This window comes from Dermacentor variabilis, chromosome 8 (assembly GCF_050947875.1).
Source record: "Dermacentor variabilis isolate Ectoservices chromosome 8, ASM5094787v1, whole genome shotgun sequence".
In the NCBI taxonomy this organism is placed as follows: Eukaryota; Metazoa; Arthropoda; class Arachnida; order Ixodida; family Ixodidae; genus Dermacentor; species Dermacentor variabilis.
The window spans coordinates 150,657,294-150,722,163 of record NC_134575.1 but is presented as its reverse complement, the minus strand read 5'-3'; the positions used below and the strand labels follow the sequence as shown (position 1 = coordinate 150,722,163).

The 64,870-nt window shown below is 44.4% G+C and overlaps 1 protein-coding gene across 2 annotated transcripts; it reads right to left on the bottom strand.

The window, feature by feature from the left end:
- Positions 1 to 5,025: 5,025 nt before the first annotated feature.
- On the bottom strand, positions 5,026 to 63,941 carry LOC142590670 (uncharacterized). Of its 2 annotated transcripts, none has more exons than XM_075703071.1 (4): positions 63,830 to 63,848; positions 55,606 to 55,784; positions 46,384 to 46,590; positions 5,026 to 6,387 (listed from the first exon to the last, which is right to left on the bottom strand). In XM_075703071.1, the coding sequence occupies exons 2-4, from the start codon at positions 55,748 to 55,750 to the stop codon at positions 5,732 to 5,734; spliced, it is 1,008 nt and encodes a 335-aa protein (XP_075559186.1). In that variant the 5' UTR covers positions 55,751 to 55,784; positions 63,830 to 63,848; the 3' UTR covers positions 5,026 to 5,731. The 2 variants fall into 2 exon arrangements, with proteins under 2 accessions (XP_075559186.1, XP_075559187.1); XM_075703072.1 differs by lacking the exon at positions 5,026 to 6,387 and adding an exon at positions 32,674 to 38,494 and having other exon boundaries at positions 63,830 to 63,941.
- Positions 63,942 to 64,870: the final 929 nt, after the last annotated feature.

The window sequence follows — 64,870 nt, the reverse complement described above, 5'->3', positions numbered from 1 at the left end:
TCAGCCTCTCTGACTTTCCGCTTGACCTTCTTTGTTGCTGTGTTGCCCACCCCACAGGTCGCATACTTGCTGGTAAGCTTCCTAGTTCTTTTCCTCCACTGTGAATCAATGTTTTGCCTGTACAGATACCTGAACACTCTCCCAGCCCATTTACTTTCCTCCATATTCCTCAGCCGTTCTTCATACTCAATTTTACTGCGAGCTTCCCTCACTTCAAAACTAGTCCAGCCCATATCCCCTTGCACAGCTTCATTTGTAGTCTTCCCGTGAGCGCCCAATGCGAGGCGACCCACTGACCTTTGGTTCCCGTCGAGTCCTGATTGTACCCCTGATTTAAAGCAAACAACCGCATTTCCAAAAGTAAGTAAGTCCTGGAACCATTACCCCTTTCCACATACCTCGGAGGACCTCGTACCTATTGTATCCCCATAGCGCTCTGTGCTTCATTATGGCTGCATTTCTCTTCCCCTTGACTGTTATGGTTTTTTCCTGTGTTTCCATATATCCGTTGCCTTCGTTTATCCATATACCAAGGTATTTATATTCTGTTACCCGAGGTATTTCTTGGCCCTGTATCTCCACTGTCTGTTCACTGTTATCATTGAATACAATAACACCTGATTTTCTAACACTAAATTTCAAACCTAAATTGTTGCCTTCCTGTCCACAGATATTAGCCAGACGTTGCAAATCACTTTGCTTGTTTGCGAGCAACACAATGTCGTCCGCATAAAATAAACCTGGGAGTTGCTGCTCTATTACTGTACCTGCCTGTTTGTATGATAGATTGAACCCGATATTACTTCCTTCTAGCGCCCTCTCCATCCTCACCATGTACATCATAAACAGCAGCGGAGATAAAGGGCACCCCTGCCTCAGTCCCTTGTTGATATGAACTTTCTCCGCGCTCCTCCTCCCTTCCCATTCAACGCAAACAGTATTTTCTAGGTAAATCTCTCTGAAAAGCTGTATACAATCGTTACCTAAGCCTTCCCCTTCCAGAATATCCCACAAAATGCTGCGGTCTACGTTGTCGTATGCTCCTGTAATGTCCAAAAAGGCCACATACAACGGTCTGCTTTCTGCTTTTGATATTTCAATACACTGAGTAAGAACAAACAAGTTATCATCCAAACGCCTACCTATTCTAAAGCCATTCTGAAGCTCTCCCAAAATGCCATTATTTTCTGCCCATGCTTGAAGCTTTAATTTGATTGCCTGCATTGCTAGCCTGTATATTACCGATGTAATGGTCAACGGTCTATACGAGTGAATTCTGTCTTTCTCCCCCTTACCTTTATAAATTAAATTCATTCTACTTTGTCGCCAACTGTCTGGTATTCGTCTATCTTTTAAAGTTTTTTCAACTGCTTTCACGAGAGCTTCCTTACTTTTTGGTCCCAGTTCATTTATCAGCCTAACGGGAACCTCGTCTAGCCCTGTGGCTGTGCGCTTAGGAATTTTCTCTTCCGCTTTCTTCCAGTTTAAATTTGTAAGCACTAGCTCCTTTCCCCCTTCGTAGGGAGCGCCATCAACGTCCCAAGGTAATTAATATTTGTAATAATTTTGTAAAACTTTCTGAACTTTCTTTTTCACAAAACTTTTTTACAATTTTAAGAATCGAAAACCTTTAGAAGTGCACTTTTTGCATGGCCGTGTCTACAGTAGGTCGTGACCAAAAGTCCCCACATTTCTTTCTCGCAACTACTGCTCCTCGCGCGTGCGCAGAAAGAGCGGTGAAATCCAATTTCGATGTGCTCGTGCAAAACACTACGCCCTGCGGATGAATACGGAAGAAATGTATGCTAAAGAAAAATGGTCGTCATGCAATTTCATAGCAGTAGACCTTTGTGAAAGCTGTACAGTAACACCGATATTGGCTAGTTAATAATTCCGGCTGTTACGATGTCTAGCTCATATACGGGGCGCTCTATGTGGGCGAAACAAGGGCTCAGATCGCTACAACCGCATGCGAAATACTCTGAATGCCTGCCAGTACACTTGTTCGGCGTCTCCGTGCTTGTACTGCGGCAGGAGACGTGACGGCAAGTGGGCGCGTATATCACAGTGGCCGCTTTCCACTCTTGGTATACTTTGCCGCAATACAATGCGCATGCTTCATTGCGCGACACTGGCTTTAGGCAAACGGCATTATGCAACGCTCGAGCCACCTTGTCCGTCACTGCGGATAGAAAACGCATACACGTTCAACCTATTTGAGCTGCATCATTTTGTCGATGTTTACCCCTCTATACTAAATGAAGAGGATAACGTATGCCAGTGTGGGTGATTTAAAAGATTAATAAAAAGCCTGGTAACATATGTGCAGTCAGTGAAAAAGACACTATTAATGCAGGCCTCCACGCTCCTGTAAAGAAAAAAAAAAAAGATGCAATTCAGTGGTGACCCTCTGGAGGTGGGTCCGTACCTATGTAAGCACAGCCGGCTCATTAGTCACAAAGTAGGAGCTGAAGAGAACTTTTTAATGCTCATTAGACTACATTGACAGCGATTAATTTATGGTCAGCCAGTGACAAATGCATTGCACCAAAGAGTGAGACTTCGTCTTAATCCGCAATGCTTACGTGGCGAACAGGAGAGCAAAAGGTGAAAACAATGTTTTCATACAAGGCAAGTCATCCATGTAGTGGTATTGCATTTATCGTTGGTGTAGTGTTGATGCACTTTCTGAAGTCCAACCTTTAATGCAGCTTAGTTTCCGTTGGTGCAAGTGCTTCTACTGGAAACATCCAAAATATGATTTATCAGGCCTCGAGGAGTCGACACTCTATGCGCTCTTTCGCGCAGTCCGAGGTGTCGACGCGCGAAACGCCTGGACGCGCGCTCGAGTAGACGCTCGATGCGCTTTTCGCGCAGTCCGAGGTGCCGATGCACGAAATGCCTAGACGCGGGCTGGGAGTCTACGCTCGATGCGTTTAGTCGCGCCGTCGGAGGCGCCGATGCACAAAATGCTTAGCCAAGGGTCCGCGAAATCCGCGCGCGCGATGTGCTTTATCACCAAATCGGAGACTCCTATGCGCGAAGTGCTTAGTCACGAATTCCGAAACACCGAGTGCCAGAAGGCTTAGCCGCATGTCCAAGGATTGATCGCGAAGTCCGCGTCGCCCATGCTCAGAATGCTTAGCCACGGCTCTGAGACGTCCACAGACGTAGGGGTCGGCCACGATACTACGGTGTCCGCGTAGCGCCCGTTTTGACACGTCAAGATTACGGCGAGTGGAGACGTCCAAACTCGCGAGGTGCAAAGAGCCGAGCAGACGACGGGAGCGTCAGACCAATGGCGAACCGCGCCGGAGTCACGTGGAGGGCGCGGCCAATCGCTGACTCCGGCACTACCTTCAATCATTTGCTCCTTGTGTGCTTGTTTCTGTATGGAGGAGATAGCTGACGCGGCAAATTTGAAGATGGAGAAATGCGCTTTCCAACGAGACCAAGATGGTGGCGCTCGGTTGTGTCGTTATGCCACCATAGTGTCGTTCCGGAGATAGAGAATTTTAGTACGTCCGGCATTCCGGCAAGCGCGGGCGGGTTGCCGGTTGAGCGGGGGCGTAAACGTGAGCGGCCAGATTGGTGGCGCCAGGTGGTAGTGCAAAGCTCAACCACACAAACACAAAGCCAATTACTGTATTCTGCTTAGCTGCTGGTGTAAATTTTCAACAGCGGCGTAATCGTGTTCACCATTACACCACTGCCGAAAATTAGCACCAGCAGCGAAGCAAGATATAGTGGGTTACTGTGATTTTAACTCTGTGTTTGTCTGGTTCAACTCTACGTCACCAGGTGGCTGCACCGCTCCGGCCACTCACGTTTACGCGCCCGCAAATACGGCAATCCGCCCAAACCACCCCCGTTTGCCGGAATAGCGGACAGGCTAAAAGTCCCTATTGTCGCTTGTCGCGACATTTTTCGCAACCTTAGCTGATAAAACATTTTTTTTTTTCGCGATGCGAAAGCCGCATCCCCCTTAATAGCGAACGTCGAAGCAGCTAGGCCTAGCGTTTGCCACGGTGGCGGCTACGGCTGCCAGCGGATCTGCGTGCGAGAGCGCCGTTTCGAGGCGGCGAGGTAATCAAAACGGCGGCGGCGGTGGCTTTCATTAATGTTGTTTCGGTCACTAAAAAATATGGCAAATCGGACGGCGAAGGGTTCTCACCTCCAATATTTCAGATGTGGTGGTGCCACGAAGCCGTGTGAATGATCAGGCTTCCGTAAAGACAGTCGTTGACTATAATGTACACTGGCAACCCGTCCATCAGACGACACGTCGTCAAAGACAATTCTTACGATCCCTCTCTGTTACTCGAGTCAGCATTACCGCGACTTTCATTCCTTTTAATAAAATTACAGCTAATTTTCCCCTATAAAAGCATAAATTCCCCGAGTTTTCCCTAAGTATTTGCAAACTATTCAAAATCACCAAGAATTTTCGGTGTTCCCGGTTGGTAGAACAATATTTGTATTGACGAAGTGCCTATTCGAAAGCTTCGACTATTCACACGCCCTTAATCAAAACAGTAAATTGTTGGACTTATTTAACTTAAGAACATGTCCTGTGCAATAATTTCGCTGTTGAAGGTCTTCCTTATGAGACTGGCATAACTGCAATTCAGAAAGAATGTTTTCAAATACCGAAAACAGGATTGGCCTAATTTATTGCCTTCTGTGCAAAAATGTTTTTTACAGTGCAGGTATTATTGCATGCTTAATTCAAAATGTAAATATTATACAAATATTTCTACAGATATCTGTCACGTGAGTGCCTACAGAAACGCCGATACATCAGTTGAAACAAAATGTAGGAATGAATGAGGCATAGGGGACTTGACAAATGACTCGGAAGTTCAATTGCTCATGCATATCTGCTATAAGTGCCTTCTGTGCTAATAATGAACTTCCAACTGCCAACACTCAACTTCTCTTGCAGTTCCCAATAAAGTAAAATACTATTATCACCACATTACATGCTGTCATGTGAGTGCTAAAATACCAAGAACAGACAATGAATACTCAATAAACAAAGACATTTATTTGGTGCTCTGGTGAAACAGACAGCGGCAAGCGAGTTTATTCAACAATAAATTGCTCTCAAGAAGTAGCTATTTTAAAAGAAAGGTGTGAATAGATAAGGATCAAAATAGCATCCAGGATGAACCATATACATACCAGAACCTTGAGGCAACAAATACATGAATGAACCTAACAGAACAAGTTCATATGCACCAAAATACAATACCTAAAGAATTTGAAGAACTTGGAAAGCAATCATTTAGACCATATGTAGTGTAATAATAAACAAGACAATGTATTACATTGAACAAACATATTTTGTGGGGGTGTGCAAACAGTATTTTTGAGATTGAACGGAACAGTGCAACAAAGGAAATGGATCAAAGTTGAACAATTTTCGCATAATGACAGTCACAATATAACTGGATTTTACCGCATTCGTTATATAGAGGTTCAGCTGTGTTCCGAGTTTTTTCTAAACAATAACTTGGCTTTGTATGGGTCAATTTCCATAATTTCTTTTGCACTGTTTTATGACAGCTGAGAATAGATTTAGAGCAAACATTGTGCCCCAAAAAAAGTGTTCCAGGGCCGCTTTAAGAGCGTATGGAGACATTTGTGCTACATGATGCAGTGGTACACATGGAGCACGCTACACGTCAGTAGATTCCCAATTCAGGCTTAACTCAACATGGCTGTTGAGCTATTCTACAGTGTCATGGTGCAGTGCTCTCTTATGTCTGCTCAAGCAATCAGCCCGCACAAAGGACTTGGAGCAGACAGTGCAACGGTGTGGTCTGTCACCTGTATGAATGCGCAGGTGTTGCTTCATGGCACTCCTCTGCGAGAATCTCTGAGTGCATGAAGGGCACTGATATGGCTTCTCGCCTGTATGCGTGTGCAGGTGTAGCTTCATGGTGGACTTACGGGAGAAGCTCAGAGGACATGAAGGGCATTGAAATGGCTTCTCGCCTGTGTGGGTGCGTAGGTGTTCTTTAAGCTTGGACTTTTGTGAGAATCTCTGAAAGCATGAAGGGCATTGAAATGGCCGCTCACCAGCATGGACGCTCAGGTGCCCTTTCAGGGTGTTCTTTGACGAGAAGCACTGAGAGCACAAATGGCATATAAATGGACGCTGGCCAGTATGGTAGAACAGGTGCCTGTTTAGGGTGCTCCTTTTTGAGAAGCTCTGCAGGCACAAATGACATTTAAACAGACCCTCGCCAGTATGGACCCTGGCGTGTTCTTCCAGATGAAACAGTTTATCGGCCTCATAGTCACAGAGACGACATCGGTGGAGGCATCCCTGCTGCGAGTTGTCACCACTGGCTTTTAATGGAGAAATAGAAGGCCTCGATACTGCACAAATAAAACAAAAGTAGAATTTATTATGAAATGTGAAAAAAGAACACAGATACTAAACTAAGTGACCTTTTTTTTTCTCTTTTTGATTTGGGAGGTCCTGAGGGTCATTTCAGGCATGGTAGAACATACGGCATACATACTCAGGTCCTGACTGGAAGCTTACTATTACCACTAAAAAGAGAGGTTTACAATCAGTGCATTCTACTGGTGCTAACATATGGGGCAGAAACTTCAAGACTGACAAAGAAGCTCGAAAACATGTTAAGCACCGCACAAAGAGCAGTGGAACGAAGAATGAGAGGCATAACATTAAGAGACAGGAAGAGAGTATAGTGTGGATCAGAGAGCAAACGGGCACAGCTGATATTCTAATTGACATTAAGAGAAAGAAATGGAGTAGGGCAGGTTTTGTAATGCGTAGGTTAGATAACTAGTGGACCATTAGGGTTACAGAATGGGTGCCAAAGAAGGGAAACGCTGTCGAGGATGGCAAAAGACTAGGCAGGGTGACGAAATTAAGAAATTTGCAGGCACAAGTTGGAACCTGTTGGCGCAGCACAGGGGTAATTGGAGATCGGAGGGGGAGGTATTTGTCCTGCAGTTGACTTTAAATAGGTTGATGATGATGAAGATGACCGTGTTTGTGAAGTCCGCCTATATTTTCACTAAAAAATCAATTTTCAGATAGGTAAAATTTTACAAAACGAGAGAATGTGGACTATGAAGGCATTCTGATTTCAACCACCTTTATACATCTGTGTCAATAGCTTCGACCCAGATTGCTCCCTGTTCCTCAACGGGCACGAGGTTCGGTGGCACTTGCAGAACTTATGATTCTGTGGCACAACAACCTTGTCTAATATGAGACTTCATCAGTGGGTTTCTCCTAGTTGGCCACATGCCAATCTTTGGCAACATTTCCATAGCTTGAGATAGTAAAAAAAAAGCTAGGAAATACCGTATTCTTCTGCGTATAACCTGCCCACCCATACAGTCTGCTACCCCTTTCACAACAGCTCGGACTGCATGCAATGCTCAAATGTTTACGAAAACAATCTCCATTCGGGGATAAATGACTCGTCCATGTCATATCTTCAGCCAGTAAATTTGTTCACCCCTTTTCGTCGATGCTGCTAGGCAGTTGAGTACAGCTCATCATGATCAGAGTTCTACTTTGCCAGCGCCGTGTGCACTATTCGCTAACTACTAAACATAAAATGACGACCCGTAAATAGGAGGAGAATGAGCAACAATGAAGGAGGGAAGAAGAGAGCTTCACCACACAGAAGTTTGGAAGTAGGCAGGGGTTCTAAGAGATAACGAAAGTCTGAACAGTGGAGAACCTTGCCCTGAGATGTGGCTTCATGGCAGCGTGCGCTGGCAGGGCGCCACACCTTATATCAAAATTCGTGTAATCTGTATCCCGACTTTACTGCTAACTTTTTCATTCTTTTGGTGTGTGTTATATACACAAAAATATGGTAACTTCTTTTTGAGTGACATCTCAGCATTCATCATCCCAGAAAACTACTTGCCAACCTGGGCGTTACTCAGTGTCGTCCTTATAAGCTTAACAAAGCATGACAACTTCAGTTGCAGTTTTGCTCAAAGTGAAACAATCTGACATGTACTCTACTCCTTGTACTCTGCCATCACAAAATTGTGGGCAATGATTGCTGGAACCGACCAGGAAAGCTGCAAAGAAACATCTCCCTCCGCAAAGTGCAATGCAAATTAACACACTAGCATGTAAGAGTATAACCTAAAATACCCTAAACAGGTGGATGGATAACAAGGCAGGCAAGTGTGTACAACGTTAGTTTCTGGTTACATTTGGGTTCACCATCATGCTTGGTTTTTGCAAAGCATAGTTGAGCAATGAGCACTTGCAATTGTGTTGCACCTTCACATGAAGGAATACCACATAGACGTGGTGGCTGGAATGCACCGCAGCCTCATTACAACTAATGACCCTGTACCTTCCAACACAGCCAGCCGCAGCTACCTCCTAATATGGTGCAACACCTTGTTAAATTGTGGTGGATATCTTCTAAAGTGACTTTAAAGCTGACTCTATGACATATGGTCATAACTGTACTCTCTGCATACCTACCAACTCTCCTTAATTTTTCGTTGCGACACTTATGTCAAGCTTTATGAAAAAATAGGTTCAGTTTGGTGAAAACCTTTGAAGGAGCTGAAGAAAGAGGCTGTGCCAGATGACAAAAAATGCATATAAAGAGATGATAGCGACAGTATCTGTATTGCTGCTTTGTGGAAGTGCTAGTTGCCACATATTAGTGGGGTACTTGCTTCGAGCAAAATTATTTGGAGAAGTTCCTGATGCAAGTGAAGTCCTCAACAACAGTCACTGGAAAAGTCACTGTTATCTCAAGATTATGTGCTGCTTGTCATTCTCAAGGTGAATTATTTAACAAAGTGTGTAGTGGACAAAATAGGCTGAGGATGATGTATGCATCCTATAAATTGTGTTCACTCAGGGCATGCTTAAAAGGACAGAGAACTGCCCAGGAAATGCCACGATTTTGGTAAAAATGAGAATACCAACGAATCGCACATGCTGTTTGTGGTTTAAATAGGAATCACAATATTAAATTGGTACAGAAAGTCACTAAAAATGGCTTGCTTTGCAGTGACACTGTGGTATTAAGGCTGGATTATTACCAGGTGACCACACAATACTTACTATACAAAGCGCTCCACACCTATTGTTTAAAATCGCTTTTTTTTATATTGCATAGGAATTTGCACTTTACTTTAAGTGTATTACAATTTAAGGAAACGTTATGCTTATATGTGGCAATACTTACGAAGCAACAAGTAGAACTGTGCAGATCCATGGCGGTTCTACCATCATGGTAGCACACATTATGATGCTTCACATGCTAGTTTGCATAAATCTAAGTTCTGATTGTGCACTAAAGTTATTTTCTTGAGCCTGCTCAGATTTTCAAGAGTCGACACGCTTCCGAACGACAACATGCTGAACCACGCATCATGCAAAATTACTGTTCAATTACGAGTGTTGTTTTGTGTCCGAAAGATTGGCTTGGCTAAAAAAAGGGCTTCACTTGCATATGAAGAGATGATGGCGACAGTATCTGCCCAAGTGGTTCGACTGGAAACAACAACAGGATGTAATGGTTATTACGGCAATAATGTGGCATGGAACCATGGACTGCATGAACGTCATCTTGATAAACAAAAGATTAATTCGCTATGGCTATGGCCACACTCTTCATATGGTTCTCCCAAAAGCCCCCGTACAATTGCTATCGGACTTGAGTCTTACTGACCTTCAGGTAGAAAAATTCTTATAAAAAATGCTCTACAACACTTTCCGTGTAGCATTGCAATATTCAACACTTTGAGTAGCAAGCTTTCCATTGCAAAAAAGTAAAAAAATGGGTACCATATATATGATATATTGGACCACAAAAAACATATTGTAGCAGTCGAGAAAATGGAACAGCGAGGAATGGATCAATGGTGTTCCACTGTGTTGCAATTCCATGTTCTAATACATCAATTCACATGAGTAGCCTGTACTGCAGTGTCTTAAAAAGCCCCTCACCAGGCCACGAAGCAAATTTTGGTTACACACTGGAAGTTGCTACATGCCCTCTGAAGGAGTGTTCTACAGCAAGAATTTTTCAAATTAATACATTAATAGCAGAGACACAAATATTTGAAGTTCCACGAACCCATGATTTAGGACGCAAGCATTACCACCAACATGGACACTCTCTCCACTTGCCCCCTTCTAGCATTCACAAGTGAAATTTCTTACATTCTCTCATAGTAGAACAGGAAGATTGCGTGACGGATGTGTCCCGGCCCCACCTTCTTTCTTTCTTTCTGTTCCACTCTTGCATTGTTGCTGAATGGCGCATTTCCGGTGATGGTCTCACGCATGAGTTGTTGCGTTTGTCTCATTTTGCGTAGTGCCCAATTTTGTACGGTCTACATCAGAACACCTGATTAGTGGCACAAGTCACCAGCACTGAGGCAGACGCAAGTGGATCAAAGAGCACAATTGTGCATTGGACTTCGGTAAAAAATGGCAGATAGTTTCGTTTTCTACATGAAACGACTGCACAATGCAGGAACAGGCAGACGAAACAAACATATGTACCTCTAGCTACAGCACGAAGTAAAACAAAAACTCACAGACATTCGGTTTGTAGGTTCTATAATTTCTCTAAACTTCAAATCGTCTATTGAAGCAACAGATCAAACAAATGGCTGATGTTGCTTTGAATTATTCGCGAAGGCATGTGTCACTGTGAGTGATGTCACAGCACTACAATTTATGTACCGCCGCTTGTGAGATTGATGTCGATTCATCGATCGAGAATGCAACGTCAATTACGAGAAGGGAACATGGTTTTTGGTTTGAAGTTTCAGCCTTTTCATGGTGCTTAGTGGTGTAATACCTTTCAGACACAATCGCTAGTGTGCAATGTATGCACTGGGCTCGTCAGGTTGAAATGGCCGGACCTGAAGCCCTTTAAAGCTGCTCTTCTTCGAAAAGCTCTGACTTCCCTCCCATGTGCTTGCACTTAATGAGAGCGCACAGGATGCCAGTCATATAGTCACAACAGTCACAATGGTAGAGGCAGCTCTGCTGCAATTTCTTGTGCTTGACTATTGGTGAGAAATTATTATGCCTCCCTGCCCACAGAATCATAAAAAGTAATTGGATCAACCAATTGCATATCATTTTTTTCAAGATCCAATTATAGGGAAAAATCCTACACAATCTTCATTTATGGTTCATTCTTTACTTATGCAAAATAATCAAGATTTACGGTGTCATGGAGGAAATTAAGTTTATTTGCTGCAGCATGCATGTTAGGAAGAGATCACTAAAGTTGTATTACTCTACTTCTCTTTGGTCACATTAGTTTAATATAAAAAACCAAGAAAATGCAAAAGTAAGCCTCCTCTCAGCACAGTGAGCTTTTGGTACTCCACTGTTAGCACTATTCAATCGCTTTTGTTAAATGAGTCTTCAGCTTCACTCCTTAGTCATCAATCTTGTTCTGCTTAGTTCAATTAAAGTTTTGCAATCATTGCTTTCTTGATTATGTTTATATATAATATTGCATTTTGAAAAAATATTTTTATTTTTCCCTTCGGGTTAAAGTATGTTCATTTTTTGTATTTATTCTCACTAGAGCAAGAACTTTTGATATACATATGCATTAATCCTAATAGTACAGTCGACTCCGACCATAATGAACTTGCAACTGGGACTAATTAGTATGACATAGTTCTGTTTACTGCACTATACTGCTACACAAAAGACAAAATAAAACAAACTGACACACATTGTAAACAAGTGCGTAAGTTTCTCTTATTTTGTGCTTTGTTTAAAGGTATAGTTCAGTAAACAGAACAATGTAGACAGACACACAGTGCAGTAAACAGAACAATGTCGACAGACAAACTTTTTGACTTGTCAACGTCGACTGGAAATACTAACAACTCGCTCGAAAGTTCTTGGAAACTAGCAACCACTTTGCAGCACTGGCCAGAACACTTTTCACTATGGTCACAGGGACTGTGGAAACAAGCAGACAAGAACCATGGACAGCCCTCCCCTCCCCCCCCCCCCCCCCCCCTGCCCGCCAGAAGCAGTTTCGGACTATTCCCTTCTTAATGTAAGCTCAGATGCTGCAACGTCAGCTGTCATTTCTCTGTGCATGACTTGATAATTTCCACTTGCACGGTGAACGACCGATTCTGCCACTTCCCACTGGCTATCATGTAACAACAACAACAAAAAAAGCGAGAACAACACAACGAAGCAATGACGATAGCTGTGTGAGTGAGCGCAGCACGGCAGGCCAGGATCACTCCTTGTAGGGGGGGCGCCCACCCCTGGCGTGGTTGCACAGTTATATGGCGGGCTAGCTAGGCCCTATCTAGCTCACTGTTGTGGTAGGGCTGCACAGGCGCAGATGGGCTAAACAACTTTTTTTAGGTGGTGTTGGCAGCTCCCTCGCCCACAGTGCAGGAAAGCATACTTCTGGGGTATTATCGTGCTTTTTGAAATTCAATATATCAGTAGTGGCTGCTATTTTTGTTCGATGTAACCATAATTCTTGCAATACATTCTCATGGTAACTTAATGGTGAAAGAAATTGTTCTATATAAAGAATAATTCGATGTAAACATGTTCAATATTTAGTCAGGTTCAACCGCACACATCACAGACACGTCAAACCCTTCATCCTTGTAAATGCTGCGTCCCCTTGTAAGGAGCCTGTAGTTACATGTTGGTCCCACTGGGCTCCTAAATCATCACTCAAACCAAGCGATATCAATGAATGCACTGGTGTGTGGGGAAATGTTATAATATAGATCCCAAAAAATTTTCATTTTTATTTTCAGAGAACTCGATTATATGCAGTTACTAAAGATGCTGTTTTTTTAATGTGTATAATCTGTGAGAACATGCATTCCTGGGATGTTTATTATTACTAGAGCAACTGATGTTACAAGAAGATGACCCTCTCACAAAGACCCCACACTCTAGTTGTAAACCTTGACTAGGCTGTTACAAACTGCTCTCTGTATACAGGTTATACAGTACATAGTACACACCTGTGCTTCTTATCTAGAAAACAAAGCAATGCGTAATACTACCTATATACGTAAAGTCCTGCTGCATCATTGTTGATTGTTCACATGGCTCGAGCTATTTGTTTCATCAAAATTTGTGTCGGTAAGCATGAAAACAGTCAATAAGCTTAGCAAATACATCAATACTGCATACTGCAGAATAAAGAAACAGAAGTCCTTTACAAACTGGCAAAACCAAGTACTATGCCTCATAGTAGGTTAATTCAATACAAGCAGTGCACTCCATCCATTATTGTGAAAGCCAGTATTAATGTGCCAGAGTTATGCAATTAAGAGAGTAAGAGTGAACTAAGGCCACAAGCACAGCAAAAATAAATCATATGTTAGTTATTCACGAGGAAATCGGCCTGTACACCCAAGACGAAAACGCAATACCCAAAGTAAACAAGATCAAAATCCTCGGAATTATCATTGAGGCCAACGGAGCTAACGGCAAAACCGTGAGAAAGATCAAAGGCAAAGTCACTAGCGCCATGAGACTCATAAAGAGGATAACCAAAAGACACATGGGCATGAAGGAAGAAAACGTCAGTCGACCGATCCACTCTGTTGTGAGCCACATCGCCTACGTAGCCGCCTACCACAACTGGTACGTTGCGGAAAAGAACAAGATCAACATGCTCATAAGGAAAAACATACAAGATAGCCCTTGGCCTCCTGGAATCGACGAGCACTGAGCTCCTGGCCCAGCTGGGCAGACACAACACCCTGGAAGAAATAGCCGAAGCACAACGCATCTCACAGCTCGAACTCTTGTTGACCACCACGACCCGAAGGAACATTATGAGCAAGCTCGGCATAACATACCACAACCAGCACGGCCAGAAGATGCAAATCCCTAACAAAATCAGAAATACCGTTACGGTGGCAAACATCCCAAGAAACGTGCACCCCTATTACAACTGAGGCAGAAGAAAGGTGAGAGCCGAGGCTTTTCTCCATTCATTCGGCAGGGAAAGAAATGCGCGCTTTGTCGACGCAGCCGAATATCCGAATGGCCAAAATACACCGCCGTAGTCATAGACACATACTCCAAAATCAGAATCATATGCAGTGTTTACACCAAACACTCGGAAATAGCGGAGGAAGTAGCGATCGCACTGGCCATCACAGAACAGGAATGCAAAGTCGTGACAGTAAAGAATTATGCCAAAGGTAGAATTTCCAAGGAAGCCCTGTCCATTCTGGCCAAAGCGGGCAGATCCAAAACCGCGAGCTCGAGGATATTATGGTTCCCTGCGCACGTCACCACGGAAGGCGAAGCGCTCCCGAACCTAAACGAGACGGTGCACCGGACGGCACGAGACATGACCTGCTGCGCCGAATAGGGCAACGCCTCTCACATGATCGCGAACACTCCTCGCACAGAACGGGACAGGCTACAATTACATAACCAGTGCATATTCAAACGCCAGAAGGATATACCCACCGCCGAGTCCGAAATTGAACAGGAGGCAGGCCGTTGCCTGGAGACAGCTCCAGACGAACACCTTCCCTAATCCATTCCATCTGAAACGTATCTTCCCAGATAAGCATCAGGACGACACGTGCAAATTGTACCCGGAAGAGCCAGCAACACTCAAACACATGCTGTGGCAGTGCAATGTAGTTATAGGAAGGATGGCAGTTGCTCCAGAGACCCTGTCGTTGAGGTGGGCCGCCGCTCTGTGCAGCTCGGACCTAGGAATCCAGATGTGGGCAGTCCAGCAGGCACGTGAGGCAGTGTTGAGGCAGAGCCTTGACGTTCCCTCGGGAGACCTGAGCCTGGGTTGCGTTAAACCTTGCCGGACGTACAATAAAGTTGTATCCATCCATTTATGTTTGGTACTCACCTAGTGCTAGGTGTGCAATGCCTAAATGGGTCACTAGCTTCATGGTGGTCGCACGTTCAGTTTAGTACAAGGAGGTTCACTCTTGCTGGTACAAGTGCAGCAAGCAAAGCACAGCTAATTTTTGGCTGTTCAGAAAGTCTGCAATTGGTGATAAGCAGAAGTGCTCGTTCCGCAAAGTGAACCCGTATTTCACATGACATACTTTCCCCAATTTTTGCAGTCACTGTTTATCTAATTGTTTATCTTATTGTTTGCATATTATTTTTTTTATTCCTTAGCCCACTTCAAAACAGCACAATTATGTACATTAGGGAGTTTTAGAATATGGGCCCCAAAAGTTTTGGGCTCTAGGGAGCTTTATGGGTGTTAGCTTTGGGCAACGCAGGAGTGAAGACTTTAGAATAGGGCTTTGCAATTGCGGATAGCGTCTTGCGCTTGCAGCGACATTACAGCATTAAAAAAGGGTATTACGAATAATAATATATATCATTTTATGAAAGGAATAGTAATTTTGACTTCCATGTTTAATTACAATTTAGAGGTTAATCTATCAGCAGCAACCAATTTCTTGCCCACTTGGTTGACTAACCAACTTCACGTGATTTCACTAGCCAATTTTAAGCCGTGCTTGGCCTACACGCCATGAAATCGACAATCGAATTCAGAATCAGTGACATCTAATGAATCGATCTTCATTGCCCAGGTTAGGTTAGTTGAGAGAAAGCGATAAGTGCAGTCGTTTCTCCTAGCTTACGAACTTCACGCGTTACCATGAATCGAGCACAGTTTGGTGCTAGGTTAGAGCAGACGCTTCAATGGGTGCCGTCATGTTTGTTGAAGCAAAGCTTATGGGGAAGCTTTTGGCGCTCCTGCTAAATTGGTGAAATAGCATGCCCAACGCAAAACCCAAGCACAGTTTACGTCTCATGCACGCGCAGTGTCTTCAACAAAATAGTCCCAAAATATTTTGGTATCCTATTCTAAAACTCTATTACTAAACGACTATATTATTTCACATCTCATTCACTAGGATCTACTGCTGCTGCTTCTTCACTTTCTTCATCTTCTGACTAGAGCTATGACTTCGAAATCGCTAGACTCCCGTTGTTCTAGACCGCGCTTCCATTGCATCTCGGTCCTTCTAGCTCGCCGTTCAGCTGCAAGAGAATGAGAAGGACCCGCTTCGTCCATACTACTTCCCAGTAATGAACCACAGGCTGTTCTTTCCAAGTGCCGATACAGAAATGATTATGTATCTCTGTGAGCACCGAGTTATGTCGGGCACTGAAGCCATCCGCTCCATGCCTCGCTACTTGTGCGAATCGGCACCGTGCCAGCTGTGCTGATGATGTCATTCGCAGCGCCACTTGCCTATTCATATCTAGGTCATCCATCATCCCCTGTGAGAGCTGCGCCACTGACCTCATTTTTGGTGCTGTGCCAATTTTAATTCATACATGAGCATCGCAAATCTTCAAAGTGGGGGCATATATGCTCATGTGTAATAAATTATTTAAAAAGCAGACGAAGATGGTCGTCCTCAGGTGGGCGGCGCCTGCAGTCCAGGATGCCATGGCCCCTCAGTGCTCATCGCACTCTGTCGATCAGTCAAATCTGGTCCTCCCACTGCTCCGAGGCAGAGCGTTGCGGGATGGGAAGCAGTATCATGTGCGCGCACTGCAATACCATATGCTAGAGAGTACATGGCGTGGAGCATTCTTTGCAGGCGTAGTCATAGCATGTTGGATACATCTCGTGGAACAGTGTCCTATGTGTAAATGTGTTTGTCTTTAGTCTTCTCCGCACAATGGCATCCTGTATCAATTTGCACCCACCGTGGTAGCTTAGTGGCTATGGTGTTGGGCTGCTAAGCACGAGGTCATGGGACTGAATCCTGGCCACGGTGGCTGTATGTTGATAGGGGTGAGATGCAAAAAGTCCGAATTATCAGTCGTTGACTGTATAATTCTGTGTGCATTTTTTCTTTGTTACCTCTCCAATCTGTATTGCCTACAGGCCTTCAAAGTCTGTGTAGCAAATTAAAAATAAATAAAAATTATATATAAGGCACATCGTGTATAAGGTGCACCCACATACTCAATGTGATAAAACGTGATTATGCACACTTGTAAACACATTCCGAAAGGTCCCACCTACACATATTGGGGCACTAAATTTCGTATAACAAAATTAATACAAGCTGCGAATTCTTGCAGAATAAAACTTGTGCAGGAAACCAACATTTATTGCACTTCCGTCAAGGCCACTAAAGCCCTCTTTGTTCGAACAACTATCAAAGAGTGCAGCTACTTCATCCGACAGCATCGTTGGGTTACAGTCGTCAGCCCCTCAAAAACATTTAGACCAATTTTTAAGCACTTTGAAGCATGCCACTGGCATTGGCTATGTGGTGTGGGCCTGTTCAGGATGTGCATACAAACAATGATCACGTCATGCTTGCTTGAAAACACGCACAAAAAAGTGACATGCTAACTGGAAGCCGAAAGTACTGGACTGCTGAGACTTCTTGCACAGGCTCCTGATGATAATGATAACCAAGTGCTGCTTGCATGGTTAAAACAAAGGCGTCGGTGCAAAGAACATAAGCGCTCACAATTTGGGGCACGTTTGTTGTCAAACGCAAACCTTCCTAGCACGTTTAGACATGTGCTGCCTACACATACTACGCCAACGTAGTGCTGATTAACGATTCTGTTCTCTACAGCAGCAATACTTAAAAAGGGGTTCACTAAATTACTTTTAGGGTCCACGAACCCGCATGCGCAGGTCGAATTTGAGAGTGAAGTGTGTGGTGCATCACACCTTTCGCAGTGCTAAGTAAGGCAGCAGTTTTCACCATGTTAATCAAAAGAAGCCGCAATCATCATTGCTACCACATGGCACTTGGTACGTACCAGAAAACCTTTCTCTCGGTAGCGTTGACAAAGTCCTTGTTGACAGCCTTGTTACACTAGCATTTGGTATGACCCAGGCCAATTATGAGGGTACAAAGACTTTCCCAAAGTTCGAGCCTGTGAAAATCAGTGGCAAGCCACAATATGTTTTGTGTGGCGAAGTGCTTGCTCAAAGCTCCCTATGACTGAACCAAACTAGCCCACCATCTCTGGACAAAGCACCAGCCTTTTAAGACAAGGACCACAACTTCTTTAAGATTCCAGAAAAAAAAATTTTTAAATACGAAATTTTTTGCAAGTCAGTCATTTCATCGGCGCCTCCCTCTTGATGATTTTCCTTTTTTTTTCAGGCGATTTGAACAGATTAATATCGAGATTCTTCTGTAAAAATTTGCACTGATGAAATGTATTAACTTCATTACATTTTACTTTCGTATTTTTTTACAGCCACAAACCGATTTTTGGCACTCTCAACAGGTCGAGATTGTCTACGGAAAATCAGGCAGTCCGAAGAAATGAATTCGCACAAAAAAACATCTTTTTTGTACCGAGTGGCTTAAACAACTCGTCAGCCTGTTTCTGTGGGGCACTACGTTGTCATACCGATAGGTCAGCTTGCACGTCAGTGAAGGCGACATTCTCGATGTAAATAGCTGAAAGCACTGAGCACGCTCACGTTCAGAGTTAGTCGGCAGCAGTCACTTACTTCTCACTGCCATAGCGTGAGTAATCATCTTCCAGCACCTGGCTAACTATTTCGTCCTTGGTAAGTTCAGCACAGAACTCGATCTCATTCTCAGTGTTGGAGAACTGCTCCAGCACCACTTCCATCGGAATGACAGCTGCTGCATGCAAATGCTCAATGAGGTCAGCAGATAAAGGGAGGTAACATTGAAGAATTCCATAGCATTAATGAGAGGGTGGCAGGTCTTGTAGTAAAACTTAATAAGAGGTACAAATTGAAGGTCGTACAGGTCTACGCCCCTACATCCAGTCATGATGATCAGGAAGTCGAAAGCTTTTATGAAGATGTGGAATAGGTGATGGTTAAAGTCAAAACAAAATGCACTATAGTGATGGGCAACTTCAATGCCTGGGTAGGCAAGACGCAGGCTGGAGACAAATCAGTGGGGGAATATGGCATAGGTTCTAGGAATAGCAGGGAAGAGTTATTAGCAGAGTTTGCAGAACGGAATAATATGCAGATAATGAAAACCTTCTTCCGCAAGCGGGATAGCCGAAAGTGGACATGGAGGAGCCCAAATAGGGAGACTGGAATTGAAATAGACTTCATACTCTGCGCTAACCTTGGCATCATACAAGATGTGGACGTGTTCGGCAAGGTGCGCTGCAGTGACCATAAGATAGTAAGATCTCGAATTTGCCTAGACTTGAGGAGGGAACGGGAGAAACTGGTACATAAGAAGCTGATCAATGAGTTAGCGGTAAGAGGGAAAATAGAGGAATTCTGGATCAAGCTACAGAACAGGTATTCGGCCTTAACTCAGGAAGAGGACCTTAGTGTTGAATCAAAGAATGACAATCTTATGGGCATCATTAAAGAGTGTGCAACAAAAGTCGGTAACTTCGTTAGACAGGATACCAGTAAGCTGTCGCAGGAGAGGAAAGATCTGATCAAGAAACACCAATGTATGAAAGCCTCTAACCCAACAGGTAGAATAGAACTGGCAGAACTTTCCAAGTTAATCAACAAGCGTAAGACAGCTGACATAAGGAAGTATAATACGGATGGAATTGAACATGCTCTCAGGAATGGAGGAAGCCTAAAAGCAGTGAAGAAGAAACTAGCAATAGGGAAGAATCAGATGTATGCGTTAAGAGACAAAGACGGCAATATCATTACTAATATGGATGAGATAGTTCAAGTGGCTAAGGAGTTCTATGGAGATTTATACAGTACTAGCATCCTCCACGACGATAATGGAAGAGATAATAGTCTAGAGGGATTTGAAATCCCACAAGTAACGTAGGAAGAAGTAAAGAAAGCCTTGGGAGTTACGTAAAGGAGGAAGGCAGCTGGGGAGGATCAGGTAACAGCAGATTTGTTGAAGGATGGTGGACAGATTGTTCTAGAGAAACTGGCCACCCTGTATACGCAATGCCTCATGACCTCGAGCGTACCGGAATCTTAGAAGTACGCTAACATAATCCTAATCTATAAGAAAGGGGACGCCAAAAACTTGAAAAATTATCGACCGATCAGCTTACTGTCTGTTGCTTACAAAGTATTTACTAAGGTAATCGCAAATAGAATCAGGAACACCTTAGGCTTCTGTCAACCAAAGGACCAGGCAGGATTCTGTAAAGGCTACTCAACAATAGACCATATTCACACTATCAATCAGGTGAAAGAAAAATGTGCGGAATATAACCAACCCTTATATATAGCTTTCATTGATTATGAGAAAGCGTTTGATTCTGTCGAAACCTCAGCAGTCATGGAGGCATTACGGAATCAGGGTGTAGACGAGCCGTATGTAAAAATACTGAAAGATATCTATAGCGGCTCCACTGCCACCGTAGTCCTCCATAAAGAAAGCAACAAGATCCCAATAAAGAAGGGCGTCAGGCAGGGAGATACGACCTCTCCAATGCTATTCACAGCGTGTTTACAGGAGGTATTCAGAGACCTGGATTGGGAGGAATTGGGGATAAAAGCAAATGGAGAATACCTTAGTAACTTGATTGGTGATGATATTGCCTTGCTTAGTAACTCAGGGGACCAATTGCAATGCATGCTCACTGACCTGGAGAGGCAAAGCAGAAGGGCGGGTCAAAAAATTAATCTGCAGAAAACTAAAGTAATGTTTAACAGTGTCGGAAGAGAACAACAGTTTACGATAGGTAGCGAGGCACTGGAAGTGGTAAGGGAATACATCTACTTAGGGCAGGTAGTGGTCGCGGATCCGGATCATGAGACTGACATAATCAGAAGAATAAGAATGGGCTGGGGTGCGTTTGGCAGGCATACTCAGATCATGAACAGCCTCCCCCCCCCCCCCCCCCCTCAGGTTGCCCTTATCCCTCAAGAGAAAAGTGTATAACAGCTGTGTCTTATCAGTACTCACCTACAGGGCAGAAACCTGGAGGCTTATGAAAAGGGTTGTATACTTAAATTGAGGACGACGCAATGAGCTATGGAAAGAAGAACGATCGGTATAACGTTAAGGGATAAGAAAAGAGCAGATTGGGTGAGGGAACAAACGCAAGTTAATGACATTTTAGTTGAAATCAAGAAAAAGAAATGGGCATGGGCAGGACATGTAATGAGGAGGGAAGATAACTGATGGTCATTAAGGGTTACGGACTGGATTCCAAGAGAAGGGAAGCGTAGCAGGGGGTGGCAGAAAGTTAGGTGGGCGGATGAGACTAAGAAGTTTACAGGGACAACATGGCCAATTAGCACATGACCGGGGTAGTTGGAGAAGTATAGGAGAGGCCTTTGCCCTGCAGTGGTCGTCCTCAGGTGAGCGGCGCCTGCAGTCCAGGATGCCATGGCCCCTCAGTGCTCATCGCACTCTGTCGATCAGTCAAATCTGGTCCTCCCACTGCTCCGAGGCAGAGCGTTGCGGGATGGGAAGCAGTATCATGTGCGCGCACTGCAATACCATATGCTAGAGAGTACATGGCGTGGAGCATTCTTTGCAGGCGTAGTCATAGCATGTTGGATACATCTCGTGGAACAGTGTCCTATGTGTAAATGTGTTTGTCTTTAGTCTTCTCCGCACAATGGCATCCTGTATCAATTTGCACCCACCGTGGTAGCTTAGTGGCTATGGTGTTGGGCTGCTAAGCACGAGGTCATGGGACTGAATCCCGGCCACGGTGGCTGTATGTTGATAGGGGTGAGATGCAAAAACACCCATGTACTTAGATTTAGGTGCATGTAAAAGAGTCCGAGGTGGTCTAAATTTCAGGAGTCCCCCACTATAGTGTGCCTCATAGTCACAACGTAGTTTTGGCGCGTAAAATCCCATTTCTTTTTCCTTTCATCAATTTGGGGTGCGATGGAAGAAACCATCTGCCAAGTCTGTAAAGTGCCACAATTTCGGTATATCGTCTAGGTATGCCTTCGTCCAGGCCCTCCGCGGTGTGGACTCCCAGTGGGTTGGCTGGGAAAGCGAGTTCTGAGGCTGCGGCATGTGCTGCCATGTACCCCACCAGGGAGTCGTGCCCTTGAGTCCAAACTATGTATAGATTGTTTAATTGGTGAGAAGGAATGTAGCCTAGAACCAGCACACCCCGCCACTCTCCTCCTTGTACTGGTGCGTGCAGATCGCCATTTCTCCCATTAGGAGCTTGGAACAGTAGTGGTTTTATTGCAAATTAGTCTGATTCTAAAGTGTTCTGTCTGTGCTTGCTACGATGTCAGATGACTGAAACGTCAAAGGGCTACCATGGTGCTGTATTCAGCTGCAAAAATAACTTTCAGAAGAAAATGTGAAGTGTTTCTTCAGCCGCAGTGACTTCGTGGACAAGTGCCCACTTCGGATTGCCAGCATAAACAGAAAGGAGTTGATGACATCAGCTTCGTTGCATGTATGTTCAGAAAATTTTTTTTTCCGGTTAGTGCACGGCGACAAACTCAAAAGTGGGATCTGAATGAAAGGTGCATATTCGAGTCGGTCAGCTGTTGTGAATAGCTGAAGTCAACTATTTCTTCATGCATGCACACTAAAGTTATCCTGTTTGAATGTCTTCTAAGATTATCATGCTTGGTAACTAACATTCTGGTGGAAGTTGACCTAGTATGCATCAAGAAAACAGTACGTGCTGACTAAGAAAAGGAAGGTGTTCTTTTTAATTCTCTAACGTGTGCCAGCTACCCCTAATTCACATGGTCCTCCCATGAATACGATTCTCACCGGCAAGCTGTCTGGCCAACGCCGCACATCGCGTGCTGTATTACTTCAGAAAATAAAATTGCTGTTGCAAAGAGCAGCTAATGTTTCAGCTCACTTGTGTCGGCAAAGTGCCCTTGCACAGGCACCACTCGAGACCTAAGATTGCGCATATTCTTTCAACACATTGCATGGATCTGGTTGATTCTGGCATATTTGCGGCCACTGTCAGGCTGTTTTAACCATGTTGATAGCTCTTCTGGTCGAGTTATATTGCAGTTCTTTATTTTGTAAAGGCAATCTAGGGTGCCGGGTAAACAATGCTTCAGAAATCACACCACAAAAAATTTTAGGAGCACAAAGGCTAGCAAATCATGTTTCCTGGGAGCTTTTCAGTTACCTGCATTGGAATGTACACTGGTGCGGCAAGCCGCATGGCACACGGAGACCTCTTATTGTTGTCACCTGAGCAACCCCATAATAGGGTTCAAGCGTGATAGGGATATGAGCTGGTGAAGTTGTGATGAGTAGCACATGATTGAAGTAGATCGTCAACCACACGAGACAGGAAGTACCGACCGCGATCTGTGACTAGGTGACGTGGAGTACCATGTTGGAGGATGACGTCGTACAGTAGGAAGTCTGCCACATCCGTGGCGCAGCTGGTTGGCAACACTTGAATAAGTGCATATCGCGTGGTATAATCTGTAGCAACTGCAACCCATTAGTTGGCTTTCATGGAAATTAGAAAGGGGCCGAGCAAGTGCAGGCCCACTCGATAAAACGGTTTCGTTGGAATGTCAACTGGCTGAAGGAGACCAGCAGGTTGAGTCACAGGTTTCTTGAGCTGCTGACACAGGTCACAAGATGTTACGTAGTGGTGAACGAAACTATAAAGGCCCTTCCTGAAGAAACGTCGTCATATGCGATCATAAGTTCTGGACACATCTAAGTGCCCAAAAGTTGGGGCGTCATGAAACTGGACGAGGACACCTATACGTAGACGACGCAGGACAACTAGCAGGAGTTCTGCGCCGTCGGGGGTGCATGTTGTGGTAGTAAAGAATGTTATCCTAAACCAAGAACATGTTGAGTGAGGAGTTGAGGGTGCCCGATTGCAGACAGTAAACAAGAAAGAGCAACGATGGATCTCTACGTTGTTCGTCGGCCACATGGATGAAGTCTGTGATTGCTAAGACGTAGGTGTCGGGTTCTGTTCCAGAGGAGTCAGATGGTTCTATGGGGTGACAGGATAGGCAGTCAGCGTCAGTGTGTAACTTGCCAGATTTGTACACAACAGAGAATGTGTACTCCTGTGGTCATAATGTAGCCATTATTTTGTCAACCCGGATGGTAAGAAAGGAGCCTATAATCGCACAGAAACACCAGATTTCACCAAGCCATCTTTAGTCTTCCCTGCCAATGAGTGCTGCCATCTTGTTATTGTTCGAAAGCTCAAAGTTTTGTCTTTTCATTCCCGCCCTCCTGACCTACAATGGCCACATAGAAAAGGATCAAGCACCAGGGGCTGGTCAGACAAAGTATACATTGCAAGTAGCCCTGCTATTGGCTCATAGTGCCAGCACGCTGAGAGGCGCCTTATGATTGGCTGTTGCTAGAGCAACAGTGCAACATTGCTGCCGGTGGCATTGCTAGGCCTGCGCTGCTAGGCCTGCTTTAAGGTTGATATGCTGTTTCTGTGTTGAAGACACCATGATTGCAAGCAGCAGTTATTCAATGCTTGATTTAATAAGAAGTTTAAAACTGGACTCGCATACAGAAAGCAAATCACAACCATTATCTCATCATATGGCAAGAAAAAGGAAGCGTTTTCTTGTAAAGATCAGATGAGCTGGTGATCGGATTGCACCGGACCATAAAATCCTTCGATGTGTCATGCAATCCCATACTGCATTGGCAGTTTAGCTCTAGCAAAGCAACGCTCTGTGTCGTGGTGTCATGGATTACGCAACAATGCAGAATGCAGGTGTTGCATACATGCCATTTTACTTGGCTACCCATACAGGACCACATAGAGTGCACTGGTGCTTGCTCTAGCAACTCTCTGCACAGCCGCGGGTTCTTGCAGTCCAACTCCATTTAGAGACTAGGTTCATCCATAACGTCACAATTAGTGGAGACGGTGCATGCGCAGCACCTAGAAACGCAAACAATACAGGATAGTGTGCATGATGCGCAATTCGTGTTGAATACAACATGGATCTTGTGCACATATCGTCAACCGTGGCAAGTTTTGCGGCACAAGTGTCGTTTTCATACTCTGAAAATCAACGCTGTTACATACGTGCAGGAAATTTTTGCCCATCTTTTAAAAAAATCTGATGGAGGGGCCTTTGGAGATGGAGGACGTTTCACTGAACCGGTTTCAATAAATTCAGTTTCATTGTGTTCACCACAAGCTGAGCTTCATTCTAAAGCCTTTGTTTTTATTATAGGCTCGATAGATAAGCTTTCCAGCACTTGCAAAACTTTTAATGCAATTTTCTCAGCATCTTTTTTTTTTTTTATGTGCCTCTGCCTTATGGAAGTTTTGAGGATGTCTCCACGAAAGAACTTAAACAAACTTAGTATCAATGTTCTCAGTAAAAACTCAACTACAGGTATAAGGTAAAGATTTCGTTTTCGGTGAAGCTGTTAGCCTCTCAGTAGTCGGCCCTTTTTGTGTCCGTCCATGAACAGAAATTTATCATCAGCAACAGCTCATCCCCTCAAAATGCAGAAGCTACAAGCACACAGAAAAGTGAAACCAGGGTGTCTACCAAGTTGACATTTCCAAATTCCCAGAGCTTTCCAGGTTTTCTCTGGGTGCCCTTGCAAAACTCCTCAAGTGAAAAAGAACTTTGTTTTATGTCAAGGCGGGCTGACACCCTGTTGCCCAATGCTGTGACTCTCTAGTAGGCATGTTAAAAAATAAAAATACAGCTTAATCAAGTTTGAATAGTAAGGAGTAGTGTTTATATTATTTAAATAAAAAAAGAAACAGAGGGAAGGCGGTTAGTAAAATGCACAATGAATAAAATATCTTCGAAAAAAAAATGGTAAACCCCATTCTAAATTTAGTCTAACATTTCCGAATACAAATGAAAAGAAGATCCACATAGCAGCAAATATTTTCGAATATGAGCTATTTCTATCAACTGATAGCAAGCTCAGTGGAATTAAGCCCGAAATTTTTCACAAGTGAGATTCTCTCTCAGCAGCTGATAAGTCACCCTCAACTGTCTTGACACACTCTCAGCTCGTGCACAATGCCTCAGTGTTGCATTTCACTGCTTTAAAGAGTTTATTTTGGTTCGGTTGAGAAACACCTGCATCTCGGCATGAGCCAACACTGTGTTTTGAGCTCGAGCTCTTTCAAAGAAGCAGCAGCATGCTTCCTTTCCTGTTCATTCCTCCATGTGTCGATCCTTTCTGTTCTCATTCTCCTTCCGCCATGCGTTCGCCCCACGGACCATTTGAAGCATCCTCTTGGTCAGCTGTACAGTCAACGTCCGATTTTTAAGGTTTCCTAGCCACCATTTGCCCTGCACCTCGTGGGCGCTGCGCTCCCAGCCGGAAAGTCGACGTATATCACTAAAGTTCGCCTACATACATGGTAGTGCTGTAACGTCGCTCATAGTGGCACGTGAATTGGAGAATTATTTAAGGCAGCATCAGTTATTAGTGTACCCTGTTGCTTCAATTGACTAATTAAAGTTTAGCTAAATGATAAAACACACAAACCGAATGGCTACGTGTTTTTGTTTTACTTTGCACTGCAGCGAGAGATGTACTTCTCTTTCGTCTGCTTGTTCCTACATCGTTCAGTCGTGCACACAGACAATGAAACTGTCATTTTTTACCGTGTTCTAGTACGCGATCATGCTCTGTGATCCGCTTGTGTCTGCTTCAGTATTCATGTAGCACTGACTTGAAGCGCTAGTCTCGTGTTCTCATGCACAGCATACAAAATCGTGCGCCGTGCAAAACGAGACAAACGCAACAGTTTGCATGCAATATCATGAGCAGAAGTGCACCGTACAGCAAAAAAGTGAGGGGAAAACAAATGAAGACGGGGCCCCTGACATATGAGTCACGCGATCCTCAAGCTCCAGCACGGGAGAACACAGGGAAAGAGTTTCGCTTGCAGAGGCTAAATGGGGCAATTGGAGAGAGTGCCTCTTGTGGCAGTGTCGTTCGCCTCCTGAAATCATGGGTTCGTGGCACTGAAATATTTCTATCTTGGTTATTAAATAACCAATCTGAACAATTCTCGCATATAACAACTTCTAGCATATAATCGAAATTTGATATGGGGCCTGATCAGGGGCCCTTTACGGGCTCAAATCGCCACAGGCACATCTGAAAACACTTTTGTAGCAAAGACGAATACTATAGTGCGCCATCCTCTCCAGCGCTTTTATTGGGTCAAGCTCTCGAGCGCTCTTCTCGGGGGATGCTGCTCATGCTGAGAGTCCATGCCCTGCACTGACAGTCGGCCCAACTACTCGTGGCAATAAACACTTTTACACTTTGAAGGCCTGCCAGAACACTTATTAGGCATATCAGTGCTCATACTGAAACAGGGGACGGTAGATGCATGCGTGTATAATTAACCCTTTGAGGGTCAGTGACATAAATGTACAGTGCCACGAACAAGTCCAAAATGGTCGGTGCCGTTCATTTACGGCGCTGTCTGTACGTTTAAAAAGCGCGCCAATTTCCTAACTTTTTCTTTTCTGTCATGTGCTGCCACTATGTGGGAATACAGGGAATTTTTTCACACACGTCCCTCTCTCGGTTTTCCTTGCATGGTTTGTTTTAGAGCTAGTTTGCTCCAGCGCGTCTATATACTACCATTCGCGCATTGGCGTGCGCACGGCCGGGCAGCAGTTTGGGTTTCGTTCCGCAGGTGGTTTACGCTTCTTGCGCTTGCAAAACTGATGGCTATCTCGTTACTAATTGCTCAAAGGGTGACCACTTGTTTCTCGCTCATTTAGTGCTCACAGGGGTGCGCATGGAAGGATGCCGCCATACATGCATTTCCATTCCCATTCCTTTTTTTTTTTAGAGACTCGCGAAAACTAATTGCCTCTGGTTGGCAATAAGATGAAGATTACTGGAAGTTTGCCACACGTTTTGCTTTTTTGATGGGAACACAACCACACAGTTTTCTTGAGTGTGCGCACCTATGCAGTTCGATTACGCTATGGACGTATATATTAGTATAAGAGCAGGAACATTTGAGTCTTGCCAAATATTCTCGTGTGAGAATTTTCAAAGCCTAGAACTATGTGTATAACAATGCATTAAATTTTTAATTCTTATAAGGTTATTCCCTTTTTTTATTGTTGTTATTCATGAATGAAGAGTACATATATAAACACAAAATATTTTTTATCACGTTAGGGTCACCCTAGAAAAATTACGGTAAATTTTTTTCTAAATAGGCCCCCCCCCCTTTCTTAAGAAGAATTGGCATCTGCAATAAAAAAAAATGAACCTTGGGCGGCCGCAAATGGCGTAGAAAATCGACCCTGAAAGAGTTAAGGAATACACACTGTGTCCCGTGACAATTGCCCTTTCCCATGCTTGTTATGCTTCACAGCAAGACTTCGCGTATGCTTCACCGCGTAACGCTGCTGTACTGAGGCGAAGATGACTTTCGGAAATCGGCATTATGCAACAAATTGTGCTTTCCAAGCTGCAAAGCCGACTGCAATAATCACAAAGGCGGAGTCGGTACCATTGCTGACAGCAGTGAATCCTTTTGATGAAAAACACGGCATCAAACGGCAAGAAGCTCAACAGTGAACATCGAAGGAGCTAGGCCCAGCATTGCCGCAGCGGTGGTGGCTACAGCTGCCAGCAGATCTGCGTGCGAGAGCGCCGGTTCGAGGCAGCGAGATAATCATGGACACTTTATAGAAAAGTGAGCACCCGCTGCCGTAGGCCTGAGGAAGCGTTCAGTGCACTGGGTGTGAGAGTATTTGCGTGGAAAACATTTCCTGTTGTCGCCTTGTTGCTACCTGTGCCATTGAGTTTGATCGCATGAAATTCAGCTTGCGTTGTTTGTTCAGTCATCTTACGTCATGTCAGAATGATAGAGGAAGAATGCTTTCCGCTTTATTTTTTTGGACACGGTATGCATTTACGACTTTTTGAGATGCTCGACCGCCAGTGAAAGGTGTAGAGCTCCCTGCACTAAACAACCACGATCGTGTGTAAGGCCCATCCTGGATGGGCATTTAAAGAAGAGGGTTATGTGAAGAACGTTATGCTCAATCTGGGCGCCAGTAGCCTGCAGGTGAGTCTTGTTTGGGCAGCTTGCGCCAGCCCGATTGGATTTTATATCGGTAGATTCACTCTTGCTTTTCTCTTCCTGCAATGTTGTAGGAGCTGAACTATATGCATTACAATGCACATTTACTACTGTGCAAACTATTACATGCATGCATTAAAACAAACCTAAAATGAAGCCTAGGGATGAACTCGAGTGGTTTAGGTAGATGCGAACACGCACAACGTGTCGCATCATCAGCTGTCGAAGCAGGCTGCATTCCGTCGGCTAGCCTTAGCTTTGTATCACTCACTTAGCTCGCACTTCGAGTGGCAGCATAGAATGACTGCAGACTTTTCGCCATATTTTCGAACAGATTGCATTTGTGTGATATAAATTGTCGCATCAAGTAGTCAATATATGTGCTATCGAATGTGCAGCAATGTGCTAGACGGTACGTGATTTTCAAAATCATCAGCAGCAGCAGCAGCCTGGTTACGCCCACTGCAGGGTAAAGGCCTCTCCCATACTTCTCCAACTACCCCGGTCATATACTAATTGTGGCCATGTTGTCCCTGCAAACTTCTTAAAGGGACACTAAAGGTTACAATTAAGTCAACGTGGACTGTTGAAATACCATCACAGAAACCTCGAAACGCTTGTTTCGTGCCAAGGAGAGACTTATTTTAAGAGAAAATGCATTCTGAAGCGTCCGCGTACCTCTAGCGCAGTTCAAATCGCCCGCCCTCCGATCGAGGAGAACTGACATCATGGTCTCATAGTGACGTTGCGCCATCGGTGAGTAGAACGGCGTCCGCAGACGGCGCTACGGCTTTTCTGCGCAAAACGCGAACGTGCGGCCAGAAACAGAGCCAAGACAGAGCCGACAGCAGAGCGAAAGCGGGAGTATGGTGGCTAGCGGAAGGAGAAACGAATTACGTCCCGCATTACGTCCCACGGCACACGGAGAGTCCGTTTTCGTTAAACTAGGCTGCGGCGAGCTCGCAGCGTCGTCGGCGTGGTCTATGAGAAGCGACGAGCCTTTTCGCACTCGCAACAGGGCATAAAAATGTGCGAATCGACGCAAAACTCGGCCTAGAAACGTGCTTCGCTACAGCCAGGGCTCAATACGACCTAAGCTGGCACGACCCAGATGTCGTTTCCCGCACCGCCACCAGGCGCCGCTACTATACCTCAAACTCCAGCGCAAGACGCCCATAAGCTGGTACTTCATTCTATGACGCTAACTTCGACGCTCGTCGCAATGGACCACCGACAGATTGGCTCGCGATGGTGGGCTCAACTTCAGCGATTTGAGCACCGACGAGCGCGACCTGCTGCTGAGGGCTCGCACTGCCGGCGTCGTTGCGTACTACGACGGCGGCCTCGACACCGGCTCTCCGGAGCGGGAAAGCAACGAGGGCTTCCCACGACATCACATGGACGTGGCATTCTCGCTGCTTGTTCCAAATGAAAGTTTCGCGAGCCAGCAGAACCCTCACAGCACGACGCGATAACGAAACTACTGAAACTCCAAAGCGTGCGCGGCGCAGAGTCGAGCGCGCAGAGTCGAGCGAAAACGAAACGTTTCGAACACCCATATTACTGAAGGGTAACGTCAAAATGTTAGTTTTTCTTAGAATCGAATAGACGTAGACAAGTAGCATTTTTTTCTGTCTTATAATCGAATGAAATGATATTTTTAATAAGAGTAGTTGAGTATTAGTAACACAAATTATGAGGAGTCCTTTCGTCATCGGGCTAGTACCGGAATGTCGCTGGGGGGTCTCAAATCGTGTCATGCATTTACCTCAATTTCTCGGTTACTAAAGCTCTGTTCGCGATTATATTGACGCCTTAGACGTTCTAGAACATTGCTCTACCACTTTAACTTGACTTTCTGGTAACCTTTAGTGTCCCTTTAATCTGATCCGCCCACCTCACTTTCTGCTGTCCCCTGCTACGCTTCCCTTCCCTTGGAAGCACCAGCAATTAATCGTTAGCAAATATTGCCCTTAGTTTCCATTTCCTCTCGCAATGAAAGTGCGTGTGTTAGCTGGCACACACACACACACGCATTGCTTAAGCCGGCATCTTGCCGGTGAAGCGAGCCCGCATTCTAAGAGCTAGGAGTGTACACCGAGCATAAGACCGCACTCTGAAACCACTAGCCGATGCCATCGCGCACATGCCACACCAAAATCATGCTTCGCTGTCATTAACGTGCTGTTGCATGCCTCTTTATCCATGCTACAACCATGCTGCTGCACTGCAGCCTGACCAGAAGTTCGGGCGTTTGTGAAAACAGCTGACAGGTAGTCAGGGTGAATAGAAAAGTTTGAAGGCTGGCCTAAAATTGAAGAAAGGCAAAGATTAATACAAAGGACTCATTACAGGCCAAAATTCATGACGTATACCTGTTATAAAGTGCTCGCTGCAAATTTGAATACCTGAGTGCTCGTTTGATCACCATACTGTCCGTGTACAACTGCTTTAAGCCGTTCACCCATGACACTCTTTTTTGTAGGTACTGTTACTCGGACGAAAACAACTAAAAAAGAAAAACGATGTTATTCTTGCCATAATAATTTTTACATCCATATACGACGCAGTGCACTGGAACCCGAAATGCAGACACGGGAGCTTGCCTGAGCACACCGGAATGCCCAGCCAGGTTGGGAGTCATCTGCTAGCTTTCCAACCGCATAGGGGGCACTCGCAAGCAGTGCACTCCCACATGCGCAGCAGCTTTTTTTTTTTTTACAAAGTGTCCATTGGCGGCGGTGGTGGCTTTGATTAATGTCATTTCGGACCAGCAGTCACGGCAAAAAGTCTGGAAAATCAGACGGCGAAGGGCTCTTCCATCCGAAATTGTACACATTTTTACAGATTGACACCATGGGTTTTGTGGTGATGCCGCACAGCCATCCTAATTACCATATGTCTGAAAAATCGGGCATCCAGTAAATCAGGTGCCCAAGAAGTATGTCACTGACTGTACACTGGCAACTCCTCCAGTCAACGGCACGGCATCAAAGACGATTCATTACGATTCCTCTCTGTTACTCGAGCCAGCAATACTGCTACTTTCGTTCCCTTTCAGTGAAATTACCGCTAATTTTCCCTGATAGAAGCACTTATTCTCTGAGCATTTCCACACTATTCGAAATCCCTAAGAATTACCTATTTTCCCAGTTGGTAGACACCCTGGAAGCGAACAGTGTACATATTCATTGGAATCACCCATGCAATGCATAAAACAGCATACATTTCAATAAAGAACAAGCTCAAAACAAGCACCAATCATCGTCAGCAATGGCTCATACCCCCACAAAAGCAAAAAATGTGATGGCTCATACCCGCATAAGGCAGAGGCTACAAGCGCTCAGCAAAGTGAAACGAACAGCACAAACATTCAATGACATCACCCATACAACACACAGAACAGTATATGTTTCAATAAAGAACAAACTCGAAACAAGCATCTGAACCATCATTTAGTGAATTGCACACAGCAGTTGTGGTGGTTTTGCAAAGGCTTCACTGGATATCCACTTTATCAAGGCTGAAATGGCAAGTCAACTTCTTTGTTTTTGATAACCTTGATACATGTGTATTTAGGTAGTAAGTAAGCTAATTACAGTAAGATAATTTATTATCTCCAACCTCGAAAATTACTTGTAATTAATACCTGTATAAAAATTTTATTAGCTTTACCCTTTGCGGTGGACCTTTGAGAAATTTCTGAAAATAACGTATAACAAATTACTATAAAACCAGTCAGAAATTGCCTAATTGGAATATGGCATTCCACCATATTTTCTATGTAGATGAGATATTTGAAATCTGTTTGCACATTTCAAATCTTCATTCAATGATGCCCCTTCTTGCCAAATTTTATCAAGTTGATTAATAAAAAAAAAGCTTTTAGGACCCTTATCCCCTTTTAACAGAAGTCGAATAACCAGGCATGTATTGACTAGAAGATAGCAAAGGTGGTTCCAGTCCATGAACCAGGTCAAGTGCATCGTCTCGAGAACTACCGCCCCATCTCATTGACTAGCAATCCATGCAAACTTTTAAAACATGTAATATTGTTACGTGAAGGACGAGTCAGTAAGGTGAGCAACTATTTACAGATTATATTTACAACAGCGGTTGCAGCGCTGACCGGTTAAACGCACCGCGGAGAGCCCAGTTCGTTCTTCCTCCTCTTTTCTCAAGTGATGGCGCCCACGCACCTCATTCAAACAATCAAATACCGCACACGTGTAGCAATATATTTTCACCTGTCAATTTTATTACAATAGCAATTATGTTGACACTCCAGGCACATTTCTGCCGTCGGTGTCACTATGAGGTTCCGTATGAAGTCCAAGGGTGATAAAATCGTTGCTGCACTGTATGTGCGAGTAAAAGAGTGTGAGGCTGAGCCGGCGATCGCGGCTCAGTCTCATGCACACAACAATGGAAAGTGGCAAGGACGTGCTACACCTTCCACCACGCCCAAGGCTTTGGGGGAAGAGAAGGAAGGGGGGCACGCTCTACTGCCGCTGCTTCTTAAAAGCCTTCTGCAATGAATACTGAGTCTGCACTGCGCTGTCTTTCCACAACGTACTTCGCGTTGATGCGAGCTCCTCACGAAGATCAATTTGCTCGCTGCTGCTGCAGCGTTTCCTCACTGCAACGTTTTGACAGCAAGTATCTACGGTCATTGAGTGAGATGCAGGGTATTGATAATGGCTTGTGCGGGCATGACACTATGCTTGTTAATTTAATTAGTATGCCTATGTTTACATGTTTACAAGGCCAATAAAACTAATATCGATACTTCGTGTAGCTTTCCACTAATCTGCTATCGCAATGGATGCTTTGCCTTTCGGGCGAAACTGACTTGGGCCGCTATTTTGTAGCGATGCCTTATGCCTTATACTATGCTATTCTTATCATCCACCACACACGGCTGCCCGATCCCGTTGATAATGTGGGCAGACCGTCGCTCTGACCACTGGCCAAGCGCGAAAAGTCTGAAAAAGAATAGAATCGGAAAAGGCATCGCTACAAAATACCGCCCTTGTTCTGGAAAGTAACTCCTTCTTTCATCCATGTCAGCAGGTTTTAGAACATTTGTATTTATTTATTTATTTATTTATTTATTTATTTGAGTACCCCAAGGGCCCGTTAGGGCATTACACAGGGGGGGAGGGGGGGACAAAAAAGTTCAAGCATAAGTGCAATGTGTACAGTGCAAATAATATAGGAAGGCATTAGGAACAATAAAAGAAATTGATCTAAATGTCGAGCAGAAACAAACAAGATAGAAAAAAAAAAGAAATAAAGAAAAGAGAAACGGAGTTTATACAATATTTGGTAGCGTGAAAAATGCGTAAGAGCCTAAAACGCGATGTGAACAACCAATAGCCATCAGAACACAAGTTTAAGGATACAATCAAATGATGATTTAGGTAAGCGACCTACACAGATACATATCAGATGAAACGGAATCAATTTGATACAATGCCAAGCACATGGAAACACTGTTTAAGTAAATATTCAGGCAAATGTGGGTTTGGACAGGTTGATACACCCTAAAAGGTTAGCAGTGCTGCACGAAATGATGATGATTCTGTAAGCGAGACAATGTTTGAAGGTAGCGAGTTCCATTCAGCAATAGATAAAACTAGAGGCAAATTTTTATAAGCGTTAGTCCTGGCAAATATAGGTTTTACTTCATGAACATGGTCTGTGCGGGTCAAGATGTGGGGAGCGGGAAGAATATGGGCTCGAGCCAATGCAATGTTACTATGGTAAAGGCTATGGAAGGACAACCATGGTAATTTCCTGTGCATGTCAAGAGAAGGAAGATTGAGTAATTTCTTTAAGGTGGACACACTTTGATTTTATTTATTTATTTAGGAATACTGTAGCCCTCACTTGAGGGCCCCCATTACAGGAGAGGAAAAAAATAAAAATATAAATTTCAACACCGACAATACAACGTTATACATCATCGTCAAACACAAATTACAGGGAGCCAACAAATATACACAGTATGCACAGAATAACAGTAAGCATGATCAATTCTTAATTATCCCGTTGCCTGTAATACAATTCTAATAGAGTATAAAATTCGTTAACATTTTGTGCTGTTACAGTGCAGTCCGGAAGGCCATTCCATATATTAATACACGAAGGAAAGAATGAGTATTGAAAACCATCAAGGCGTGTTTCATAAGGCTGTACACTAGCACTGTGGCTTAAATGTGCACTGTGTTTTAAAGGGGGGCGAATGTATGTTTCTTTGTTTATTCTTATTTGGTTTCTGGTTATCTTGAAAAAGAATTTCATTTGTTGTTTTTCTCGTCGTGTTTCTAGCAATTCCAAGTTGCAACATTTCAACATGTGTGTTACAGAATCGGCTCTCCGATAACGCGAACAAACAAAACGCACCGCGGTTCTCTGAATTTTTTCTAGTTTATCTCACAAGTACAGTTGGTGAGGGCTCTAAACTGGGGAGGCGTACTCCGAAACCGGGCGAACAAATGTTTTGTACGCAATGTACAAAACGTGATCGGAGCACCCAGGAAGCCGTTAAACGAGTGAGCACAATCAGGAAGGCGGTGGGGAGGGGCACTGGCCTCCCCACTACTGTAGTTTGCTAAGTTCAGCTCGGCGATCCCTCTATTTTGATTTTTTCATGCAACCTGGTTTTAACAATTATCAGTTATACAGTGGAATTTTCGTGGCATTTGAATATTATTATAAGTGGGTTCGACTGTACCTTGGTGGTAATGTTTTCATGGTACCAACTTCTGTGAAACTGACACTATATGAAACCCTACTTCACTCAAAACTAGTATACACATTTACCACATCGGATAAAAATATCAAACATTACTAACCCTTGCCCTTGAAAAGATTCAAAATCAAGCAGTTGGTTTTATTTGATCTATTCCTTCCATTCCAGTGTAACATACATGAAAAAAGAAAATCTGAATACGCCAAATTTTATTATGTCAGAAATGTGCTCACCTTAGCCCATTTCACAAGGTTTACCATTCCAACCGTGTAGTGAAGAAACAACTGTTCACACCATCTTTCTATGTTACATCAGGATCTCACCAGGCATATAAAATTGGCATGCCAGCCACCAAGCGAACAAGTAGCATGACTCCTTTTTGCACTGGACAACTGGAACCACCTTCCTACTTCCATCCTTCTATCCCAGAAGCATCTCCTTTCAAAACACCAATCTACCACTGAACATTTTTTTCTTCGTACAGTCGCCGACCAATAAATTGGACACTGATGATCTGGACATGCTCAGTAATTTGGACAGGTTCGCGGCACCGCCAACGGCCCCATAGACTTCATGTGTAATGACGACCGATATTTCGAACAGCCACCAGCTCTACATTCGATTATCCGAACTCTGTCCGTTGCTGTAGCGTACACTGACTCTGCCATTATTATCTTCTCTGGCAGCCCCGACGAGACATCAAGTATGGCCTCAGAGATCACAAGCTAGATGGTAATCTCTGAGGCCTTGCCTTGGTTGGAGCACTATGCCTCAGATTTAATTGCAAATGCCAACATTGGAGGCTTTGCCTGAAAAGGTTGCATCAACATCATGATCATCACATTCTATTCCAGCTATTGCGGCAGCCCCGTGCATAGCCTACACCATTCTGTTTGTCGAGTTTGCCTTTCGGACAGCGTACAGCGATTCTGTGCTTGTTTGTTTGTGGCAAATTCGGCAAATCGCACCAGCGCAAACCGGGGTGCCCTGGCGTGACGATGATTGGATGAAACAGCGCATTGGGGTGCCCTGGTGCGCACCAGTGCAACTTGCCGAATTCGCCATTAGTTGGCATTTCGGACAGCACTCAGCTGGCTCCAAGGAGTCTTTCTCGTGAAGTTATCCACAGGCCAAGTCAAATGGCACCAACGGTGCCCTTGCAGTCCAAATGAGCCTGACTCCACAACTGAAGTGCCTGAACTGCCGCCTACCAATACAAGCTCAAATGCAGACATTACTGATGATGTGCCAGGCTGCAGTAAGCGAATTTCTGCCACGATTACGTTTGAAGACTGCAGACAACTACAGCGCAGTGTTTTCGTGTGCCAAACTGAACGATGACGAAATAATTGAGCAAGTTCTCCCAGCGTCAAACTGTGACTTTAACTTGAATGATAATAATGTGCCGAGGGCTCCAAAGCCTTCACATGCAGATCTGCCTCGAGCCTTTGCAGTCCTTGCATCGTCGTACAGCACAACACTGGCAGAAATGCAGGCGTACTTGGTTGCACAGAAGTGGAAGCGCATGCAGTAACGAATTGACGACTTACTCCTTGCACAGGGGCCTTAAAACGTAAATGAAATTATGCTTTTTGGATACAATTTCAGACATTTAATAGTTCGGACTTATTTACGTTTCCCATGGAGTCCGAATTATCAGTCGTTGACTGTATAATTCTGTGTGCATTTTTTCTTTGTTACCTCTCCAATCTGTATTGCCTACAGGCCTTCAAAGTCTGTGTAGGAAATTAAAAATAAATAAAAATTATATATAAGGCACATCGTGTATAAGGTGCACCCACATACTCAATGTGATAAAACGTGATTATGCACACTTGTAAACACATTCCGAAAGGTCCCACCTACACATATTGGGGCACTAAATTTCGTATAACAAAATTAATACAAGCTGCGAATTCTTGCAGAATAAAACTTGTGCAGGAAACCAACATTTATTGCACTTCCGTCAAGGCCACTAAAGCCCTCTTTGTTCGAACAACTATCAAAGAGTGCAGCTACTTCATCCGACAGCATCGTTGGGTTACAGTCGTCAGCCCCTCAAAAACATTTAGACCAATTTTTAAGCACTTTGAAGCATGCCACTGGCATTGGCTATGTGGTGTGGGCCTGTTCAGGATGTGCATACAAACAATGATCACGTCATGCTTGCTTGAAAACACGCACAAAAAAGTGACATGCTAACTGGAAGCCGAAAGTACTGGACTGCTGAGACTTCTTGCACAGGCTCCTGATGATAATGATAACCAAGTGCTGCTTGCATGGTTGGAACAAAGGCGTCGGTGCAAAGAACATAAGCGCTCACAATTTGGGGCACGTTTGTTGTCAAACGCAAACCTTCCTAGCACGTTTAGACATGTGCTGCCTACACATACTACGCCAACGTAGTGCTGATTAACGATTCTGTTCTCTACAGCAGCAATACTTAAAAAGGGGTTCACTAAATTACTTTTAGGGTCCACGAACCCGCATGCGCAGGTCGAATTTGAGAGTGAAGTGTGTGGTGCATCACACCTTTCGCAGTGCTAAGTAAGGCAGCAGTTTTCACCATGTTAATCAAAAGAAGCCGCAATCATCATTGCTACCACATGGCACTTGGTACGTACCAGAAAACCTTTCTCTCGGTAGCGTTGACAAAGTCCTTGTTGACAGCCTTGTTACACTAGCATTTGGTATGACCCAGGCCAATTATGAGGGTACAAAGACTTTCCCAAAGTTCGAGCCTGTGAAAATCAGTGGCAAGCCACAATATGTTTTGTGTGGCGAAGTGCTTGCTCAAAGCTCCCTATGACTGAACCAAACTAGCCCACCATCTCTGGACAAAGCACCAGCCTTTTAAGACAAGGACCACAACTTCTTTAAGATTCCAGAAAAAAAAATTTTTAAATACGAAATTTTTTGCAAGTCAGTCATTTCATCGGCGCCTCCCTCTTGATGATTTTCCTTTTTTTTTCAGGCGATTTGAACAGATTAATATCGAGATTCTTCTGTAAAAATTTGCACTGATGAAATGTATTAACTTCATTACATTTTACTTTCGTATTTTTTTACAGCCACAAACCGATTTTTGGCACTCTCAACAGGTCGAGATTGTCTACGGAAAATCAGGCAGTCCGAAGAAATGAATTCGCACAAAAAAACATCTTTTTTGTACCGAGTGGCTTAAACAACTCGTCAGCCTGTTTCTGTGGGGCACTACGTTGTCATACCGATAGGTCAGCTTGCACGTCAGTGAAGGCGACATTCTCGATGTAAATAGCTGAAAGCACTGAGCACGCTCACGTTCAGAGTTAGTCGGCAGCAGTCACTTACTTCTCACTGCCATAGCGTGAGTAATCATCTTCCAGCACCTGGCTAACTATTTCGTCCTTGGTAAGTTCAGCACAGAACTCGATCTCATTCTCAGTGTTGGAGAACTGCTCCAGCACCACTTCCATCGGAATGACAGCTGCTGCATGCAAATGCTCAATGAGGTCAGCAGATAAAGGGAGGTAACATTGAAGAATTCCATAGCATTAATGAGAGGGTGGCAGGTCTTGTAGTAAAACTTAATAAGAGGTACAAATTGAAGGTCGTACAGGTCTACGCCCCTACATCCAGTCATGATGATCAGGAAGTCGAAAGCTTTTATGAAGATGTGGAATAGGTGATGGTTAAAGTCAAAACAAAATGCACTATAGTGATGGGCAACTTCAATGCCTGGGTAGGCAAGACGCAGGCTGGAGACAAATCAGTGGGGGAATATGGCATAGGTTCTAGGAATAGCAGGGAAGAGTTATTAGCAGAGTTTGCAGAACGGAATAATATGCAGATAATGAAAACCTTCTTCCGCAAGCGGGATAGCCGAAAGTGGACATGGAGGAGCCCAAATAGGGAGACTGGAATTGAAATAGACTTCATACTCTGCGCTAACCTTGGCATCATACAAGATGTGGACGTGTTCGGCAAGGTGCGCTGCAGTGACCATAAGATAGTAAGATCTCGAATTTGCCTAGACTTGAGGAGGGAACGGGAGAAACTGGTACATAAGAAGCTGATCAATGAGTTAGCGGTAAGAGGGAAAATAGAGGAATTCTGGATCAAGCTACAGAACAGGTATTCGGCCTTAACTCAGGAAGAGGACCTTAGTGTTGAATCAAAGAATGACAATCTTATGGGCATCATTAAAGAGTGTGCAACAAAAGTCGGTAACTTCGTTAGACAGGATACCAGTAAGCTGTCGCAGGAGAGGAAAGATCTGATCAAGAAACACCAATGTATGAAAGCCTCTAACCCAACAGGTAGAATAGAACTGGCAGAACTTTCCAAGTTAATCAACAAGCGTAAGACAGCTGACATAAGGAAGTATAATACGGATGGAATTGAACATGCTCTCAGGAATGGAGGAAGCCTAAAAGCAGTGAAGAAGAAACTAGCAATAGGGAAGAATCAGATGTATGCGTTAAGAGACAAAGACGGCAATATCATTACTAATATGGATGAGATAGTTCAAGTGGCTAAGGAGTTCTATGGAGATTTATACAGTACTAGCATCCTCCACGACGATAATGGAAGAGATAATAGTCTAGAGGGATTTGAAATCCCACAAGTAACGTAGGAAGAAGTAAAGAAAGCCTTGGGAGTTACGTAAAGGAGGAAGGCAGCTGGGGAGGATCAGGTAACAGCAGATTTGTTGAAGGATGGTGGACAGATTGTTCTAGAGAAACTGGCCACCCTGTATACGCAATGCCTCATGACCTCGAGCGTACCGGAATCTTAGAAGTACGCTAACATAATCCTAATCTATAAGAAAGGGGACGCCAAAAACTTGAAAAATTATCGACCGATCAGCTTACTGTCTGTTGCTTACAAAGTATTTACTAAGGTAATCGCAAATAGAATCAGGAACACCTTAGGCTTCTGTCAACCAAAGGACCAGGCAGGATTCTGTAAAGGCTACTCAACAATAGACCATATTCACACTATCAATCAGGTGAAAGAAAAATGTGCGGAATATAACCAACCCTTATATATAGCTTTCATTGATTATGAGAAAGCGTTTGATTCTGTCGAAACCTCAGCAGTCATGGAGGCATTACGGAATCAGGGTGTAGACGAGCCGTATGTAAAAATACTGAAAGATATCTATAGCGGCTCCACTGCCACTGTAGTCCTCCATAAAGAAAGCAACAAGATCCCAATAAAGAAGGGCGTCAGGCAGGGAGATACGACCTCTCCAATGCTATTCACAGCGTGTTTACAGGAGGTATTCAGAGACCTGGATTGGGAGGAATTGGGGATAAAAGCAAATGGAGAATACCTTAGTAACTTGATTGGTGATGATATTGCCTTGCTTAGTAACTCAGGGGACCAATTGCAATGCATGCTCACTGACCTGGAGAGGCAAAGCAGAAGGGCGGGTCAAAAAATTAATCTGCAGAAAACTAAAGTAATGTTTAACAGTGTCGGAAGAGAACAACAGTTTACGATAGGTAGCGAGGCACTGGAAGTGGTAAGGGAATACATCTACTTAGGGCAGGTAGTGGTCGCGGATCCGGATCATGAGACTGACATAATCAGAAGAATAAGAATGGGCTGGGGTGCGTTTGGCAGGCATACTCAGATCATGAACAGCCTCCCCCCCCCCCCCCCCCCCTCAGGTTGCCCTTATCCCTCAAGAGAAAAGTGTATAACAGCTGTGTCTTATCAGTACTCACCTACAGGGCAGAAACCTGGAGGCTTATGAAAAGGGTTGTATACTTAAATTGAGGACGACGCAATGAGCTATGGAAAGAAGAACGATCGGTATAACGTTAAGGGATAAGAAAAGAGCAGATTGGGTGAGGGAACAAACGCAAGTTAATGACATTTTAGTTGAAATCAAGAAAAAGAAATGGGCATGGGCAGGACATGTAATGAGGAGGGAAGATAACTGATGGTCATTAAGGGTTACGGACTGGATTCCAAGAGAAGGGAAGCGTAGCAGGGGGTGGCAGAAAGTTAGGTGGGCGGATGAGACTAAGAAGTTTACAGGGACAACATGGCCAATTAGCACATGACCGGGGTAGTTGGAGAAGTATAGGAGAGGCCTTTGCCCTGCAGTGGGCGTAGCCAGGCTGATGATGATGATCCGGCTCACTAGAGTTGCTATCATCGGATGATGACAGCATTTCATGTTGGATCGTAAAACCCGAGTGGCGGAAGCAATTTCGGATTCTGTTCTTGTTCACTGGCTCCACGCATTTAAAAGCCTGCCAACTGCAGTAATCAAGCCAACATTGTTGCTCTTGCCACTGTCCATGCATAGCATCATTTGACTGAGCACATGTGACAGATAGAGCGGCTTGAGAGTCCGGATAATCTCTTGGTCCTTTGGCTGTAGGAGTGACATTGTGTTTGGTGGCAGAATTCCAGTTCCACAGCTTTGAGGTCCTTGACATGGCCTTGCGTAGCACAGTGGTCCACTAACATTAGAACTTTGCGTCCTTGGCACTCGAACTTCCTGTCCAACTCTCGAATAAGTTCTTTGAAAAGCTCTTGTGTTATCCATGCCTTCTTGCCCACTTTGTACTGCATTGGAACACGTGCTCCCTTACAGTATCTTGGAGTCTTTGAATTACCAATAACAAGCATCAGAAGCTTTTTAGTTCCCAGCATGCTGCTGCCAACAAGGACAGTCAGCTGTTCTGTGTTGTGCTTGCCACCACAGCAAGGGTCCCCAGTGAATGCAAAGGTTTCTTCAGGCAGCAACTTATAAAACAGACTGGTTTTATCACAGTTGAATGTGTCTTTGGAGCGAAATGCTGGAGCAATGACTGTAGCCTACCACTACGATATCTTTCAACAGCCAACTCGTCGACAGCAGCCCTTTCACTGCACATCTTCTTAATGCTTAAGTTTTTCTCTTAACTTTTCAAAGCCAGCCATCACTACTAAATTTAAAACCCTTAATGTTCATCTGATGCATGAAGGTTTCTGTATTTTGATTTAAAACATCACCGGAGACCCGCTTTTGCTTGGCGATCATGGTTTTCAGCCAAATCAGAGTAACTTCCTCAAATTTTTGGTGGGTACCTTGGCTGACAATCTTCTGCTGGGGTGCAGCAGATTTGTCAGCGACTTACAAAATCTTCACATTGTTTTTCAGGTAGTCTGATAATGTCTTCCTCGAGATTTTGAATTCCTTTACAACGTCCGATTGCGACCAGCCACTTTGCACTTGCCTGATAATGGTGGCCTTCTTTTTTGTCGCCAATCTGTTATAATTTCCTCGCTTCAAAGCCTTTGTCGAGTTGTAGGCAGATGACAAAAGCAGTGCCGATGCCATCGGTAGCAGCCGGCAATGAAACCACGAAACACGATCAGCTGTTGAAGCAGCTAAGCCTAGCATCGCAGTATTCAACTGAAGTGAACCACAATGCGCACGAGAGGCGATACGAGCAACACAATTGACCATATGCAATGGTCGAGTGCCAACAGCGGCAGCGTGAACGCTTGCGGGATCCTGCAGTAAGCTGTGCCTGCTATTGTGGCTGTGCCGGAAACTGAAGCTTTGAATTGGCATGCGAGATGTGTCCGAAGCGGGTTTGAGGCTGCGAAAAACAAAATGAGGGATTTCATTTGTGTTTTCGGTAGCTTTGACTTGCGATTGTGAGAAATAGTCCATCAAATCGAATGAGAACAGTTTGAAACATCCAAAATTTTGGTCATAATTATACATTGACTCTATGGAGCCAGTGGCATTACCATGGCAGAGTCAGAATATTCGAGCAGGTCCAAAAAATTGGGTATCTGAAAAATCGGTTGGCAACTGTATTATTATTGCGCTGTGAAAAAAACATATTTGAAATCCACTTAGTGCAAGTAAACAGTATGTAAACCATTCTGCAAATCTTATGCTGCAACTGCATGCGCATGAATTACGAAGGAGAGCCTGGCAAAGCCTTGGTCAGGTATTGTAAAATACCTTTAGCACAATCTTCGGATGTTTGCCATGTGTAATGTGAACCAAAATAAAAGATTTTCTTGTTTGTAGTAGTCAAAGTTGAGAGAATCTCATCCTTTTTGTCGTTACTGTGGCAAACATGCCAACTTTGCAAAGTTTGTGCAAACACATGTTAATACTGTTAGGGCTGCAAAATTAACATCTCAGGGGTTGGCTTTTTTTATTGCATTTGAAAACAATGTGATAAAATAGGTGGAAGCGTAAGGAGTGTGGCAGGGCACTGTTTGGCTTTCATGAACAGAAAGTGAAGCAGTGTAAATGTCCATTTTCAGTGGAAGCTTTGTTGCACAATGGCTACACTGTTGACAGTGAACTTGAAGACACTGTGGTAGAATTTCTTCGTGAGTACCATGCACGAGTTAGTTCTACTGATAACACCAGATTTAACTCATCGCAAAGGCGATTAAATATGCTCATTAGTGTATCACTTCACAACGTGAAAAGCCTCAACTTTTTGCATCAGCAAAGGCGGATGCGCTTTTAGCACATTGTAACAAGAGTGCTGCAGAAGAGCAACCATCCAATGGGACAAATTGGCAGTACGAAAGAGGTTTCATCAGCTACTGCAGCTTGCAAACACTGTGCAAGAAACCTGAAGCTGCCATCAACAGGAGACCATCAAAACATGTGTATGGCCAGCAGTCGCCTGAAGATGCCTACAGGTTGGCTAGAGTGATCGCTGGCCTGCCCCTATGGTACTCACTGCGTGCTGCCGATTGCCCAATGACGGTGTTGCACATGCCTAGTCCTGTTTAGTCATCACCAATGATGTGCTGTGGAATGTCATGACTCAAAGCTGTCCCAGAACAAGAATCCTGACAGTTCCCATGTGGTTTTCGCCTCCCTCAATGAATGTGAATATTGATAAAACAAGCTATGTTCTGTAGTCAACTGCACTAAAGAATTTTGTTTGAATTTTATTCTGCTCAAACAAAGGGTCAATTTTTGTTCCGCACTGATCTACAGCTGAACCCGCTTATAACGATACTGGTTTTAACAATATATTAGTTATAAAAATGAGAAGCTGCTGCACTATCGACTTTTGTATGTTTTCCATGGTGAAATAACCCGGTTACTACAGTGCCCCAATGTCGCATTATCAGTTATAACGATGAAGTCTGGCTGCTGGGTGTCTGAGCCAAAAGGTAGCGAAATGCGAAATCCTTGGGAAAAAAACAAACAAACAAAAAAAAGAAATTAGAACCACTGCACGATGGGCCGCTGTGCGTTCATTTTCCAGCCATCTCCGCGTGGCTCTCTCCCGTCGCCCTTCCACCCCTCTGAACACGAATGGGCTGCGCCCATATCTCTACGCCGCCCTACCTTCCGAAGCACAAATGGATCACGCAAACTGCGCCGCAAGCAGATTGCTTGCATATTGCTCGCTGGCTCCTCATTCAGTGCAGTTCTGCGAACAGCTTAATCACTCGCGTTCGTTTTTGTTGGTTGTGTTGAAGTCATTCCTGGCTGCGCAGTTTTTTAACTTCGCTTGACTCGCTGCTGAAACGGAACATGGCTGATCCACCCGCTGATCATCGGCAATGCACGACGTTGCCGGTGAAAAGAAAGTGCACGGCTATAGATTTGGAAACTACGTGCTTCTAACCGATGAGACGATCGTCACGAACATGCTTGCATCGGATAGCGACAGCGACGGTAGCAGCAATGACGTGGTAGGGCAGGCTGCCTCAATGTTGTCCTCACAGGAAGCCCTGCAGATGATTCAGTACATCTGGGGCTTCGTTTTAGTGAGGAACCTTTCGCTGCACTACGTGGAGCACCTGGATACCTTGGAGAAGGATGTCGGCAAGGCGGATGGACATAAGTTTTTCTCGTACAAGCCAGTGAGAAGCATGTGGTGTGATGCTTGTGGCGATCTCTCCTCAGCGGTTCTTCTGGATTTCTGAAGCCGACAGGCTGCTGCGGCAGCCTTCTCGCAATTCTTAAAAGGCCCCTCTTGGGGCCACCAAAGTGATGCCTCTGCAGTGCTCGCATATCGCTTGCCACCTGTGACACCTCTTTGCAGTTGTTATGGCAGTGCCATTCGTTACCGCCGACAGCCGCGGCTTGTAACACGTAATCAGAGCACCCAGGAAGGAGTTAAATGAGTAAACACAATCAGTAGCCAGGCAGAGGAAGGTGGTGGGGAGGGGCATCGGCCTCCCTGCTTATATAGCTTTTTTATATCAGCAAGCTGTCCCCCTATTTTGATTTTTTCATGCAACCCTGTTAAAACAATTATTGGTTATAACAATGGAATTTTCATGGCACTTGAATACTGTTATAAGTGGGTTCAACTGTATACTCACATTTTTACATTAATACACAGTAACTAACAGACTCGCTGGGTGTAATGTTATCACAGAGCAACATAAGGGCTACAACACCAGAACAAGAGGACTCTGGATTAAGCTCTGTCACCTAGGATGCTTCAATGTGCTCAGTAGAGAATTATCTTTGCATTTTGCCCCAATCAGCCTGCAGACAAGAATCACAAACTTGCTAATTTGTTCTCAGCAGCAAAATGTCATACACACTTGCGCAAGTTGTGCCAAGTTAAGCAGACTTGGCCATTTACCACACTCACATGAGCAAAGAAACGTAAGAGAAGTGCCAGTCACTGCCCACCTGAGGTGGAGCTTAACTGATCCACAGACTCCGTAGTTTGCATGCTCCTCGACACACTCCATGCTTTCAAGGAGCACCCGACAGACTTGTCAGCCAGAGGAAAGCTGCACTGCATGCCAACCTCGACCTGACCAATGACCTTGGAAGGGGCGTGGCATGCCGTTTCGGTAGTGATACTTCCAGCTAGGCTCATCGCATTTGTGAGGCCTGCAGAAAATAATTCGGGTGATTGCAGTCGTGTTACAGCATCAAGAACAAGGGGTAAATACAATAGAATAAATACAGGGGCACGTTATAATACATAGCCATGGAACATAAAATAACCCTTCGGTTCAGTATTCCTAAAGGGCTACAAGGGACGATCCACACTGAATACTCAAAAGCAGGGAAACTTCTTGGAAGGCTTACGACAGTAGAACATATGTGAGACACTTTTTCATCTCAAACATTTTATAGCTATTGGTGGAGTCCAACTAATTAAAAGTGATTAGAAGATCCTAAGGTCATTGCCATCAGCCTATTTTATGTCCACTGTAGGATCCCCAATTGCCCCACGTTTCATGCCAGCTGATACCATCCTTTGCTTGCAAAATTTCTATTTCATCACACTACCTAGTCATCTGCTCTCCACGAATGCAAACCAGTTTTATTGGTACCCATTCAGTAACCCTTATAGACTGTCGGTTACCTGCCCTACACATTACATTGCTTGCTAAAGTTCATTTTTTAATGCAACAACATTGTTTAAAGGGCCCCTCACCAGGCCCCATAGCAAATTTTGGTTGTACGCTGGAACTTGTTATGTGTCCTTTAGGGAGCATTGTGCTGCAAAGATTTTTCAAATCAGCTCATCAATAGCCGAGATAGAAATATTTCAGTGCCGCAAACCCATGGTTTCAGTAGGCAAGCTCCACTGCATAGCGAGACTCTCTCTCCACTCGCCTCGTCTAGCCTCTGCAAGCGAAATTCCTTCCCTGTGTTCTCCCATGCTGGACCTTGAGGATCGCGTGACACATATGTCACGGGCCCCGCCTTCACTTTTTTTTCTCGCGTTTTTTTCTTCGGCGATGCGCACTTCCGTTGGCGGTGTTGCGCACAAGCTGTCATCGTTTCGCGCAGCGCACGATTTTGTGTGCTGAGCACAAGGACATATGACTGGTGGTTTAATTCAGTGCTGCACGAATACTGAGGCAGAACAAGCGTATCGCAGAGCATGATCACGTGTTGGAACACGGTAGAAAATGGCATAGTTTTGGCACCTGTGCATGTGACCGCACGACCGTGGGAACAAGCAAACGAAGCAGAAGTACATCTCTTGCTTCGGTGCGAAGTAAAACAAAAAACATTCAGACATTCTGTTTGTTTTATTATTTCTCTAAACTTCAATTCGTCAATTCAAGCAACAGATCACACAGATAACAAGTGTCTTGAATAATTCTCGAAGTCACATGTCGCCACGAGTACGTCACTCTCTGGCTTGAAGCGCAGCGGCCGCGAGGAGAAGGAAAAACAGCGTTCGATTTGAAATTTCAGATCTTTCTGTGACGCGTAGCGATGCAATACTTTGCAGACACGATCGCTATCATGCGATGTATGCCCTGCGCTTGTCAGCTCAAAATGGCCAGACATGGTGAGGGGCCCTTTAAGAATTTGACTTAGTAAGCGGTAGGTCTGCATGTATGTATGTATTTATTGTGGGAGTCAATTATGCACGTCTTCATCTGTATATTAGTATCATCATCCTACGATAATCAATCCTCAGTGGGCGATCATTGTCATCGGGTGTGTGCCTGTGCTGGTTCGACGCCGAGTACTCGGGCCAAATAAATGTTGCTCCAACAGAGATGTCATAGTATGTATGCATGTATGTCTGCATCTAACCTTTTTTCTGCCAACTTGGGTCACTGGGTTGAGCACGTGGCGGCTGTACTGAGGGAACTGAGTTCAATGGCCGGTGGTGTTATGTGGCGACCCGAGTGGAGCTCCAGTGAGAATGTGCGAGAGGTCTTTGGGAACTAAAAGTACCATCCACCACTTGTAAGCAACAGCTTTATTCCAGCCGAGCTCGTGCTACTACCACGAGGATCAAGCTGTCTGATGGTGATGATATATACAGATGAAGAAGGTGTACAATGGATGATTATGTGTGGAGATGATGTTGAAAGTCAGGCATGTGTTGCGCTCACAGCACATAATATATGAACTCTTTCACATATCAGGATGATAAAGTACTCGTTAACACTGCTCATAAATCAAGCAAGATCAGAAAAGCATACACTAGGCCGTATGCAATTGTGAGAAAACTGCAAATTTATTATTGTATGGCAGCTTGACAAGTTTTCTTTTTACGTTTTCAACTGGCCAACACTTTACGGAAGAAAGTTTGCTGACAACAGCAATTCCAAGTTTTGTTGAGTCTAACGGGTAGCTGTACAACAGCTCACTGTTACAGAACAACCTGCCAAATATGCATGGTTTTCCATCTGATACATTGTGAACGTGTGTGCGTTTGGTAGGCATTCTCAGATTATGAACAGCAGGTTGCCATTATCCCTCAAAAGAAAAGTGTGTATAACAGCTGTGTCTTACCAGTACTCACCTACGGGGCAGAAACCTGGAGGCTTACGAAAAGGGTTCTACTTAAGTTAAGGACGACGCAACAAGCTATGGAAAGAAGAATGATGGGTGTAATGTTAAGGGATAAGAAAAGAGAAGATTGGGTGACGGACAAACGCGAGTTAATGACATCTTAGTTGAAATCAAGAAAAAGAAATGGGCATGGGCAGGACATGTAATGAGGAGGGAAGATAACCGATGGCCATTAAGGGTTACGGACTGGACTCCAAGGGAAGGAAGCATAGCAGGGGGCGGCAGAAAGTTAGGTGGGCGGATGAGATTAAGAAGTTGGCAGGGTCAACATGGCCACAATTAGTACATGACCAGGGTAGTTGGAGAAGTATGGGAGAGGCCTTTGCCCTGCAGTGGGCGTAACCAGGCTAATGATGATGAATGCAGGACATCAGGAAAATAAACAGGTGTGCGCAAAAAAAAACAAAGAAAGTCATTTATTCGGTTCCTTTGCCGTGTGGTTCATCATATCTACGCCAAATGGGCAGATGTCTGGATAACAGATTGTATGAGCATTGATATAAGATGGAAAACCAGCTCTCCGGTCACATTAGTGCTCATAGTAAGGCTCACATGTGCATTCCAGATTTTAATTCAACCTGTGTTTTGAACAGGGCTGATGATCAACTGACAAGGAAGATATTGGAAGCACTTGAGATCAAGAAGCGTGGTGATGATTGTATCAGTGAAGCCTCAGTTTCTCTATAGGCAAAGGAACTGGCATATCTTGGGAGCAGCACTTGGAAGCTCTTCTCTATCGTGTTTTCATTGTGAGATGCAGATGACAGCAGTGTTTCTTCTTGTTGTTCTGATCCTTGGCAGCAGCTATTTATTCCTGTGTCAAGAAATAAAATGCTCAGTTGTTCGTGCACCTACGTGGTTGTCCTGTGTTGCCTTCCTTCGTCTGCTGTTTTATTTGGCGCCTTCTTGTAATTAAGCTGAGTGACAACATTGTAACAGAGATTGGCCCGTGAAAAATGTTCACTGGAAACAAACAATTCATATGCATGTCAATGCTGTAGAATTCATCAATGTTGCCCGCTATGTCCTTATGAATTAGAAATCCTACCCTATATTCCCTCTTATCTGGAAGACTTCTGTAGTAGAGGATGACGTGGCCGTTAGTCAGCCCTGCATAAACTTCACTATTTTGAAACCTGATTACGGCCAATGATATTTCAGGATCTGCCTAAGATTATCTCAAAGAGCCCCACTAAGCCAGCTTCACTAGAGACGGTCGAAGTGTTAAATGTTGCCAGGTTCCAGTGGCCTGTACAAATCGAGAGATTCTTAGCATCCTCTGCCACTTTGCAGGCCTGAGCACTGGCTTGCCCAGGTGCTCCGCAGCCACACTGGGTATGTGCTGCTGTTCATTGAGCTTTGACAACAACTTGGGTCACTGGGTACGTGCCTCTATTGAACCTCTTTGATGTCAACTTGGGTCAGAGGGTATGTGAAACTGGATGTGTGCACTTTTCACATTATTCATTATATAAAACATATAATCAATAATTGTGTGCCAACCATAAGATTGCTAAAGATTTCCTTTCAGCCATACATCCATGCTAGAATAAAATGTACAGAGTACACCACACTGCTACACACATACCCAAGTACATACATGCAAGTGGCGAAGCTGCAAGAATATAGCACCATAGCAACAATATATCAACAATTGCCGATCACAACTCAAACAAATGGAGACATTTAAGCATACCTGCTGGCCTGCAGTGCTATTTCTGATGTGGTTGAGGCAATTTAAGCCCTTGTTTCAGCTGACTGGCATTTTCTGTGTATGAGACCTAACCAAAACAAACTTTTTCACACCATTCACACACATCCCTCATAGCACAGCAATTGCATCATACACACAGATAGTCTTATTTATTTATTCAGTTTACCCTACAGGCTCGGAGGAGCATTGAGTAGGGGGGGTTACAGAAAAATGACAAATATTTACCGCAAAGAAAGGAACTACGTACATAGTAAGAGAAACAAATAAGTTTGTACATTGGAAAAAGAGGAACACTGTTAAACATTGGAAAAAATACATACAAATTCAAGGAAATACAATGGAAAACAAAGTCCAAAAACAATACAAAGGCGAATACAATACAAAGTCGTACAACAAAGTCAAGCGAGCATGTGGAGTTCCAAATGTTCACTAAATTAGGCAGGATCTTTTATTGAGACAATATTATTTGGAAGGCTATTCCATAGTGCGATGGCGCGCGGTAATGCAGAGTTATTGAATGACTGTGTGCGGCCAAAAATGCGCCTGAAACTGAGATGATTATGAAGTCGAGTAGATGTGCGAGAAGGAGTTTCAAGCGACAAGCGGCTGGACCATGAGTTATAGTAGTATTTATGAAAGAGGCATAGGAGAGCAACAGAGCGGCGGGAATCCAAGTCCGGCAGGGGAACATCGTGTTTAATTTGGGTAATGCTAGATTGACGACTGTAGTTAGAAGTTATAAAGCGGGCAGCACGATTTTGGATGGATTCCAATTTAGCTATTAGGTATTGTTGATGAGGAGACCAGACTGATGAAGCATATACAAGTTGAGGGTGTACAAAAGTTTGGTAGGCCTGTTGACGAATGGTAGATGGCGAGAGGTGCAGATGACGACGTAAAAACCCTAAAGTTCTGTTAGCTTTAGCGCATATCTTCTCGATGTGAAAGCTCCCAGGCTAGGTTAGTACAAAAATAAACGCCAAGATATTTGTAAGTAGAGTCACAGGGAACTTCCGACGAGCTGATTTTGTAAGGAAACTTAGGATATGATTTCGTATGAGTGAAGGAAAGAACGCAGCACTTAGGTGTGTTAAGTGTCATTTGCCAACGGTCGCACCACTGATTAATTAGGTGAAGGTCATTTTGCAAAGTTAGGTGATCATCATGACAGTTAATCGTTCTGTAAATGATGCAATCATCCGCAAAAAGTCATATGCAGGAGGAAATGTTGCTCGGTAAATCATTTATAAAAATTAGGAAAAGAAGAGGGCCTAGCACACTACCCTGGCGTACACCTGACGTTACAACAGACGTGGAGGAGCTGAAGTTATTCACAGATACAAACTGGTGCCGATTAGATAAGAAATTGCGAAGCCAAGATAATGTTAATGAGTCAATCCTAAGAGCAGTTAATTTAGCTATTAGACGACAGTGAGCAACACTGTCAAAGGCTTTTGCATAGTCGAAAAAGATGCAATCAATAATTTTGCTGTTATTCATGCCATAATGTAAATCTGACGTAAATTCCAATAGTTGGGTGTCACAAGACAACGCTTTACGGAAACCATGTTGATTTTGAAAGAAAAAGTTATTAGATTTAAGATGGTGGGATAAATGGGAGGCAATGATGTGCTCGAGAAGCTTACAACAAATGCATGTTTGCGAAATGGGGCGGCAGTTGCCAGGTGAGCGTCTGTTTCCATCTTTGAATATAGGAATAACTTTGGCTATCTTCCCGTCAGCAGGTCCTGTCGATAAAGACTGCTGAAAGATGTAGTACAAAATCTGACTGGATATAGCTGACGTGTTCTTTAGAATTTTAGAATTAATACTGTCAATGCCACATGATGTAGACACCTTTAGATAGCGTATTAGTTTTCAAATGCCTTCAACACTAATATGTATAGGAGACATGAAGCGATAATGAAGGTCGGAGACACAGGGAACGGAGGAGCAGTTTTCATTGGTGAACACAGAGCTAAAGAACGAATTGAAAGTTGAAGCACACTCAGATGCAGGGACAGGAACATTGTCAGCGTCATGTAATGTTACTGTATTACTGTCACGATCAGGAGAGATAGCTTGCCAAAACTTTCTAGAGTTAATGTGTAGAAGCGAGGACAGATCTTTGGAAAAATACTTCTTTTTGGCTTCACATATTGCTAGGCAGTAAGATTTTAAACAATCCTTATGTACGACTATAACTCAGATGCTAGCCTAAGGATGCAAGTGGCAAGTTATAGTGCCCCGGATGCAGAAGACGGTGGACGACAGTGGTCCCTTATAAAAATGGCTCACAGATGAGAATGGTCACTGACACTGGTAGTTCACAAGGCAATGATTTCTGTATGATTTATTGTCGCGGGACAGCTGGAAACAAATTTTCTGGATACTTCTACTGTGTCTTTTGCGACAGCACCATGCATCAAGTGCAATACAATATTATAAGTGCTTTGGCCAAGACAACTTTATATGCAGCTTTAACACATTATGGGAACTTCCAGTATTTCCATGGCCAGCATTAATAGCTTAAATTTGAACAAACCTTGTCACCATTCATGTGTATAGCACGATAGTGATAGGGTGTCATACATGACTCAAGCCACCATTAATTAAATCCTCCTTTACTGGTGTAACATAGGCATTAGAAGCAACAGCACGCCCTTAGTAAATGGATACACAAGAGCAATTCAGAAAGTGATGCCTCCGAGCCCACTACTTTGCCAGTAGTACTGCAAACATTTTGAACTCTTTATCATTAATGCAGTGATGTTTAAGCCATAAATGTCAAATTCAAATTTATTTACCAAACAATATGGTGGCCTATCTCTTTATCATTCCAGAGTAATCAAGCAATCCATGGCATCCAGTGGTGACGGCTGGTTGAAACAGCTGGCTGCAATTGAATTTCTGACTGCGTAAGGTTGTGCTCCCATCAACATTCATCGCCGGCTCACTGCAGTTTACAGGGATGCCTGTGTTGACATCAGCACTGTGCGGAAGTGGGCAAGGACTGTAAAAGACTAAAATCCAGCCGCACCAAATCTCCAGGATTTGGGGCAATCGCAATATCAAGCAACACGAGATCGCAACAACACTTGCCATTTTCATTGGTTCAGTGAACCATATCCTTAAGGACCTCCTGCATTACAAGAATATTTGCACTGCTAGGTACCACGGCAACTGACGAGTGACATGAAAGCGTCAAGGAAGCGTGCCTAACGAGTGCAAATCTCTTTGTAATGCAGGAGGTCCTTAATGATGTGGTTCACTGAACCAATGGAAATGACGAGTGTTGTTGTAATCTCGTGTTGTTTGATCCTGCAATCGCCCCGTATCAACTTGTCCACCTGATGTTGATGATACTCTTCAAAGGCCGTTGTGGGCAATCCACTTCAGTGCTCATCTTGGAGATTTTATGGGATGGAGTTTGATCTTTCACAGTCCCAGCCCACCTCTGCACAGTGCTGATGTCACCAAAAGGCATCCCTGAAAACTGCAGTCAGCCGGCGATGAATGCTGATGGACACACAACCTTCCACAGTCAGAAATTAAATTACAGTTTGCTGTTTCAACCGAACGTCATTACTGGATGCCATGGATTGCTCAATTACTCTGGAACAAGAAGAAATAGGAAGGTGAGGAAAGTGACATTCTATAGCTTAAACATCAGTGCATTAGTGATAAAGTGTTTATAATGTTTGCTGTACTATTGGCAAAGTGGTGGGCTTGGAGGCCTAGCTTCCTGAATCGACCTCATACATACCAAATTCTGGACCGAGCCAACCGACAGCAATCGCCACTTGTGGCTACTTGTTGCCAACAGTGCATAGACAGGCTAGATCTTCATAGGTACAACAAACATCAGCAGAAGCTGCAGAGACAGCAGTAGCACAATAAAACAAATTAGACATATGGCTGTACCCACAGCCAGGGATATGGGCCTAGGGCACTTCACCATGTAACTGCCAGGAATTCAATTATATGCTCCTCACACAATGGGCAAAAAAAGGTTCTTGAGCTGCTAACATCGCGAGTGTATAGAGTTGGCCTCGGTAGTTCATAATTGACACCCTAAAAACAGCGAAGGTAAAAATTAAGGCAGACACTGTGTGTGTCATCTGCCTTCTTGTGGCTGTTTACAATGTCGGTCATGGATACAAAGTTACGCGCATGGTACAACGGAAGCAACGGACGTGTGTATGCTGGACGTGAGTAATGAGCTGATTCGTGCGCCATGTGTGTTTACATTTGAAATTGCTCGTAAGCTGCAGCAGCACGGAAGTGAGTTTGTTTACCTGCTCGCTCACCACGTACACATGCCATGACACAACTCCAAAACTCACACATAAGCGCTGCTAATAAGCATACTGTCACTATCCGAGCGCCACAAATGAAAAGTGCTGGCGCCCCGGTCAGCACAAGCAGTGAGGAAGGCAAAGAAATGCAGCGTCATCTCATACAGGTGGAAAAAAAAAAAAAAGACACACGAGGCAGCATTTGTAGCACTAACAGTTCAGTGCAAATGCTTGCGCTGGCGAGTCGGAGGTGCCACCTTTTTAACATCGCGGCTAAGCACCTGGCAACTCACACCTAGCTGTTGCACATTACCAACAGTAGCACTCTAATGTTTCAAAGGCAGCGCATAGAAACTGCAACAGTGCTAATCGAAGGCACGAATAGAATTACCCTCCGATCTCTGCGAGACTGCGGCAACTGTTTCGCGCTAGCTGGCACTTTGAGATCACTTAATACCGCAAGAAATCTCGAACGCGGCTACTCCTGCCAGTGTCCGCAAAAGAACAGGTAATAGTATAAAACTCCCAGCAGCAGTACCATAGAATGTACAGTACTCTTACCATTGTTCATCATGCGTTGAGGTATCACTGGGCAACCACGAAAGCAAAACTGCTGGAGTGAAAGCCTATCGGCTGGGGTGAAGCAGGCGGTGGCCATCTTGCGGGGGGCAGGAACAGGCGCGTGCGTACAATGCCTCCATGTCATAAAAAAATCCCTCACGTGACCTTATCCTAGGTACCTAAGCGTGCGTCTAATTGTCGTACAAAAATCCCTCATGTGACCTGATCCTAGGCGCCTAGAGACAGCATTGTTTAGGGATTTTTGAGAAGGCGCGATGCTGGCGCCGAGCGACGCCGTGGCGTGTTCGTCCTCGGCTTATCGTTCTCTGGACTGCGCGTTGTTCAACATTGGCTCATGTGATTGTACGTGCGTTGCTTGTGTGATTGGTTGTAGGTTCTGTGTTACTTGGCGGCAAGACGTGAGTAGTGGTGGTGCGGCAGTGCCGCTTTGCCCTCGGTGAACTCTGGCAGTACAGAATCTGCGTTGTGTGACCCGTGCTTTCTAGAGAACCCGGCGGTGGTGACGATTGAAATGTCGAACTGGCCTAGCGCCTCGGCAGCGAAGTTCAGCGAACCACGATGTGGCGTCGCCGTGTCCGACTTTGCGTAACGGACATCGAGGGATGTGCTGCTCGCTGCAAGTCATGTAAATGCAACTGCGTCGACAGCCCACTGTTCAGCGCTGAATGTGTGTTTGGTGTGCTGTGCTTAAAACGAGTGGTGCAGCCGTGCAGCGGGGGTGGCTGAGGAGCAGAGTGGCTTAGGCGCTCCGTTTGCGCGTTCACAGACATGTGCTTACGTCTTGGTATCATTAGCGGCTGTCTCGAGACTGTGGTGTGCTAGCTCCTTGCCTAGTATCAAGTTTACGACGCTAACACACAGCATGTTCACGTTTTTCCGCGCTATATGTCATTTGCATGACGGCCGAGTTGAAAACGAGACATATGTCTGTGTTCTTTGCATTTGTGTGTTGTAAATTACTTTCTATTGTGGAAGTTCTGGGAGTCTTATTACGCAAGGAGTGCGAACGTAAACATAAACACGTGTGTCTGAAATTTTGAATTACCCATAATACCCTTTACGACTGATAAGTGGGCTACACGGTCTGTGTGAATCAGCTACCGTATGTTGCGACGCTCTTCCGTGTGGTAGACTGATGCATGGTGCGCGTTTATTTCTGTACTGTTGTAAAAACCATTTGTTTATTCACTCAATACAAATGTACGGCTTCTTCGCCGCAGTACATTTTAGTTACGCGGTGAAGCATACTAAAAGTGGGAGGGGGCCGCTATCAGCCAGCATAGTATGTCCACTTAGGCGACCTGAGAGGCGGAGGGTTCGCGAGTGTATGATTAAAGAACTCTTGCCCCTTTTCACTTTTAGTATGCTTCACCGCAGTACATTGCTTAGGCTTCACCGCGAAAAATTAGTGTATTGTGAGAAAGATAATCCTAAAAAGCCTAATTATGCAAAGTTTCTATTGTAGCTTGCTACACCGCAATACAGGGGTGTAAATAAGCATCGTGCAGTAAAGCATACTAAGAGTGGAAAGGGCACATAGGTTTGCTCATTATCTTCAATTGTGATATAATTTGCAAGTGCATCTGTGCTCGTGGTAAGCTTCATTGAAAATTCTTTGTACATTACAAATTCATATTGCATGGAAGCTTACTAAAGCACATTCGCCATTATGGTACGTGTTATTCACCTTCAATATAGGAGGAGCGCAATGCGCATTCTTGCCCCTGCTTTTGGCTGGACTGCACATGCTCTTTGAGAATTGATTCATTGTTCATAAGTGCACTGGTACTTTAAACTGGAGGGCTCAAGTTAATATGGAAGCACGATTTTTATTAAAGGTACAACATGTTGCCGAGATGGTTGCAGCACAGCTTTCTTTTTTCTTCCTGGCACCTTTTCTACTTGAAGCTTCCATTGCAGTGTTTCAAACCTCTTTGAACCAGCACATAGTGTATATAAAAATTGGACACTGATTGGGAACATCACCTAAGTACATGCCTATCTATAGTAAAAAGATGTAGCACAACCAGACAAAATAAAAGAAGGGCGTGGGCTGTAGCAATACTAAGTGTTAAATGGTGCTTTATCCTTTCCCTTGAGTTTTCTGTTTTTGTGCTTTTTATGGATCCTCCGCAGTAACCATGCGAGTGGAGAACTTGAGCTTGTTGGTTTCAAGTCTCGTGGTTGTTACTAACAGAACAGTGTGATAAATGAACAAGGGCTTGGAGGCATTAGTTCACCTTGCTTGCATCATGGTGCTGCTTCATAAGCACGGTGAGCATCCAGGCCAACTAGGAAGGGAGGTTTGTTGCAATTGCTTCTGAACTTTATTGCCACCAAACCAACAGTGCTCTCAGTGACAGCTTTTGGACAGTAGAATGCTTGCACCCAGCAAAGTCTTAAGAAGGAAGCATTCAAGATGTGCAAAATGTGCTTTTGAAGCTGGCAGCATTACTGAAGGGGCTTTGCCCATATGCCCTCTTTATGGATACACAAAGATGATTTCCTCATTAAGAGGGATTGTTTCAGAGGTCGTTACATGGCAACAGTGTTGGGTGTTTAGTAGCTTGTCTTTGCCCACTGTTAATAACCTGTTCCTTCTCCAGTGCCCTTGTGAAGTGCCTACTTTTTGGACACAATGTGCTTTCCATGCATGCATGCATTTTTAGCTTCTAAAGACGTCTATTACCCCTTGCCTCAAGCTGGTCCTTGCTGATGTCACCCAAGAAGGCATTGGGGAGTATGGCGATGTACACTTACAAAACACTGTTGATACCAGTGAAACCAAATTAATGGAGCTGCTGTTCTTTTTTTGTCCACTCCATCCTTGTTAGTTACAATGAGCAATGTCCGAACAGAAGGCATATGTAGTTGGTTGTGCATAGCCTGCGCACTAAGACTTGTTGGCATGTTATGACATTAGCACAGTGTTTATATGTAAAAACCTTCTGATGTGTTGATGACTTCCTTCTCTTTATCATACTTTGCCTGATGGAGCCAGCAAGTGGGTCAACGAGATGTTCAACAGGCTTCCCACTAGTTTTCCCAGAGTCTCTTTTACCAGGGTGCTGCTCATAGATATCTGTTTTCTTGACCTTGCAATGCACTTCAACCATGGCCACACCTGCTAAACCTATAGCATGCGATCAAAAAAGTGCTATACATCATGTTGCTCCAAACTCGTGACATGTGCTACAAGGACTTGAGGAACACCCTCATTTATTTACGCCCTCATCATACTGTACGAAGCTTCGCATGATAAGTGCAATGATTAAAATCTGCTGGTTTTTCAGTGTTATTCCTGTCCAGCTTGCTGAAAGCTATCCTGAGTGTTTCAAGAGCAAAAGACCTCTGCTGGACAAGAAGTGCATAAAACAAGGGTCGCAATAACCACATGTCACACAAAATGAAGAAGGCCACTGAGTGTACAGGCAGTTTACTTCATAACCAACAAGCTTGGCTCTCCCTTTGCAAGTGGGTCAACTCAACTTGCCCCGAAGACACGGCCTGTGACAAACTATGTGCCAGGTGCTGTGTCCCCTGCAAAGCTGAAGATGTGTACGAGATCCCGACACCCTGCAGCGGCTTCTACACTGGGCAAACAGGCTACTATAAAAACGACTGCCTTTACTAGTAACATGAAAACGGGCAGAAATTTGGCTATTCATTGGGCCCAACTGCAGGTGCAAGCCACTCTTCCACCAGAGATGTGTGTTGTTCGTAGAAATTGGAGCTATACAAATGCAGATAAAAACAATGATGTTTGAAAGTAGTAGAGTTGAACTATATTCTGCATAAGCAGTGCTATCTGCAGCGCTGGTACCTTATAGCCACAATTCATGGCTGCACCACCATGCAAAGGCACTATTCTTGAATTATTAACTTTTATTTATTTATGGTGGCCATATATTGCAATTACATATCAACCACATTGTGTGCAGTATGGTTAAATGTCAATTATGATAGCCATTCCTAATCTGAAATGCAACAAAAGAGCAAATATAGGTAACAAATTGCAATTCAAAGAGACAAAAGACAACCAGTGCACAGGATAAGTGACAGACTTCCTTTTATTGAAAAAGAAATGTCACATGGTGTCATGCCACCAGCAGTGGGTAGCAATCTTTCAAGCTTGGGTGACTGAGGCAAAACTTAGCAAAATGCTACAATTGCGCTGTAAAACGGCCTTGGACACAAAAAACCGACATCAAATTGTACAGAATGAAAGGGCAAGACTCCGTCTAAGAACAGTCTATGGCACCACATACTTGAAATGGTGTAAAAAATGTTGACATGCCCTACCCGTAAAGAAAAAGCAACAAACACAGAAAACACGCCTTAAAATGCAATGTGCAGAGTCTGAAACCAACAAAAAACAACCCGAAAAAGGTTTCGCTAAGTCTTCCAACGATTAAAATTTTCAAACTGTATCATCACTTAATGAACCTGCACAGCTGAAAAGGAAGGAAGGAAAGCCCAATAGCAGGGCTGCAGAAAATGTCACCGAACAAGTATACTTTGCTTACCAACGATACCTGTGGTTTAGTTGTGGTCTGTGTATAAACTAATTGTGTATAAACTTTTCTTGTTTAGGATGGTTTAGCGGATAGGGAAAAAATGACCATAAGAGCACCAGGTGTATGCATAGTCTACGCACAAAAAGCCACTGCTTTCTTACTTTTTTTTCTCTCTACTACAATTCATGAGTTTTAAGTGCCTTAATAGCACTGCTAACATCCTACTGCAAAACACAAATTTGGGCAACTTGTAGCATAAAGAAAATTGCAGTTTCACTCATAATGGGAAACAATGATGCAGTAGCTGGTGAAATATGCACAGGAGGCTCACTTCATGCAGTGTTTGTTGAAGTGAACACTTGCCAATGCAAGTCGGTAATATCTTTAAAAAAGTAAAATAAGAGTCGTATTTATTTGTGGGAGTTGTGCCTCACAGTGTAACGTGGAAAGACTAGGCTTTTCTTCCTCCTCTTTCATATCCGGACTTAGCCACTGATCTACACCAAAACAACCCTTCAGCTTCTTACTGGTGAATTCGTTTTGGTTTTCTCAAATCTATATTTGGGCTAGCCATTGCTAGGTCTTGCGCTTTGCTTGAGGAAAACAAGACACCAACAGCTCTATCCAGTAAATCTGAGAAGCCAAGCACTAGAAGAAGATTAATGAAGCAGGTGCACCCAATCATTGTCATTACAAGAAGAAAATTTAACATAGGACTGCCTTCACAAGTGGGAAGGTGATGTGCAAGAGCTTGAAGGTGTGGATGCCAGCTCTATATACAGTACGCAGTCATTGAGCAGGTGTTAGCCAATCATGGCACCTGTTGGCTAGATCATGCTCTCCGGGATCAGTATTCACCGCGACTGAATCTTCAGCAGAGTGGCTGAAATGTAGAATTGTGGACTGCTACTCTTTTAATCATATGTTTGAATCCTCGCAGCACAATGAGAACTTTATTTGCAATATTCTAGCAAGAAATTCGGGAATTCCAGTGACAACACCAGTAACATCAGAACAACCGGGGGAGTTCGCCCATAGCAGCTATTGCTGTAAAAAAGAAGACTGGCATAAGCACAAGAATTGAGATGGGCATACTACATGCCTTTCTGGTAGTGGTCCACTACTTTGGTGCTACAGTTAATGATCTCCACTGTCACTGGACATAATAAGAGTTCTTTAATTATACACTCGCGCGCCCGCCGCCTCTCAGATCGCCTAAGTGGACATACTACGCTGGCTGACAGCGGCTCCCTCCCACTTGCTTCACCGCGTAACTAAAATGTACTGCGGCGATTAAGCCGTACATTTGTATTGAGTAAATAAACAAATGGTTTTTACAACAGTACAGAAATAAACGCGCACCATGCATCATTCTACCACACGAAAGAGCGTCGCAACATACGGTAGCTTGTTCACACCACGACCTACTGAACTCCAGACCTGCACAGATCTCCCTCCTCCAGCACGCCTAGTCTAGTTCGCCCCTTTTGCCGCTAGGGAAAGAACGTACGAGCAAAGTGGCGCTAGTTATAACCTGTTCGCTGTCGTCTGCTTCTGTGTTCTGTTCAGCGCTTGTCTTGCCATTTCGGCAGGCACAAAGCGCTTCTATTGGCGGTAAATGAATAAATTCACAAATATACAAAAGAAGACATATTTACGAATGCTTTGCGTTTTAATAGTGAAACTAGAAGAGGAGGAGCGGTGCAAGAAATGTAAACAACGAGCATAGGTGGCCGCTGCAATGCTAGATCGACAGCATAAATTTCCCTTTCCTAGCCTCCTTAAGAGACTGGAAAAATTGTTTTAAAAAATTCATAGGATAATCTAGCCTTCTTTAGTTGATTACAGACAGCCTAATGTCGTAGATGACATTAGGATTTGCTGCTGTGTGCCGTAGTGAAAGGCAGATGATCTGGTAAAAGTATAGTAAATGTATTCACGAATAAGTCCTCCGCCCGATATGTGCAATAGGCTGATCGATTCTGTTTCAAGGGAAGGTGAGCACATCTTGTTTTTAATGTCGTTGGACGTCTAGCTCATTAGAAAGCTTGCAAGAAATTAAGCGATCCCAGTGCTTTAAAACGTGCTGCACTGCAGGCCTTAAAAATCGTGTCACGGAACTCTTTTCAAACTGTAAAGCTAGCTTTTCTGCGTGGTACGGCGGCAGCATAACGGTGGTGCTCAAGATACGTACGCAGTGAAGCTGTGTGCATAATTCACATTTTCAACTCGCGACGCATTCACGGACAACTTTTAAGAGGTAAAATGAGTGGTAATCGTTCTGCCGTCGAACATTACGGTGGCTTCAAGTTTCTAAAGAGCGCAGAAGCGAATTTTACAAGGTGTACAATGAAACTGTTGTGTACGTTGCGAACTCTATACACAATGTGATTTATAATAATCTGCATGAAAAAGGCAATAGGAGCGGCTATTTAACGCTATTTTAGAGAGCAGCGGACTTCACGCTCCGACATTTTCTAGGTTCGGGCAGTCAACTTTTGGAGCCAAGTAACCGATCAAAGCCTTGTGACATCACTGTCACTGCGTTAGCAAAAATCATCAACTAGAGAAGCAGGTCGTCACAACACAACAGCTGCCGTACTAATTTCAACGCCGCACAGCCGCCCACCGCGTAGCAGACGAACAGGTTATAAAAGCGCCACCTACGGCCATCGGTTGAACGAAAGTGGGCGCAAGCTGCTCCCATAGAAGGCGGATATCTGTGCAGGTCTGGAGTTCCAGTAGGTCGTGGTTCACACAGGCGATGTAGGCCACTTATCAGTCGTAAAAGGTATTATGGGTAATTCAAAATTTCATCACACATATGTGTTTATGTTTACGTTCGCACTCCTTGCGTAATAAGACTCCCAGAACTTGCACAATAGAAAGTAATTTACAACACACAAACGCAAAGAACACTATATGTCTCGTTTTCAACTCGGCCGTCATGCAAATGACATATGGCGCGGAAAAACGTGAACATGCTGTGTGTTAGCGTCGTAAACATTATACTAGGCAAGGAGCTAGCACACCACAGTTCGAGACAGCCGCTAATGATACCAAGACGTAAGCACATGTCTGTGAACGCGCAAACGGAGCCCCTAAGCCACTCTGCTCCTCCGCCACCCCCGCTGCACGGCTGCACCACTCGTTTCAAGCACAGCACACCAAACACACATTCAGCGCTGAACAGTGGGCTGTCGACGCAGTTGCATTTACATGACTTGCAGCGAGCAGCACATCCTTCGATGTCCGTTACGCAAAGTCGGACACGGCGACGCCACATCGTGGTTCGCTGAACTTCGCTGCCGAGGCGCTAGGCCACTTCGATATTTCAATCGTCACCACCGCTGGGTTCTCTAGAAAGCACGGGTCACACAACGCAGATTCTGTACTGCCAGAGTTCACCGAGGCCAAAGCCGCACTGCCGCACTACCACTACTCACGTCTTTCCGCCAAGTAACACAGAACCTACAACCAACACACAAGCAACGCACGTACAATCACATGAGCCAATGTTGAACAACGCGCGGTCCAGAGAACGTTAAGCCGAGGACGAACACGCCACGGCGTCGCTCGGCGCCAGCATCGCGCCTTCTCAAAAATCCCTAAACGATGCTGTCCCTAGGCACCTAGGATCAGGTCACTTGAGGGATTTTTGTACGACAAATAGACGCACGCGGTACCTAAGGACAGCATCGTTTAGGGATTTTTCAGAAGGCGCGATGCTGGCGCCGAGCGACGCCGTGGCGTGTTCGTCCTCGGCGTGATCGTTCTGTGGACCGCGCGTTGTCCAACATTGCTCATGTGATTGCGCGTGCGTTGCTTGTGTGTTGGTTGTAGGTTCTGTGTTACTTGGCGGAAAGCCGTGAGTAGTGGCGGTGCGGCAGTGCGGCTTTGGCCTCGGTGACCTCTGGCAGTACAGTATCTGCGTTGTGTGACTCGTGCTTTCTTGAGAACCCGGCGTTGGTGACAATTGAAATATCGAAGTGGCCTAGCGCCTCGACAGCGAAGTTCTGCGAACCGCGATGTGGCGTCGCCGTGTCCGACTTTGCTTAACGGACATCGAGGGATGTGCTGCTCGCTGCAAGTCATGTAAATGCAACTGCGTCGACCGCCCACTGTTCAGCGCTGAATGTGTGTTTGGTGTACTGTGCTTGAAACGAGTGGTGCAGCCGTGCACCGGGGGTGGTGGAGGAGCAGAGTGGCTTACGGGCTCCGTTTGCGCGTTCACAGACATGTGCTCCCGTCTTGGTCTCATTAGCGGCTCTCGCGAGATTGTGGTGTGCTAGATCCTTGCCTAGTATGAAGTTTACGACGTTAACACACAGCATGTTCACGTTTTTCCGCGCTGTATGTCATTTGCATGACGGCCGAGTTGACAAAGAGACATATCTCTGTGTTCTTCGCTTTGTGTGTTGTAAATTATTTTCTATTGTGGAAGTTCTGGGAGTCTTATTACGCAAGGAGTGCGTACGTAAACAAACACATATGTGTGTCTGAAATTTTGAATTACCCATAACACCCTTTACGACTGATAAGAGGGCTACACGGCCTGTGCGAATCAGCTACCGTATGTTGCGACGCTCTTCCGTGTGGTAGACTGAGGCATGATGCGCGTTTATTTCTGTACTGGTGTAGAAACCATTTGTTTATTCACTCAATACAAATGTACGGCTTCGCCGCAGTACATATTAGTTACGCGGTGAAGCATACTAAAAGTGGGA

What these genes read in the sequence shown, in the direction of transcription:
- LOC142590670 (XM_075703071.1), bottom strand. Translation starts at nt 55,750, where the DNA reads ATGACATGGAGGCATTGTACGCACGCGCCTGTTCCTGCCCCCCGCAAG. An exon ending in TCAACGCATGATGAACAATG is followed by an intron (nt 46,591 to 55,605) that starts GTAAGAGTACTG and finishes TATTTTCTGCAG; the next exon opens with GCCTCACAAATGCGATGAGC. An exon ending in TCAGTTAAGCTCCACCTCAG is followed by an intron (nt 6,388 to 46,383) that starts GTGGGCAGTGAC and finishes TTATTTGTGCAG; the next exon opens with TATCGAGGCCTTCTATTTCT.